We start from the raw sequence: 70686 nt of genomic DNA, 5'->3' as shown, positions 1-70686 counted from the left end.
GGTGGCAGAGACAGGCTGTGCTCAGCCCTGTGCTCATCCTGGGCAGGAACCTCCAGCAGGTTGTCACTCCTTGTGGGTGACACTGGGAGCTGTGACATTGCTCACTGTCCCAAAGCACTGCAGGCAAAGCTGCTCCAGCTCCATTCCCCTGCTGGGACCAAACACCAGGCCACATGTCCTGAGCATAGCTGGGAGCATTGACTCAGTGCTTTTTCTGAGGGTTTACTTTTTATTTTAATTTTGTTTGCTTGGTGTTTTCTTAAGCAGAACATATTGTTCTTCTCCCTTGAGAAGATATGGTTGATATGGTTTGCTGCAGAGAGCTGCCCTGGATTCAGGTGGCCTCACCCCTCCCAGCCTTCTGCTCTAGGGGGTTTTGCTTTCCTGCAACACCAAGATCTTGTGCCACAGAGGCTAGCAAGTACTAACTCATAAGCCATTTCTGGCTTCTTTCTGCTCACAGTCAGGAGCTTGGGTGGAAAACATTTACTGTGGACAGGCAGTAGCCATCAAACTTGGACTTTGCCTTCCAAGCACTCTGGTAATTTCTCACCCATAAGTGTCACTCATTATCTATGGTAGAAAATCAGCTGCAGCAATTTAGGAACCTCAGCATGTGGTTTCCTTCACTCTTGTGCATACCTCAGGGGGCAGGTGGAGACTCTTCCACACTCATGTGGTCACATCCAGTGACCACAGATTTGGTCCTGGGGTTTCTGGAAGGCTCTCTCTTGGTTAAATATGGGCTTTTTTTTTGTCCGGCCACAATTTACACCATCCCTGGGGTCCCTGTGGAGATGCCACAGAATGAAAATCCCTGCCCTGGGGTAAAAGAAGCAGGTGGACCAGGGCAAGAATCTCCTTCTTGTATGGCAGCTCTGATTCAGAGAACAAGATTCATTGCTGGCATGAAATGCTCCAGCTCAAATGAAGTCAGATAATATCTGCTTGAAATGAGATGCTCTGATTTCCAAGCAGCAGGAAAAGCAGCTCAGGTTGCTCAGCTGAAGTCTTTCCTTTTGAGCACTAAGCAAGCAGCAGAAAGAGGGTGGTGAAGGGAGATCTGTTTGTGCTGCTCCTGGGGATCACAGCCCTGATCCCACCCTCGGGGATTAAATTCATTTTCAATCAGTCCTGAGTCCCAACCTCCCTGTTTGTGGGTGCTGTAAATTGCCTGTAAGCTTTACCAGGAGATTTCCTCTCCTGACCTAAATGCCATGGTAGCATTTGAGCTGTGCACCTGCTCCCAGCAGAAGCATTTCAGGGCACTTCTGAAACACTAATTTAATATCCTGGCAGTCCCCAGGACAAGTGTGTGTGCCTGCTATCAGCATGTATCTGCTATCTATTACCTACATATGTTAAAGGGTCAACATGATATTTGTAACCCTGTCCTTTAAAGGGCCTCATGATGGAAGGAAGGACCTGTGTTGATTCAAAGTGAAGTTTATTAAAAAGCTACCCTAATTTTGAAAGACTTTTTTTACTAAGAAATAGAAGAAATCTTTAATTAAATCTCAAACCTCAGTGAGAGGAAACACCAAGAGTGTGAACATTTGAAATAAGCAGCACACCATAACAGGCTCAGGAAATAGCTGGTTTGGGCTCATGGAGAGTTCTCAAAATCTATAAAATTAATTGAACAGGAATGAAAGTAGTGATTCCCAAGGAACAGATGGAACAGAGAAAGCTTGGTTACTTGGCTGCTGCTGTAAATTCCGGCTCAGTTTCTCTTCCCACTCCCACCCCTCTCTGGAGGGCAATCCCCTGGTGTCACCACAAGGCCACTGTCACCATCCCCAGTCTGGTTGGACATTTGGGCTCTTGCAGCTCAACCAGAGAGAGGGAAGCAGAGACACTTGTGGGAATCCATAAAATCAGAGGGTTTTGGGAAAGCTGCAAAAGCCAGCCCTCAGAGACAGCAGAACTGTGATTAGAGCTAAGCAGTAGCCATGAGATTGGTCAACAGAAAAAATATGTAAAAAGTAGAAAAGTAAGGACAATTAGAACAATAGTCTGTGTATTAACGCTTGTCTAGAATAACTCCCATAGCTGCAGAAAAGTTTATCTAGAGAGATATTAGGAAATTTTAAGCTTATTAATGGAGCTCTGTGCATTGTGTTTTAAGGCTTACAAGCAGGTATTGTATTTGAAATCAGCAAGCATTGTTTAACCAAAGGTACCTGTGCTTATCGTGGTTGGATGGAACTATTGTCAATGTGCTTTTGCTTTGTGTGATTGGTCAAAAAACTTATAAAGGAAGGTGTAACATTAAGCTCGTGGTCTGCTGCCTGAGATGTGAGCTGCTGCCATCTTCCCATTGTCATAACCATGTAATGAGAGTGATGCTGGAAAATAAAACAGCTCAAGGCATGTTCCCAGCAGTGCCATCCCGTTTGTGATTTGTACACAGCCCCTGGCCGGCGATAACACTGACCTGGAAAACATCAGTTTGAGATGTCTCCCCTGCAGCCCAAGCACTCCCAAATGCTCAGTGCTTCCTCTCCATGGGCACTGGGCTCTGGCAGATCTGGGGTGAGCTGTTCACCTGCACTGCAGGCAGCCCAGCCGAAAGCTCCTGTCCATGGAATGCAGAAGTCTCCAGGCAGGTTTGCAGCCCCTGGGCTCTGTGTGTGGGTGTCCACTGACCTCTCCTGGCCAGACCCAACTCAGCACCATCCCTGGGAACAAATTCCTGCTGGGAAGCAGCGACTCAGCACAACTCCCAGTTAAAGGGCAACAAAAGAGGCAGAACCAACCCTCTGGGACCTGCAGGAGATCTTCTGTGGTGTCTTTAACAAACTAAAAGCATCTGTGATTGTGGGTTATTATTGCAGAAATAAATCACAGTATAGCGGCAAAGGAGACCTGGAAGCATCCAAATATCCATCTCAGTCCTACAGTCCTCACTGGGGAAAAATTAGGGGTAAAACTGAGGGCTGCAAAATGATGCCTGGGAGGAAACTGGGCAACCTGGGAAATATTAAATAAGTATTTAGGAAGAAAGGAGAAAATCCTTTAATATTAAATATTATTTAATAATTATAAATATATTTAAATAATTAAATATATTTTAATAATTAAATGTATTTTAATAATAAATAATATTAAATAATACTTATTTAATATTAGATAAGTGTTAGGAAGAAAGGAGAAAATCCGTTAATATTAAATAATATTAAATATTATTTAATATTAAATATATTTAATATAATCAAATATATTTAAATAAACAAATATATTTTAATCATAAATATTATTACATAATACTTATTTAATATTAAATAAGTGTTAGGGAGAAAGGAGAAAATCCAAGAGGTTATCACATGTATTTGAAAGGGCATCATTCCCTGAAGGGATCTGGTAAATCTCTTAGCTGCACCATGTAGGGCCATCTGTAAAAACCTGTATGAAAAATGGTTGTGGTTATTGTGCACTTGTAGTAAGAATTCAAACAAGCAGCAGCAGTAATTTTCCTGACAAGATAAGCCAAACATCTCCCTATTCTTATGGCTGTCTACAAATCCTCTTATTTATGTAACCATCTGAAAATACCTCATTCAACTGATATTTCTCAGCTGCATATTACAACACCTGCACCTCACAGCAGAGCTGAGCTCTAAGCTGGGTGGCAAAGCAGAGCTCTGGGTCCAAACAGATCCACATCTCCCTCCTCAGTTTGCTTTCTATAATTTTTTAAAATTTGAATTTCCTTGCTAGAAGACAAGGAGGATTAGCTAAACCTATAGCTTAAATATTATAATTGATTGATGCTTTGTGATTTTTTTATATGCCTTCTGCTGCTATGCTAAAAGTGGGTTTTCTTTGTGTGAGAAAGCCTTTGTTTGCCTGAAGCAGGCTTTTCCCAGCCCTGCATAAACAGCACTTTGAAAAATTGCATCACAAAACCCACAGCAGTGGGATTTTAGAAAAAGAGCCTGAATGGCTGGAAACTTCACATAGCTGTGCAGCTGGGAGAGTGTGGCTTTCATCTGACAGGCTCTTTAAGGATGGTTTGACCTCTCTCTTCCTTTACATGCTGGGAGTTAACTTCTCCTGTAAGTGTCCAGCATAAATTATTTTAATGCAAATTTTCTTGTCAAAACTACAAACAGACATTTGATCAAAGGTCAGCTCTCCTTTGTGTTCCTGTTTGATATAGAAATTTCTATTTCATCTTTGACTGTCATGGTCAGTTAAGGGAACTGTTGCCTGATGGGAAATTACTGATGCATTTCATGTCCTCTCTCCAACAAGGCTTTTTCCCCCTTTTCATATCTTATGGGTGTTTTAATTTGAATATGTTTTCATTTTTTAATGGAATAGTTAAATTAGCTTTGAAAAATGTCGTGGTGTGACACTGAAAATTGTCTGCTTTTTAAACTGAAGCTCAATTTACTGCCTTTTGATACCCTGGGAGCTGATCAAATAATTACTATTCCCTTACTGCTGGTTTTATTTCATGCTTAACTTCTGGATCCTTTTTTTTCTTTTTTAATGGGACAGTGACTGAAGAAGAACAGGAATTGCAAAGGGAATGTAGGAATATTTTTGGAAAAATTTTGTATGTATTTCTTGGGTTTTTTTGGCTCTGCTGTACCCAAGAGAGGCTGGGGAGCCTGGAGCTCACCCAGACCTGGGGGAGCACAGTGGAGGGGTGGAATTCTCCTGGTCCCATCCTGCCCCAGCTCTGGCACCTTGGGCTCTGAGTGGGAGATGCTGCAGGGAACTGGCCGCACCAAGACTGGGGAGGATGCAGAAACTAGCTAGGGAATGATCCCAAAAATCACATTTCTATCCATACAGAGTCTCCCAAGAGATTATTTTCTTCTTTTCTCAAAGCATCTTCATGGTTTGATCAGGTCTGTCCAGGCTGTTTGCCTTTCCAATCTTCCCCAAGTCCTCTTGACTAACAGTCCCTCTTTCCCCATTAGCTTTGCACCCAAGTCCCAATGATGAGATTCAGCATCAGGGCACCTTTGGAAGGCAGGGGAATTTCATTTTAGAGCTGTGGCTCCCAGGCTAAGTCTCCAGGGGTGTAAAAGGCTGAATCCCACGAAGCTTTGAGGTGCTGAACCCACATGGTTTGCTTAAAACAGCCCAGGAGATTTCTGCCAAAGCAGGGAATTGAGCACAGCTCCTCCTGTGGCTAACACCCCAATCCCCATTTATCACCCTCCTGCAGCTTCTTTGGAGCTCTTCACAGTGTGTAAAGTCAAGCCCACATCTAAATCCTTGTAGGATTTACTACCTTGTAGGATTTACAACCTTATAGGATTGGAGGACCAAAACCCAGGTCATGATTAAAGTTCAGCTGTCCAAACCTAGAGCCATTTTGGGGGGCTTTGCCTGTTGATGAGTTCTGAAACCATCCCCTGTGGGGTTTTTACTGCTGTGCACCCTGACTGTTACTTGAGAAAATCCCTGGAGCCATAAGCCCATCTAATGAGGTGGGTGCCATAATTAGACACCACCCTCTGGGAAATGTGAGATGCATTTTAGCCTTAAGAGAATGTTGCCTTCTTATGTAAAACTGCTTAAGGCCAAGGATTGAAGAGCTTGGAGTCATGGCAGAGACACTGCCTCCTCCTCCCCACATGGCTCCAGTTTGAAGTTCTTGCTCTGCTCTGTAATTTGCAAACCTCCCCCTTTCATGAGCATTTCCTTGTGTTTTTTATGGAGCAGGATGTCCAGAGCTGCTGATCCATAACTCACACTGCCAGGTTGTGTCTCCTGTCAGCAAAGAGTCTTGTAACCAATTTCCCTTCTTTCCTGTGTCTCCTGCTGTAGCCTTCAGGCACACAAACTGGTTCCTTTGAGGTGGAGAGGGACGTGAGGCAGCTGGGATGTGCAGAGCCCTCCTCTGCCAGGGAAGTCTTTGTCCTTCCTGTGTCTGGGATCAAGTCACTTCTCATTTATCCAGCAGCAACCTCTGCCTGCGATGTCCCAGCTCTCCTCATGGGTGACAGTGACACCAGATGGCAGCAGTGGCCTTCGGATCCAGCTCTGGGTGAAGATGCTGGCAAATGTTTCTCTGCATCCCAGCTTCCCTCTGTACTTTCCTTCAGCTCAATCAGTTCCTGCACGGGCCCACAAAATGGAATTGCACCGAGAATCTACGTGCTGTAGTTATTTAGTGTATTAAAATCACACACAGAGACCAACTTAGAAGTCAAGAAAGAGAATTCCTATCTTCAGGTGTGCTTTAATTAATAATTTCATGGTTTTGATGCTGCACTGACAAGTGGAAGCAAAGACCAGGATTTCTGAAGGTCATGGGAACTTCAGGGTACCTGGTTAAAGTGACTGCTCACTGACCATCTGAGGAGCTGCCAAGGGGTAAGTGAGGATTTGTGCCATCCTGCATCTTTGCCCTTGGTCTCATGAGGCTTTGGAAGATGCTGGATGGCTCTGGCTTTGTCATTTTAGAGCCTCCTGTCCTCTGTGCTCTGGCACCAATCTTGCAGTGCCACTCCTGCCTCCAGGCCCACAGAGGGGTCAGCACTGAAACTGTGCCAAGGACCAAAAGCTGGGCCAGCACACACAGGCTGTGTCTTTTTAAGATGCTCTCACCTAACAAACCTCCTTTGCAGGAGTGGAATATGAGGCCCTGAATGCAGTTTGTTTATGATGATGGCCAAATATTTATTGAATTTCTTTTAATTGATCTGGAGGCTATCAGTTTACCTGTTAGCCACTCCAGAGATTATTACTGTACTAACTGCAAACAGGAAAAGAGAATACCCAACCTGGATGGCTGACTGTTCTGTGTGTTGGGCAGAGAGCTCCAGCAAAGAGAAAGAACAGAGCCAAATCCCAGTGACTGAGGGATCACTTTTAGTGATGGACAAAAATAGAGAAACCCCAGTAAGTGCCATGCTCGTTCCTCAGATTTTGGAATGGGACCACAACCAACTAAAGTGGTGCTAAGTAATTCACCTGGCACACTTTAAAACAGTTTTAAGCAGCTCAGCAGTGAGAATCATTTGGTTCAACAGAGGAGCTGGACATTTTCAGGTTAAATAAGAGAAATACTGATATAGTCCAGGAATCCTGCTGGGTTTTTCCTCCTAGATACTAATTACTGCATTTTAACTTCTCTGCTACTCTCACTGACCTGGTTTGCAAACAGAAACAAACCATTACAGCTCAATTTATGCAGGGCAGTGACCCTGCAAGTAGCAGGATAGGAAACCAGAGCTCAGTATTCTCTTTACCTGTGCCCAGGAGACTGGGAAAATTTAAATTTTAAGGAAAAACCTCTGGAATCAGGAAAACCTCAGAAAATCCACTAATCCTGGATTGCAGGCTTAATTTCTTTTATCTGTCTCCACTACCCATGAGCAAACCACAGGGCTGGTCTGCAGTGTGCCCATGGGATGAGCCTGGAGGGGCAGCAGAGGCTGGGATGGATTCCTCCCAAGGGGCTGTGTCAGACTTTGGAGAAGCCCCTTCAGACAGGACTGGCAGTGTCTCCTGCACACTGCTGCCTTGAAAACCTGATTTATCTCACTAGATATCTCTTATTGCCTAGAGCAGAGATCCCTTCCAGCACCAGGCAGAGTGGACTGGACTCTACTCTGGAGTTACCAGCTCTGTAACCTGAAAACAACTGGTGGCACATGAACAAAACTGGGGGTGCTCACAACTGAAAGAGGAGCCTGCATTGGCTTTAGATACAACAGTGGCTTTGCAGCTTGGGATGCTGAGAAGGTGCTGCAGCATATTGCCTTGTAATAACATGAAGCAAAAGCTCAGCAGAAAGTCTGTGAACCAGATAAGATTGATTAAACAATTTCTAAGCAACGGGGTTGCACATAAAAATTTTATTAAAACCTCAAGTGCTAAATTTATTTCCTGGGTCTGTCACCGCTATTTTTTTTTCAGTAGTGATAATTACTACATTAGAAATTAAATGAACCTCATATACTACATCTTTCAGACCTCCTAGGAGAGTTGTGAAAGTGATTTAGGGAAGTGAATTTGCTATTGTGCCTAATCAAGTTACAGTAATTGTCACCTATAATTTTAACTTGACTGCTATGTGTTTAACTGGAAGCTTTACCTTTGGATTTTTTGTAACTGAGCTTCTCTGGAACTGTTTTTCTACTTCCCATCCTCTTCCAAAACTCACTGGCAGAAGACAAATCATTGCATACAGCTGTGCAGTCAACAGCATTGCTGTTTGCAACCACATTGCCTTCCTCATCAACCTGATGTGTTGCAGCATCAGATGCTGTTCCTTGTGCCACCAGCACCAAGTGTGCCCTTTAAGAGTCTAATCACAGCTGTGTAGATATGGATGGCAATAAAGGGACTTTCTGGGCTGACGGGCTCCTTAACAGGACTGTATGGTTCTGACTGGCCTTTGGTTCTGTAGGTGTTTGTAGAGATACATTCACAGATTTCACCCTGCTTTGTGCTTTGGAGATGCTGGAGATTCATCTGCAGCCCTCTCATTAATAAGTCCCTGATTCTGATTCGCCCAGCCAGACCTGACCTTGTTTCCTTAGTGAGCTCTGTGGGGCAGCAGGCCAAAGGGTTTGCAGAGCAGGTGAGTCCCAAAGTAAGATACAATGGAGACAAAGGTGTTCCAGTGCTTCTCAGCAAGAGCCCAAGCTGCTGGGCTGGGAGCTGGGCCACGAGTAGGCTTGTGGAGGCTGTTGATGCCTCCTCCCAAATTGTGCAGCAAGTGCATTGCACAGGTTCCCTCCTGTGCTTTGAGGTCTGGGCAGTTGCCCTGGTCACTCATCTCTAAAAGCTGACTGCTCCTCCTCCCCTCTTCTTGCTAAAGAGATGTTCCTGTGTGCAGATACAGAGATGTGACTGCAGTCTGCAACAGGACAAGGTGGACTCAGGGAAGAAGGTAATGATCATGATCATGGAAACTCTAAATCTGAGTCAGGATAACAGATGGAAGAATGGAGCTGCTTCTGACCATACGCATTTGACACAGTGCAATATTTGCCCTCCTGAAGTCCCATCATTTATAAAACTTGTTCCATTTTGGCTGGGATCAGGCCCTCCATTTTTAGAGAGTCTTTTATGGAGCATTAAAGACCCAGAAAGGCTATATTATGTTGATGCAATTAAAGGAGGTTACTCGAAACTATTTTATCACTGTAACACTCATAGAAATTATTGTGCTTGTGTGGCTTTGTGCTGGCACTCTGGAGCAATGTGTATGGAATAGCAGTAACCTTGTCCCTGAATAATTCATGTTGTTTGTCAGCCACTTCTTAAGCCTTTCTGCTTAACCACAGAAGATTAGCATTTTTGTTGCCTTTTTTTTTTTTTAATCAAAGGTTTGGGGTGGGGGGAAGGGAGGGTGTCAGTTTTCTTTTTAACTTACTTTAAATACTTCCCCAGGCTTTCAGTAGGTACCATAATAATTCAAACTGGGATATTTTGGTCTTAGAAGTATTTTAGCTGGCTCTTAGGCCTGCTACATTATACAACTTTCTGGTAAATCATGAATAAGCTGAAAGGCTAGAGAGCTTTTTTCCTAATTTCTCAAGGGTCCTTTTACTACCTAATTTGTTTTCATCCTATGTTATTTACTGACTAACTCTAATCAACATTTCTGGTATTGTTCCAGTCCACAAGTGTGGGAAGGTTTGGCAGGTAATGTGTGGCAGTGCAGGGAGGCTGAAAGATCCTGGCCTTGAAATGAATATTGCTGGATGGAAATTGGACTACATTCATTACATGCTGCTGTTCTCCTGAGCTTTTTCTTTGATTAAGGATGTTCCACTGCTGTAAAACAGCAAAGTTAGGCTCTGAAGTGATGCTGAGCTGCACAGTTGCAGTTCAGAAATACTCATGCTCAAAATCAACAGGATGGAGGTAAAAGTCAAGGGTCTGGCTCAGAGAAAAGTCAGGGGGCAATGCCAGCCTGGGCAAATACAGGGTTGGGGTTTGTTTTCTTTGCTTCCACCTTAGGGTCATACAAAATAGTCTTTGGTTTTTTGGTTTTGGCTTTTTTGCTTGTTTGTCTAAATGAAAAGTGAAAATTTGAATTAGTGATGCCATTAAGCATCCATCCTGTATTCCTCATGGAAAAAGCCCAGCAGAGATAACCCAGAGGTTTTGGCATACACTGGCTGCTGGGATGATGACAGCAGGCAGCTCACTGTCCTGGCCGCTTGTCTGGGAGCTGCTCCTGACCTAAAGTCACTAAACTGGTGACACATCCCCTTTGTCTGTGGATCTGCACCAGCCCTTTGTGTCTGAGCAAACTAAAATCACTGGCATGCAGCAGCAGCCAAGTCCTGCTGGCAGGAGTGTCACTGAAGGGAGAGTGTTTGGGCTGTGCTGCTGACAGATTTCACAGAGAAATGCTGATATGGGCAGCCCTGTGGGCAGACTTGGTGGAGCAGAGGTTGGAGTGAGATCACTGCTACAGGACACAAATTCCCTGTCTCTGCAAGGCATCTCTGCTGGTCTGTGTGTTCCCTGTATTTTCTGTGCTCTTTCTTTCACTCTGAATTTTCATCTGACACACCAGGTAAGGTCTGGCAGGGGATGAGGTGGCAGAAATCAGGACATGGCCCCAGCTGTTGAGTGTGGAGTGCTGTGGTGTGACATTCACACCTTCCTCTGGCACTCAGAGTTGGCTCATCTCCTTTGTGCCATCGCTAATTCTTTTGTGTTCCTCTCTACACTGTAACATTTAAGAAAGAAAACCAGGATACTCTTGAAACACCAAAAGGCTTTTGGAAGAGACTCCTGTGTTAAATCCCAAACTTTGCAATTCGAATTTTCTAATCAATTATTCAAAATGCTGCCAGGAGCATCCCCAGCTCTCCCGGACCCGGGACAGCTCCGCCTCTCACCCTCTGCTGTACTTTCCTCGCTGGGGAGTTTCTCTGCTCCTGTTGCACTCTCAGGTTTCAAACCTCCCTGCTGAGGAGCTGTCCTCAAGTCACATCAGGTAAGCCCAGCTATGCATTGAATTCAGGGAGTGGAACTAATCCCACATTTCAGCTCGAGAGGAGAACAATGAGGCAGGAGCTGAGCCTGGCCCCTGGCTCCAAGGTAGAGGGTTTAATATATTAGTTGAAACAGATGCTTTACACTTGAGAATGTGTGTTGTGTCTAATTCCAGGTCGATCTCTGTTTAGCTGAATGACAGGCCTATATATTTCATGAAATAATAATGTATTACATATATGCCCAAATTATGTATATTATGTATAATGTGTGTGTGCGCTTTGGGCCATTACTCCTGACATAAAAGCTGCAATGCCAAGATCAATAATGTGCATATAAATTCAGAAGGACAGACAGCACTACTACCATTAGCAGACAGGAGCCCCCTGAACAAGTACATGCTGTTTCTTTCCCAACTGTTGATATTTCAGTCACTGAAAGAACTAAGTTCTGTCCCAAGTTTCATTTCCAGTACTCTGTGGAGAAGTGTCTGGCTTATTGTGAATTTTCTCCCAGCTTTTCCTTTGCCTCCAAGGGATATTCATATTGACTATGACAGAGCTGAGTTTAAATTTTTTTAATGATAAAAAGATGAACCTTTATTCAGATCTGAATTTATAAAATCCTTATTTATATAGATTTGAATCTTTTAGTTGAGTGGCTCTGCTGGCTGCTAAAAATGGTACATTATTGCCTTACCAGGTCCCCAAAGTGCAATTGCTATCTTTGGCAAATAGAGGAAAATTTTAATTTCTCCTGATTTGAAATATCAGATATCTCTATATGAATTTCTACTTTTATTTAAATATCGGTTTATCAAAACACTCTAGGGATGTGCAGTAGTCAAGGCAGTGGTTTTTGGTGTAGTTTTTAAAACCTCAGAATTGAAACCTTGGACAGCCTTCCCCTTGCTACCCAACAGCAAAAAGTGAATGCTCTGCCAGGTCTCAGTATAATATAAACCATTTCATCTTAACTATTTTTATTTAGAAAGCTCTTCTTTATTCTACTAGGTTAAGGAGCAGGCATGTTGTCTCAGCAGAGTTAAATCCCACAGCTTATTACCATGAAATACATAAGCTCAGAGGATATGAAAGTGTTCCATCCAAGAGGATATGAAAGTGGCTGCCCAGGGAGAGTTCAAGGCCTCCTGCATGTGGAACACAGTCCCAGGCTTTAAAGCTGTGCTGTGTCAGGACTTTCAAAAAGGCACTTTTCCAAATGGCCTTTTAAACTGGAATTATCTCCCACAGATGATTAAGACAGACCTGGAGTGGAGAAATGAAAACACTGAGAAGATTTCAGTTTGGAAGGGCTCCTGTGCTTCAGAGGGGCAGGGGAAGTGCAGCCAGGTACACTGTGACAAACCCAGGGACCCAAGAGCAGCTTTGTCACTGAGGCTTTAGGAGCCCAACCTGGGTGGCAACTCTGCATCCCAGCTGGCACCACCACAGCTCAAATGTTGCTGGAATCTCCCTGGGTCAGGTTAAAGCTGAGTGACTGCAGTTGGACACAGCCTTATCTGGGAAAAGAATGAGTGAGCTAAACCTGTGTGGCCTAATTTGTGGGTGCTGGGGGTCAAATGATGGAAAAGACCATTATCCACCTTGCTGCTTTAGATTTCAGAATCAGTCAGCTTCCTTTTTGTATATTCTAATGCAGTATTTACAAATAATTTCTAAGAATCCAGCCATTGTCTGACTTCCAGTTATCTTATTCATTCTGGACCTCAGCTCAGTGTCCCTCCATTCAATAATAAAGATACTGACCACAAGGAGAAAGTAAAAATTGCCAATAAACAGAAAAATGTAAACGGAAGTTTTACAGTCAAATATTCCAAATTGAATATAGTCATAGTCCATAGAATATAAATTATGCAGTTGAATTTGGATGGCACAAGTAAACAAGGGAAGATATTGGGGTATCTGTAACACCCATTATTTCATTATTTTTAAAAAGTAAACTAATTCCTTGTATTAAAACTATTCTCTTATAGAAGCTGACAAATGAGGCTTTCCTCTGTTATCAAAATGGCCACACTATCCATGACCCTCTCCAGGATGTTAAGATTGTTTCTGGTTGTTACCTTTCTGAATTCTGAGTAACACCACACTGCCCCATCTTTTCAGGTAGTACTGACTCAAAATAGCCATATAAATTTAGAGGTCTGAGATGTTTGTTTTTAAGCTACAGGACTTCTGAGATATAAAAAGAACTCTGGTGTATTAAGTTTCCAGTTTTCTTTAGGCTGAAAGGATGAAGGGGAATGCTACATTCCTTCCTATTGCAGCTCTGGGGATTGTATGTTTTATATTCAAATTCTTCAAAATGCAAAAAAAAAACAAAGTTACTGAAGAGAGGAAGAACTCAAAAACACACCAGCTCTGAGTGATGATTTCAGAATAGCCCAGGGGTACAGGATGGTGTTGAGTAATTCAAGTTTACTTTGTGCTAAAAGATTCCTCTGACTTCACTGGCTCCCACAATTAAGGAGGAAAGCTACTTTGCTCTTGCCTTTCTTGGCTTGTTCCAGGCAGAAATGGCACTTTATTTTTGCTGTCACCTTTCTCTATCCATCTCTGCTCTTCAGGAAGTGGCTGCACCTTTCCCACAGCTGAATCACATTCTGACCACAGTGAGATCAGTGCATTGAAGTCCCAGTCCTTGGCTGTCAGTGTCAGGCCAGCAGTGACAGATTTCTGTGGAGGCTGCTCTGGGTTTGTCCATGCAACCTGCAGTCTCAGTAACACACACTGCAGGCAGAAGCAAAAATGGATGGAGGAAAGAAGGGGCAGCAAGACATCGCTGCTCTTCTCTGTTCTCACCTCTTCCATCATTGCAAGGGTCTGTTTGATCTGGGATGTCTGGAAGTAGAGGGGACACAGCCAGAAGGGCTTGGAGATGAGATTGAACCACTTGTTCAAACCCTGGAGACAAGGACAGGAACACACCTTCTCCTGCTTTGGATGGGGCATTATTTGACATGCGTGTGTAGTTTGTTTTACAGTGACCAGGAAGCCTGGGGGTTATGGGTTATGTTTGTGGCAAGATGGATTTTGGAGATTCCAGGTCTGATATGCAGTGTTTGTTCCAAAGAGCTGGGAGCTGGTTATTTTTTAAGTGGTTCTTTTAAACACCATTTTTAGGAATAAGAAATAAGTGCACAGATATGCATGAAAGATCAACAAAGATGCATTACTTGCAAAGAGGCTGGAGGTAATTCAGTCTTAGAGGATGCTCTGGTAATGCCACATTTTCTGCTGGCACCTGATGCTCACCTCTAACACAGCCATGAGGAGCTTGAGGGTCCTGGTGTCTTAAGGAAGGATCACCATAAAACTGATGATTAGAGACTTGACAAGCTGGAACAGGGCTGTGTCCTTTCAGATGGCTTTGGGTTATACCTGCTGAAAAATGAGGTTTTCAGGGGGACCAAACTCAGTGAATCTCTTCTTCCTGTTCCCTGTGTTGCACAGAGCAGTGAGATCCAGCTGAGAGCAGAGTTCTTGTCTCGGTGCAGGTACCCCAGCCTTCTCTTTGAGGCTCCTGGTAATCACACACTACTCCTGCCAAACTTTATTTTGACAGTGGAAGAATGGCTATTTTGTTCTCCAGGATACATCACTGTCACGTCACCCACATGGCACCAGTCACCCTGGTTTGTAGCAGCTGCTGGGACTTGCTGACCACAGCAGAGCCTGTCATTGTGAGATTAAGGAGGGATTAGCTCTGCGATTTCAGTCAGCCTTAAGAGAAAGGTTAAAGACTTTGGGAGAGGGAAATACGTGTGTGTGTGCGCACATGTGCCTTCCAAAACAACAGATGGTTTCAATAAAGTTGCTCCTGCTGCTAGGAAGTGGCACTTCTTGACATTAGCAGAGCCATATCTCATCAGGGTTCTTGTTTCTAGCAGGCTGGCTCAGCATGGCCGAGCCCACGTCTGGCATGGGGTAATCAGGGAGGCGCTCCCATCTCTGCCCCATTAATTGCCCCCTGCCAGGCCGCCCTCTCTGCTGATGGAACGCCCCCTGTGCTCCGTGGGGCGGGATCGATCGCCTTGGAAGGGCAGCTTTCCCTCATGATCTGCAATTCCCCCCACTCAAACTGCAGCCAGGAGTGTCTTTGTACGGGTTCTGCAGGAAATGTGTGATTTCTTGGAGCCGCTGAACAAAAACCTCTCTGCTCCAATCAATGGATCGATGTATTAAATTATTGTGCAGCTAAATTAATGTGCCCCTCGGTGACAGAACTGCAGAAAATGAGCAGTGTTTTATGCATTAAAGACAACCTAGTAAAAGATTGTTTTTCAAGGTTAGATTGTTCCACAGTGAATATCAAGATTTTTCCAATTAAAATATGAGGGGTTTTCGGAGCTGCATCAGCTCTATTGCTTCTCACAGTGTCACAGTGCAAATTAACAGGTACAAATAACTGAAAAACTGGAAATAGTAATTGAGACATATTTGGGAGTTAGCAAGTGATACTGTTTGTGGTGTTTTTTTTTTACTAGTTTGTATTTAAATTTTATAGGTAAACAATTTTGCTGGAAATCACTGTGGGGTTATTCTGGTGGGATTTTTGTTTGCTTGTTTAAACTCAGGAGTCATGAAAAATGTCACCATTCATAATGTTGTCAGGAAAAACTAAAGAGCTTCTGCAGCCCTTGGTTTTCTCTTTGCAGGCTATATGTGGGGATAGGCTGTACCTTCCTTTCATGATGCCCTCTTTTCAGTGAAAAAAAACAGAAAAAAGGGCAAAGAAAACAAAGTAAAACAGGATGCAGTGACCTCTTCCTACAACTTTAAAGTAAACATGATATCCAAAATGAAAATGGGAATATTCATGTGGATTGAAATTTGTTCCCTTTTAAAGCTGCAACCCTGTTTCACATTTTCTTTGAATTTTGGTCCAGTTGCATTTCTTATCTTCATTTTACTGACAGCAGAAAACATGGGGGGTTCCCTACACACCAAATACTGTGTGGCAAGAGCTGCCTGTTCCAAAAGTGCCCTGTGCACCCTCCCTTGTGCAGCAGGAGCTCTGGGGCAGGTCCCTCCCAGGTGACCCAAACCAACCATTTCAGAGATATGATGTTCTCTCTGCCCCTATGCTGAAGGCAACCAGATGAACCAGTTTGCTAATTAACTTGTTCTGCAGGTGCAATGACAAAGGAAAACCTTTTCAATAACTTCAATGTTTACCCAAACTCGTTTTATGGATATCTTCTGAGTTCTCAAATATCTGAAAAAGTTTATATTTTGTCCACTTTCTCCTGAAACTTTTTCCTTTTCCTCTTCTCTCTCTTGAGCTCATGACAAAGACATTTTTATTCTGAAGGCAAAAATCCCAGAGCACAGTGCCAATTGTGAGTTTATAAGGAGTCCAATCACTCTAATCACAGACAGACTGTTTGTTCCTTATCAGTTGACATAATTTCATTTTTATTTTGAACCTTTGGAATATCAAATGGGAAAAATTCGCCACCAAGTGTATGTTTCCAAGCTCTATCTCCAGAAATGATAAATTAGGTGTGAAATTAAAGCACAAGTGAAAGCATCCTGGTCCCTCAATAACAAGGACTTTGAATCCTTGCAAAATCCTAAAATAGGTTTCAGTGCATTGCTGCCAGAACTAAAAAAAAAAAAATTAAAGTACCAAAAGTTATTACAATACATATCAAAAACTATTATAAGATAAAAGGATTTACATGAATATGTCTATTCACAGCTCCCATTGTCTCCTGGAAAGTCAGAATTTATGAAATCAAATTATTTTATCAACAGCATGAAGAAATTTGTAGCAGCACCAAGCTAAGAACTCAATTTTTCATTTCTACACTCAAATATGGGCCTGCATCACTCCTTAGACAAAACAACTACAGAAGAAACAAAATGATGCAGCAGAAGGTAGATGGAATTCTTTAAGCATCTTGTGATTTCTAAAAGAACAGGCTCAAATATTAGTGTGCAATGCAAATGCCATTTATGTGAAGCTTTAACATGGTGTGTGACTGTCATGGATTTCAGAGCAGCTTGCACAGGCAGCACATCTCATTCTGCCCTTCAGAGTTCCAGGGAACAGGATGCAGAACTGGGTGAAAAACTGGGTGAAAACCTCCAGACTTCCATGGTGCTGCATCCCAGGAGAGCTGATGGAGGTTTCCAGGGAGGGGAGAGGGTGATGGAGTTATTCCACTTGAGAAAGGCTTCAGCCTCAGCAAAAGTGCTGCTATTGATACCTCTTAAAGCACATCTAAACCTGTTTGTATGGCAATTTGCTTGCTTCACCAAAAACCATACAAAGGTAAGCTATTTCAAGTGCTCCAAAGCACCAGTTCAGTGTGGGATTTGTATTAAAAACCATTCTACATTTGGCTTCTGCATTTTAACACTAATCCAGCCCGGCCCACACACCCACACCGAAGGAAATGAACTGTATCAGGCAATGTCATTTGCTAAAGGGTGAGAGCAGAGGAATTCTCCATCCCCTCGTTTCACATTTCTAGGGACAATTTCACAGGCCGTGCCGTTGCTGAATGGGGAAATTGGAAAACTGCAGAATCGATTTGCAGACGTGAAGTTCTATTTTCTTGTACACCTCCTTCATCAGAGTCTCCATCACTCCTGCCTCGTGCAGCATTATCATCGCAGCAGCCTGGACACCACTGATAATTGCTGGCTGAGGGGAAGGCTGTGCCTTGCAAGCAAAAGTAAAACCAGTGGGGTGGCACTGCCTTTAAATGCACCTGCTTTGGAGAAGTGGTCAGGCTACTAATTTCTGGGAGTTAACGGGAAATTAATTTAAAAATATTATCCAAATTGGTTTTGTTTGCTTTTTTTCCCTGAACAAAACTTCCCAGCTAAAAGCTGTGAAGCTGTATTAAATCTATTTTGCATAAAACCAGGAAAAATAGACACGATTTTGCAATGCTTCCATTATTTAATTATTGTGTTTCACAAAGAAAAAAAACCTCAAAACCTCTTCCACAGCAAACACCTGATAATGACACCATTCCCAAGAATGAGACCAGTGGCTAATTGCTTTAGAAAACTGGAAAACCTGGTGACTATGGGTGATAGACTTGACTTCTGGGATGGAGAGAAAAATGTGATATTGAGGGTCAGGGACAACAAAATGGTCACTTGTGTCTGCAGCCATTCAGCAGCTCTGTAGGACAGGTAGGGCTGATCTGGCTGCCCACAGCATGCTGGGGTTACCAACCCTGGAAAAATTCAGAATATTCTTGTGTAACAAGCTTTCAGACCAAGCAGCCGATTATTGGGTTCTATTAAAGGTGAATTCAGCCTGGCACAGCTGTGGGTCTTTCATCCCGGCCCTCAGCACAGCCTTGCAGCATTAGGGGGCTGGCAGGCATTGCTGTGCCCCTTTCTGCCGGCCCTCAGCACCGAGGGCGGCGCCAGCTCCGCCGGGCATCGCCGGGGAGTACCTCCAGGGCTTGCCCCAGGAGCTCAGCGTGGCCAAGAGGACCGCAGGGATTGGGGGCGGAGGAGGAAATCTACCCCTCTGGAAACGCCATTTCTGCCGGGTGTCCCTGGTGGGGAGGGAACAGGCTCCAAACCCCGGGACAAGGGGCCGCCGCTGCCCACGGGCTCTGCCCTGGGGCCCAAAATGGCGGCTGGCCCCCGCGCCGCCGCCTCGTTGCTACGCGACCGGCAGGGCCCGCCTCCCCCCCCCAGAACTACAACTCCCAGGCACCCCGCTACGCAGGGACTACAACTCCCGGCAGGCCCCGCGCGAGAAGCCCTGCCTGCCCGCACTACATATCCCGGCAGGCAGCGGGGACAGTGGCCAATCGGTGTTGCCGATGCTGCGGGGTGCGCGGCCGGCGCTGAGCGGGGGAAGCGGCGCGGTGACATTTCCTGCCGGGCCGCCCCCGGAGCCGCTGCCCGAGCGGGGCCCAGGATGGCAGCGCTGGGAGGTCGGTGCGGGGCCACGGGGGAGCGCCCGGGGCGAGAGGGAGGGTCCTGGTGAAGGGTACCGGGGCCGGTGTGCTGAGGGGTGTCTGGGGGGCAGCGCCCTGTGAGGGGGTTCGGCCTGCGCTGGGGCAGCGCCGTGTGAGGGGCTCGGGGTGCCCGGGCTGTGCGGGCGCCCTGCGAGGGCAGCGGGGCTGGGCTGTGGGAGTGATGGCGTGAGGGCAGCGGGGCTGTGCGGGAGAGGGGCTGTGCTGGGTGAGGCTGTCCCGTGAGGGTGAGGGAGGGACCCCCCCTGCTGTGTGAGAGGAGAGGCAGTGGGGCTGATGAAAGGCTTCCATGAAAATGGGTGTGCTCGCTCTCCTCTTTGCCCCTTTGTGTTGCCTAAATTTTGTTGGAAGCACTCTGTTGCAGTCAGCAGCTTTACCTGATTTGCAGCTCTGGCCACCTAATGTTTTTCTTTTGAGCTCTCCTTTGTTGTTTTTGTTGCGTAAAAATGTTGGTGCTATTACGAAACAGATTTTTGTGCTCGAGCTATTGCTCAATTTTCACTTTGGGATTTACTTCATTAGGCTTATCACATGTTATTTAGTAGCATATGCTCGGCTAAATATGTTTCCACGGTGATATATGAGCTCCTTCACACCTGAGAAATTTCAAATTAAAATTCTGTTTTATTTGCAGAGAAAACATGTAACTATCTGCAAATTTATGGGAGTTTAAGTTTTGACTTATTTTAGGGTTGTTTCTTTATGAGCCTCTGCTCCAACCATTACTTGTGTAAGGCAGGAGCCAGTTCCTGTTTCAATGTGAAGTTAAATATTTACATACAGGCTTGTGTAATGATGGGGTGGTTTGGGGACTTATTTCATTCCTCTGTGTCCCTTTTTGTTTTACAGGTCAATAAGTGTTGTGTTTCTTGACTTGATTTCCCCTTCCTCAGTTGTATGAAGTATTTTAATTGTTTTCCTTAATGAAGATAAACTTTATAGGGGTATAAATTTGATAGTTGAAGGGTAACTGACACTGTGAAAAGGAAAAAAAAAGTATTGAGGTCTCTTTATGTATTTACTCACCCTTGTCAATGTTCGGCTTGCTGTTGAAGGATGATGATGCTGAGGAAGTATGAAATATCAATTTGTGCTAATTCTTGGTCATGCATGGGTTTTTGACTCGTGTATGAATTTTTTGGAGGCTTTTTTTTTTTATTGCTTGTTGTCTGTAAAAGTTTCAATTTTGCTTTGTAGAACCAAGTCAGTTTTCACAAACACTGAACGGAGTCCCTCCCTCAAACCAAGTCAGCAGTGGAATGGACCCCTTCCATGCCTGTAGTATTCTCCAACAGCTGAAGACCATGTATGATGAAGGACAGCTGACAGACATTGTGGTGGAAGTGGATCATGGGAAAACATTCTCCTGTCATAGGAATGTTCTTGCTGCAATCAGTCCTTATTTCAGGTACAACCATCCCTTGTTCTAGTGGGGATCAAAGCAGACAGAATATTGGTATAGATATGATTTTTTTTAGATTTTCATTTAATGAAAATAAGTTCTGTGTATTTATAGATCATACAGTGCACCTAGCAAGTAAAGATTACTGTTCTCTTAAGGTCAATGAATTAACAGTGTCTGTTTCTCAAAGGAAAGTTTCACTGGAGACAATGTCACACAATTGTAAGCCAAGCAAAACTGCCCCCAGTACTGAGAGTATCAGAGATACAGTAAGAAAACATTGAAACTATTTGTTTATTTTCAAGTTACATATTTTAGCATGCTGAAGTATGCATGTTAAATAACTTGTTGAAGGTTGAATGCAAAGACTTGGATATGTCAAGATCTTTGCTGGTAAACTCAGTGAATTTTAACAAGGGGTTAGTGAGATAATTGTGATAAGTTAGTGATGAGCAAGAAGTTCCATTTTTCTTCCAGTAAGTGTAGAAATGATCTTACATTGAGGTACCCCTACAGGAAAGTGTAACACCTGTGATAAATGTTTGTGCTGACAGAGGGGCAAACGCATTGGGGCTGGCTGTACAATATGTTTAATTTTATGCCTGCAGCCAAGCTGGTGAAGGTAATTTCAGCCCAAGTGCTGAAGGTAACTGCAGCCAAGGTGCTGGGTGTTTGTGCCTTGCAGATCGATGTTCACGAGCGGCCTTACCGAGAGCACGCAGAAGGAAGTTCGGATCGTTGGTGTCGAGGCAGAGTCGATGCATTTAGTGTTGAACTATGCATATACCTCCAGAGTAGTGCTGACAGAGGCCAACGTTCAAGCTTTGTTCACTGCAGCCAGTATCTTCCAGATCCCTTCCATCCAAGACCAGTGTGCTAAATACATGATCAGTCACTTGGACCCACAGAACTCCATTGGGGTGTTCATCTTTGCTGATCACTATGGTCATCAGGAACTCAAGGACAGGTCGCAAGACTACATTCGCAAGAAGTTCCTGAGTGTCACCAAAGAGCAAGAGTTTCTTCAGTTGAGAAAAGACCAACTGATAAGTATCCTCAACAGTGATGATTTAAATGTAGATAAGGAAGAACATGTTTATGAGAGCATTATAAGGTGGTTTGAGCACGAACAGAATAAGAGAGAAGTGCACCTTCCAGAAATATTTGCCAAATGCATCCGTATGCCTCTGTTGGACGAGACCTTTTTAGAGAAAATCCCTCCCGTGTTTGCACAGGCGATGGCCAAAAGCTGTGTACAAAAGGGACAACCCAGTGCCAACGGCTACACGCAGCGGCTCGGGATGACCGCTTCCGAAATGATCATCTGCTTCGATGCTGCCCACAAACACTCAGGAAAGAAGCAAACAGTGCCTTGTTTAGATTCGGTCACAGGGAGAGTGTTCAAACTATGCAAGCCACCCAATGACTTGAGGGAGGTGGGAATTCTGGTGTCTCCTGACAACGACATTTACATTGCGGGCGGGTACAGGCCCAGCAGCAGCGAGGTCTCCATCGACCACCGGGCCGAGAGTGACTTTTGGATGTACGATCACTCTGGCAATAGGTGGATTCCCAAGGCTCCCCTGCTGCGGGCCAGGATAGGCTGCAAGCTGGTTCACTGCTGTGGGAAGCTCTACGCCATCGGGGGCAGAGTGTACGAAGGAGATGGGAGGAACTCCCTCAAGTCTGTGGAGTGCTACGACAGCCGGGAGAACTGCTGGACAGCTGTGTGCCCCATGCCCGTGGCCATGGAGTTCCACAGCGCTGTGGAGTACAAGGATAACATCTATGTTTTACAGGGTAAGGTGGTGTGACTGCCTCTCTGGTGCTTTATTGGATGTGGGGATTGTTCATTCTGACTGACTGTGTTTTCTTTAGCAATTTGGAAAAATCCCTTGGGCAATGGGGTGGGAGGGAAGAGGGGGGGAACTAGGAAGAGGGAGGTTGGTGCTTGAATTCTCATGCCCTGGGAATGTGTCTCTAAGGTGTAGTGCTGAGTTATTGCAAAGATGGCATTTTTGATGGTATTCTGAGTCAACAATACAGTGTTTAAATTAACTCTGAAAATTCTTCATTAAATCTTTACCTGGATGAAATGCACCAACACTGAAGAAAAAATATTGATCTATGAAAAAGCACTTTGCATTTTACTTAGCTAAAGCTGAGAAAGTTCCTGATGTCTCATTCTTGGTAACTTGTAAAAGTTGATTAACGACTTCTAAGCCTTCATTTCCTGTCCTACCCTACTTTCTGAAGTCATCTTAGAAACTGGAAAGAGATAAAGCATCTCTCTTAGCTAACTCTGTTCCTTTGGTCAGTAATTACAGTGGTGCCTTTGCATTCAATTCACACTGAAAAGTGCTGAGGCTGCTCTGAGGCTGTGGTAAGAGACCCACAAAGTGGGAAAGAAGGAAGGAGGGGGAGGTGTCCCAGTTTTGCTTTGCTGAGGGCCACCTCTGTAAACACCTGCACAAGTTGGGGTCTCAGATCCACACCAGCTCCTTCTTGGGTCACTTCCATACAAATCTAGATAACAGAGAAGAAACAGGAAAATCAATACTGTAAGATCCTTATTATTTAGCAGAAGAAGTCTCTTGACTTTGCATTCATGATCTTCCATGTGACTTGCAGTTTTCTTCTTCCATTGTTTCTGTGTCATGTTCTGCTCTTGTTGGTTGTGGCCTTAAGTAGTTCTGTTGTGCTAAAAAGTTCTTTAAATCTCTCTTGGGTCAGATGTCTGCTTTAGGTGTTTAGAAAGGAATGCTGAAGAATGCTGAACTTAGTATTTGTTCTTTTAGTGTTTCTTAGAACTGATAAAAGGTGGATGATATTATTATAACCTATAGAACAAGAGTGCACCTTGTTCACAAGTTTTAGCTGCTCTGGTTCTGTGCTTCAGTGCTTTAAGTGACAACTGACTGCTCACACAAATAAGCTGCTTCCTGTGCTAACCAGCAAATTCTAAAGAGTGGTGTTATGGGTGGCTAGAAAAAACTACATTGAGCTGTGCTGTAGTACAAAGAGGTCAGCTTTTAGTAATTTTTCTAGGGAAAACTCCTGTGTTAGAAATAGTCAATAAGAATCAATGAGAGTGTGAAAATGCCTATGGAATGCTGGGGTCAGTTACAGGATATTGCACTGTGGAACAAAACTAGATAATCAAAATTAGTATTATCTGTAAGACTTAAACTCTGTTCCACCAATTTTACTGTTTCACTTCTGCATTCTTTGTTATACTTGAGGTGTTTGTTCACACAACAGCTTGGTTAAAATTCTTGAGATAGCCATGTGAAATCATGTGTGATGTGAATTCTGCTACTATTGCCTTTCTCCCACTGGACTTTACAAAAGTCAAGGAAGTCTTTATCCATGTTCTTTTCATTAAATATACAGAGCATGAGTTTTTGGTCACCTGAACTTCCTTTATGTGCAGTCTGTAGCTGCTGCTGTGTGCACTGAGCAGCAGAAGTGTTTTATAACCTAACCACAAACCATGAATCAGTAGCTTCATGCAGGTTCTCACCTGGCCTCCATTTCAGCAATCAGCCTGAATGTGTAACCCAGCCACCTGATACAGTAGCTCCAAAATCTGAGTGTAGTGTAAGACAGAATTCAGGGTTTGAAAGCTGCTAAACCTGAGCAAATCATTGTGAGACTCCCCATCTGCAGATGACACATTGTGAAGATGTTATAGAGTGAAACAAATGTACTTCAGATATTTCAAGACAGGGATCTTGAAAGGTTTAGTCCCAAATTAAAAAGCATGGTTTAGAAATAATGCAGGATACGTAGAAACTGTGCAAAATGTGTTTCTTTCCAGGATACACAGAAAATGTGCAAAATGTATTTCTTTCCAGGATACCTGGAAACTATGTAAAAGGTGTTTCTTTTTAGGATACCTAGGAATTGTGTAAAAGGTGTTTCTTTCTAGGATACCTAGACACTGCGTAAACTGTAATATCTGTTTACACATATTTCTGTGTAAAATATGTTTCAAATTCTCTCTGCTTCAACTGAATCAGAAATTCAAAGTAGGTTTTAGTGATGCTATTAATCTTTTTGTAAGGCACTAAAAGGAGAGCAGCTGATGGTGCTGGGGTGTTGGTTTTGGGATCCAAGCTTTACAAAATTGAGTGTTCTGTCTGTGGAAGGACGCACCGGAGAGCTCAGTTACCGCAGAACTGTTGTCTGGAAACAAAGCGTGAGTTATGTTTTATTTTCCCTCTCTCTCCAGGGGAGTTCTTCCTTTGCTATGACCCTCAGAAGGATTACTGGGGATTCCTGACCCCGATGACTGTGCCTAGAATCCAAGGCTTGGCCACAGTGTACAACGACTCCATCTATTACATCGCGGGCACCTGCGGCAACCACCAGCGCATGTTCACCGTCGAGGCCTACGACATCGAGCAGAACAAGTGGACTCGAAAGAAAGACTTCCCCTGTGACCAGTCCATCAATCCATACATCAAACTGGTTCTCCTCAAAAACAAACTCCATCTCTTTGTCAGAGCTACTCAAGTCACTGTTGAAGAGCACGTTTTCAGAACCAGCAGGAAGAATTCTCTCTACCAGTACGATGAGGTCACTGACCAGTGGCAGAAAGTCTACGAGACTCCAGACAGGCTCTGGGATTTAGGCCGGCATTTTGAATGTGTTGTTGCTAAATTGTATCCGCAGTGTCTTCAGAAAGTTATTTAAATTTTTTTTTTTTTTGGTTTTTTTTTTTTCAGTAACAGGCCTTAGTGATTTCAGTGGTAATTTGATGCTAGAGAAAACATGTCTTAAAAGAAAACAAAGAAATTCTGTCAGTATTTATTGTAAGATGAAACAGACAGTTTTTTGTATATGGGGATGGGTGCTCTTTAAAGGTTGCAGTCCGGGGAGGGACTTGTTGGTTCAGTTTCATATTCACTGATATTTTCCTGGGAAATGAGAAGGAGGTTACAAAGTGCAATTATCAGCATTTTTTTTCTGGTATACACTTAATCATGTCATACTAAAGGGTTTGTTTTGTGGTAAAAGCAAATTAAGTGGAAGAGCCAGGATAACTATGCACTACAGTGAAAGAAAATCTAGCATTAATAGTTAAGGATGTCCAAGATGTGTTGAAGTGACTTTTCTTCTTTTTCTCTTTTTTTTTAATACGGGTAAAATTTGAGGCAATATCACTAAGTTTTGTTGCTTTTTTTTTTTTAATTTAGATTGAAAGTACATAGAGAGGAATGGTAGATCCTGATTCATAATGATCTCTTCTTTTTGTACTGTTTTTGAAGTCTGCTAAGATGTTTGTGATGTTATTTGTGCACTGCAATTTGGGAGAAAAACTCAAGTCAGAATTGGATTGTGGAGTACCTTGCCCCGGATGGAGGCCTGTTCATATTGTTGTACCAGTTCCTGTCTGTGGATTTTTGTTGAGATTGAGCTTAATGATAGTGGGGAAAATACCCCAAAACCTGTTTTTTGCCACATAGGTGTAGTGCTGTAAAAACTTTTTTTTTTTTTTTAACACTGATTAAAACTTTTTTTTCACCCCGTAAAGGGCTTTAACCCAAAAGTTGATGGTGCTAGTACATTTTTAATACTTGTTTGTCTGAACTGGGCCAGCCTTCTGCTACTGTTTAAGACAGCCTGTTATTTTCCATGGAGTGTGTGTCTGTCTCCAGGCCCTGTCCTGTCATCAGATTCTTTTCTAACATAACATTTTTACTGCAGTGGTGTTCTTGCACAGAATGGTGACAGGATATGGCCTTAATAATACTGATTCTCTTTCATGTTTTCTCTTTGTGTGGAGTGTTCATTCTGTCTCCACTACAGTACAGTGCTATGTGCAGAGTTGGCATGTGCTCTGGTGATTTGGAAAAGTGTGGTTTAACTTTGCAAGTTGTTTTTCTTTTCTCTTTGCAGTCAAGCCCCCAACTATCTTCTATTTCCTTCTGATCTATAATGTGAAAAGTTGCACTACTGAGCTGTCAGCATTATCCAGTGTATTAAAGCAAAATTGACAATAAGCATCCATGGCTTAAATGATCTTAGGGGAAATACAGAATAAGGAATATATTGCAACACTTGTCTTTATGTATTTAACATTTAACTTATTTTTAAAAAGTAAATAACTTTGACCTTCAGCCTCTACTTCAGTAGTGAAAATTGGATTTAAAAGGGAAAAGAGGACTCGTAAAACTTGCATCAGCTGTGATTTACCAGGTTTCTTACAGCTCTACTTTTTGCAGAGCTTTAAGTTATCTTACTCTTTGCTGTTTTTTCCTGTTGACCTAAGTAAACCAGTTAACTTGACATGGCACTGGCCATCACTGCCTGAAAGTGCTTACCATTAGCTGGCTTAGCAGCTGATATTTCAGTCAGCCAAATATTTAGCTCATTGTTTATCCCCCTGGCATGGCTGAGGATTTGGATAATGTTTGTTTACTACGTGGTCTTCCTGTTCCCAAATGGAATCTTCCTAACACATGAAAATACTCGCCTGGTTCTATTTATTAATTCTTGCACAAAATGCTTGAGAGGCAAAAGCAAACAAAAAACTGTGAAATGAAAAGCAAAATAAAAATGCCTCTTTGCATTACATACCTCATCTTCCAGAGACTCACCAAACTCTTCTTCCAATGCGAGCACCTGCATTTTGGTTTTTTTCCTGAATTTGGCAATTCTTGCTAAGACTGCATTTTCCAACAGTGTTGAGGTGTATTGTTTCTTTGTGTAGTTTTCCTCTGGATAGTTTTATCTATATGCATAGCCAGGAATAAGGGGTTTTCTGAAAAATACAGCTAATTTAATGTTTAACTAATGATCCTTAGTCCTTGGCTAGCTCTCTTTGCGCTGTTGTAGGCTCTAGCTGCAAGCTTTCTGAAGCACCCTCCCTAACAGTGTTGCATTTGTGTGGAAAACCTTTTTTTTTTTTTTTTTTTGCAAAGTGTTATGTAACTTTTCCCTTGTTTCTTTGTTTGTGTTTCTTTTTTTTTTTTTTTTTTAGCTTGGTTGACTATTTACAAGATTTCTTGCTGCTTTTTGACAATCTATATTTATTTAGTAGAACAAATTTCAATATATTACTTGAAACTATGAAATAGAATTGAGTTAGCAGTTGACTGGTCATGTGATGTATAGAAGTACAATATGCTGTGGTTAATTCTGCAGTAGGTTTGTTAATTTTGTTTATCTGCACTAAAGTACGAAGATCTCCATTCTGTTTAACCATTCAAACTGAGGGTGTGATCCAAGTCTGTCATGTGTTTGAAAGCTAAATCCTGGAAATTGCTGTGGGAGTAGAATATACTAAATCTTTTGCATGAGGAGTTTGTTGAGACAGTAATGTAGCTGTGACATTTTGCCAATTCTTAAATGCTTCTCCGTTATGCTGAAAGTCAGATTCCTGGTAAAGTTTTGCTTTAGAGTCAGGCTTAAATAAACTTGCACAGCACAAAAAAAAAATAATTGCACCAAAGGTACTGATAATATTTGAACAGTGATCTGTACATTTTGCTCATTTGGAATTTTTTTTTTTTTTGCATTTGTTTATTTCCCTTTATGAAATGAATTTCTAGTGTTGTAAGAACTTAGGTGAGTGTAAATCTCTTCCAAAATTATTAGTTACTTTAGAAGGAAATATTTTGTAATTTCCACTTGCTTCCATCAGTGAAATTTAGAATAACTCAGAGCAGTTTTGGTGCACCAGACATGCAGTGTGTGTATGTTCTACAAGAGATCCAAGAGCTCCCTGTTTGCGAGGCTGTTGAGAAGTGGCATCCAACATTCAGTGCTCAGGTATGTTAGTAAGAAGTACTGTAGTCCTATGAGGGCAAATGTGTGGATTTTTAAACATTTTGCCATAATTGCACAATTTTGCATTTTTACTTAATGTCATGTTATGTTTCTTAAAATAAACCTATTGTTGAAATACAGTGGAGTTTAACTGTTTTTGTGGCAAATCTGTGTGCATTTTAGTAAATTTCTGAAAATTAATCTGATGTATTTTTGATGTTTGTTCAGTTCTTCTATTTCTGGAGTTGTGCCTCACCTGTGTGTAATGTCATTTTTGTTTTTAATGTGGAAGGTGCTTTGTTCTTTTGTCTCATTCCTTGTGGCTGTTCAGGTGTAACTTCTGGTTTGTTTACACACGGGCAACGTGGTCTTTGCCTTCCCTTTCTCCATGCCTTTGGCTGCAGTTGGCACTCCAGCAGGAGTGTCAAGTTGGACTTTCCAGCCTGAGAACATTATTGGAAAACCCCAACCCCTTTACACTGAATTTCCCAGCAGCCTTGCTGCAGAGCTGAGAACTGGAGACCCCTGGCTATCAAAGCAAAGCAAAACTGCTGCAGTGATGGTTGCAGCAGAACTGCTTGTACATGATACTGGTTGGCTGAGAGCCTTTGTTCCCTTCCAGAGGCTCTCATGACCCGTGGAGATGCCAAGTCATGGCAGCCTGGGAAAACACCATGGAATTCTCTTGTTGGGGACATTGTGCTGGCTCTCTAGTGCTGCCAGTGTCAGGTTCTGCAGGCAGTGTCTGTGTGCATCAGGGGCTCTGATCCTGCTCTGACTGCAGAGCTGTGGTGGCTCCTGTGGCTGGAGGGCTGCACTCTTTGGGAATGACAGGCCAGGGAGGCACTGTGGATCTGGGGGCAGCACTTGGGATGTTTCAAAGTGTGTCTTGAGGTGGGTGATGAGTGAGTCAAGACTTGGGGCTCTGCTCAGGGCAGTCTGGTCAGTCTGACCTGCTGTGGGTGTTTGAACATGAGAGCATGAGATTTTCTCCAGGCTGCCTCCTCAGAGATCTTGGAGCAAACCCATAGGAACAGGCCCTGCAGGGAACAGGGGTCCAAGAGAGCTGGTTGATATTAAAGGATCAATTCCTTCAGGGTCTAAAATGATGCAAGCTGGTGAGCAAGAAATTGGGTAAAAGGGGCAAGACACGTGTGAGGGAAAAAGGAATTCAGTTCCTGCATAAGCAGGAAATACACAGGAGATGGGAGCAGGGTCAGACCAAGAGAGGGACAGGAGTGATTCAACCATGCTCTTTGATTCCCTAATTTCTCTGCTGCTGTCATGGCAAAGAACAGATACCTGGGTTGTCCCCCAGTGCCCCAAGTTCCTGTGGAGCTCTTGTGAAATCCTTTCAGTGCTGGCCTGTGTTACAAAGCCAATGCTGTAACAGAGGAGGATGACTTGGCAGGGTCAGGTTAACCTGCTCAGGTGCAAAGAGGGTGAGCAGCTAACCGAGGGAGCTGGGGAGCTGCAGGTTTGCAAATGATTATACTCTTCTAAGGATCAATAAGGATTTTCCTTCTTTGGATACTAAAGTAAATTCCAATGTATTTTTTTGAAGAGAGGAGTAGCTGAGCCCTTGAGAGGTTCTTCTTGTGTGCAGGTTGTTGATGGAATTATTTGCTGGGCATTTTTTTTTCTTTCAGAGACTTCCTTTTAGAAGTGAGTTATTTTAGAAGCTTCTGCTGAAGGACAGGAACACACAAACCCCTGCACACCCCCTAAAGCAAAACAGCATTAATTAAATGAACTTATCCACTGTGTTTGTGCCCCAGAGCTGAGCAGTGCATGCTGCATGCAGGGGAGTATCTGCCAGCTGGGCACTCGTGTGCAGCCAAGAGGTGGGGAAATAACCATCCAGATGTTGCTTTCTCCTTATCTCTCTGCACATGTTCTCCCCCCCGGGCCTATCAAAGATGGAAGAGTGAGACCAGAAAACTGGAACCTCCCCCATTTCTTAATATCTCACTAAGGTCCCTGTGCCTCACTGCTGGTTTTTGTGTTTTACACAAATAATGTACAAATATCTACTCTAAGAGGCAGGGATTTATTAACTTTTACAAAGATTATGTGATCAAGTTTAGGTGCAGCAAAACCAGCTGATTTCTAACATCTCTCTAAGAATTTCTGAAATACAACAAAGGCATTTGTCAGCTTTCTCTTTCAGAAGGTGCTGGGGGAGGTCTCTGTTTTTAACAAAGCAGTAGAACACCAATCCTGTACAGACTCTACATCTTTGAAAGCTTTGGCTCTCTACAAAATGCAATTTAAAGCAGTCTCCACCTGAGGAGTTGGGGAGGCAGTCAGCAGACAGTGAGAGTGGTCGGGCACATGGACAGAACCCTGAATATTGCATTTCCCCATGGAAAAAGTGCTAAAAATCCCCACTTGGAGAACATTTGCCTGGGTTTGATTGTTTTTGAAGGATTAGGTGAATTCCTGCATGTCACAAGCTTTGACTGAAGAAGGCCTAGATCTCTCTGAAGAGGAACAAAAGGGAAATAGGTGAAGCATTATGCCCTACTCTTTGTAGCACCTGGATGATGGGGAGACCTTGCCAGCATGGAGGGGCCTCTGTGTAATTCATACAAGGGGGTCACAGCTTTCTCCTCTGCCCTTCTTCTCTCTGTGGCTGTGAGCCAGGGCACAGCCCGGTCCAAAGGCACTCCAGGGTAACAGGGCTGAAGGTTGTGCCCCAATGACCTCAGGCTGCTGTCTGTTAACAGATCAGCTCCACAATTTACCATGCTATGTGCGTGTTTAGACCTTTAAGTGTCACTGAGTGCTAGCAATGATAACATACCTGTAAAACATCAACCTAAATGGTACCAAATCTATCTGTTTTAAGGAATGCCCTCTGTCTCCTTAGATCTGCACGTGACCTCTGCTTTGCAGCCCTCACTGTCACACAACTGTAAGGACTGTGAACTGTAGGCTCACTTTGTGCCAGCTTTTGATCCTTTTGTTTAATGATAAATATCTAACTTTTCATTATCTATAAACTCGGTTCTAAACTCCATTAGATCAATTATTTTGAAGTCAGGATGGTATGTGACACATCAGTTGCAGAATAAGATTTGCAGATAAATTCTGAATTACCTTAAACCCTTCCAGATTGATTCAGTTCATATTCCTTCAGTAACAGATTTCTTTATAGATTCTGAAAAGTTCAGGGGCAGGAATAATTGGTGAATATCAAATTAACCTTCTCCAACAGCCAATAAATTAAGTGCTGAAATTGTCTTTATTCTGAACATTTACATTTTAGGTAAAAGTTATGCCACATTTTATATCAAAACTAGTATATGGAGAGGAAGTGTTAAGAAGAAAGAGCAGTTGGATTAGTCCTTCAAGTTCAATTTTTCATAGGCCAGTGAAATAGTAGAGTTTCTGCTGCTTTTGTCCATCTCAGCCGCAAGGGAGGTGTCCAAGATATTCTGAAGTGATTTTGAAGAGCAGTCTCAATAGTGAGAGTTGCTATTGTGTCTGAAGTGCACTAGAAATGGTCACAGCCAGTAACTATCAGCAAAAACCTCTATAAATCAGGCAGTTGCTGTTAACACAGAGATGGAAGGAGGGACAATATCTAACAAAGGCAAATCCATGTTTTGATTTGGTAAAGCACCAGTCTAAAATGGCTCAGTGTCAAGGAAGGTGTTGGGTATCCACAAGCAAAACAGAAAGTACATCTTTGGAAGTGTAGAGTTAATTAATTCTGAAAGTCTAGAGGAATTTCATCTCTTGCAATGCCATTTTTATTTTACAGTAGCATTCTTCCAACACTACACCTTTAGGAATGAATGACTCCCATGAACTCCAGGTCTGGAGTGGTTGCATTCTCCTCCACAGGCAGCTCCTGGTGCCCTCCCAGAGGACCACCTGCACCTCCAGCAACCTGTAACAAATCCCCACAGCACCCACAACTGCCTTTAAGGATTTACCCATTTCAGGAGACAGAAAAAGCCCCAGGTATGCTTGTTACATTTCTGGCTGTGAAACATTTTTAGAGAGAATAACTGGTAGGAGCCATGGCTGGTGAGGCAGAAAGAGCAGGACCACGAGATCGATCAGCCCAAGGAACGTGCAATTGGAATTTGTTCCCTGACTCTGAGCTAATGGTGAGTGCCTGGGGAGACAAGCATAGAGTGCCTGTCAATACTCCCCAAGCTCCAGCAATTTGCCATCTGCAATGCCAGAGGTGACATCTCTGTGTTTAATAGCCCTCAATGGATTTCTCCCCAGAATTTATCTTGCTGTCTTTTGACCCCTGGAGACTTTTTTATCAAGCTGTTACAAGTGCCTGGTAGAAAAATCTTTTAAAATGGGAGATGTGTATTGTGTGTCCTGTGTTGTGAGAAGAACATCTGAGCTGGCTGGGGGAGCACCATTTGCAGCCTTTTGTGCTGATGCAAACTGGGAACTTGTGTGTGGGGTTGGGCACTAATTGTGTCCTTGCAAGGAAGATATATCTGCTATGGAAGAGTGTGGATAACTCCATGTGGCTACAAGGCAGGAAATACAGGCTACAGGAGATGCTGACTGGCAAAGTTAACTGGGTTGTATCATTTTCCTATCTCCATTTACCTTTCTGATTAATTTTCTGCTCAGATTGGCTGAAAACAGTTCCCTGGCCCACCTACAATGAGGTTTTTTTCCTATTTTTCTTTTGTGCTTCAGTAGTGTGTTGCAGCATTGGGATTATAAACACGGCAGGGGAATGTTTTAAATCCCCCAAATGGGGATTTGCAACATAAGTCTGGTGGAAACATTCCTGCTGAAACTGGGTTACATTAACCTTTAGAAAGCATGGACATTGCTCATTTAATAGTCCAAGTCAACTGCTTGGTTACTGGTAAAAAATTCAGGAATTTTCTGTATCTTTTCCCCTCACTCCAGGGTGATATTTACCCCTGCATAAGTGTTGCTGTGTCTTGTCAACTCCTTCATTTATTGGGTGATCAAAACCAATCTTTTGGAGGATTTTGGGTGGCCCAGAAGTCATGCAGGAGAATTTTGGGCAGAGGGGTAAAACGCCTATAGCAGGATGGGCAAAGACCTCCATATGCAAATTTCCCTGGAGCAGAGTGGGAGCAGAGCCTGCAAAAATACATTTTAAAGAAAGAATAAGTTAATATGTACAAGGAAAAACGATATCTGACAAATAATTGATCAACATCCACAGGGAGCTGAGACATGCCAGCATTCCAAGCACAGCGGACTGAGAGTTTGCTGCGAAGGGCCGCCCCCGTTCAAGAGGAGTTAATGTGAGATACAGCAGCCTTTGGGTCCAACAGGTGGCAGAGGTTGTTCCAAGTGAGAGTAGAACCTTTGATCTCCTCTGGGGTGGGGGACAAGGTCAGCAGATGGCTTTAAAAGGCAGCAGGATGCCCCCAAAGGAGCCAGGGATGGAGAGGGACGGCGTCCGAGCCGGACAGGGAGCAGCCCTGTGGTCAGTGAGTGTTTGTGTGTGGTGCTGTGCTGGGGTTGAGGGAATCTTGGCCCCATGGAGCCCTTGGATCAGCAGGTGAAGCTTCATTAGACTCAGGTTTGATTTTTCACGGTGCTGTCATCTAGCAAGAAAACCCAGCCCCAACCAAGTAAAACGAGCGGTGTAGAAAAGTAATTGTACAGTCCAAGAATAGTCCCCAGTTCTTCTGGGTTACAGAATGAAGGTTGTGATTGTATTTGTTGGTTCTAGAAGATGGCAGTTCAATAAGTCAAGGAAAGAGGGTGGTAAATGTTGACTGGATTGAGATGTAAGGGCCTTGATTGTGCAAGAGAGCTGGAATTGCTTTATTTCCAAGTTGTTGCTTGTGGCCTCAGAGAGATTCTTGAAGAGGGTTGAATGATAGTGGAGAAAAGATCCAGAATACCTGTCTAAAGAATAAGTCTAAATAAATGAACAGGAATTAAGCAGAAGCCTGCAGGGAGTGGTAAGTGGAGAAATGGAATATCCAGACTTTTTAACTTCACAAAAAGGAAATAGGGGTAAAGTGAGGGAGCTGACAAGTAAATTTGTGCCAGACAAAGACAATTCTTGCTTTAAAATGACAAAGTTGTGGTTAAGAGGTGTTAACAGAAGGGGCACTGCCTGTGGGAGAATTGTTCTGAGCCCTCCTTGGTGCTGGTGTCTCACAAACCCCAGGGGATGCCAAAGGAGAAATCAGGGGAGACTGGGACTGTATCACATCACTGCCTGCTGATTGCTCAGGCTATTAAACCCTCTAAAATAATCCCAAATTTTATAATCCCAAAGATGAGTTCCCCTAAATCTTCCTCTAGAAGCCTTATTTTAGAGTTGGAGAAGTAAGAGCCAGCTGGTGTGATTTTTAATTTTGACTGTAAACTACGTTTTCTTTTAACTTTGGTTCTTCTCTTTGGTTTACTGTATTAATTTGCTTTGATACAGAAAAGCTTTACAATGATCTGATACCATGGTCTGATTTTATGCTAATGTCTTCTCAATATATTTCTCATTAAACAAAAAAATCAAATTAAATGCACAAATATATTCCTCATGTAAGACTTCTAAAGGTAGTGTATGATTAGTCACAGTTTTAGAATTGGTGGTAATAAAAAATAGCCTTTTAAATCCCATTTATAATGTTCAGGTTTAACTTTTTTAAAGGACTACAAAAAAATTTGAATTTGAGGGGCCTGAGAATTTTGCAAATCCTAAATTTGAATGGCAAACATAATGTTAAATAGGGAAACATGTCCTTACTCTAACCACCCCTTAATCAGTTTTATTTTGCCTAATTTCAGAACCACTAGTATATGTCAATATTTTTAGGAGCTTGGTATTCTCTATAATACTTGAATGGCCTAAACTGGGTAGAATAACCATCAATGAAAGAAGCAGTGCAATGAAATGCGATTTGATGAATAATAAGATCTCTTAAACATCAACAGACAGGCATTCCAACATCACCACTATTACTTTTTAACTTGGATTTTCCTTTTAAAATCTCACCCCACAGTAATAAAGTCGAGTTAATGTAGTTCTAAAAAGAAAATTATTTCCCTTTATGGAAAGGCTTAGATGATGGGCTGTAACAGACTCTGCATCAAAATGTTCCATATACTGTAGGTACCTGTTAGGGGAAAAAAAAAAGTTTCATGAATACCTATCAGAACAGTTTATTAGCTAATATCAGAGCAAGAGAAACTTTGCAAGTACAACCTTGCTGATCCTGAAATTAAAACACAGGATCCCTCACAGTGTGATGGGGCATTTTCCTTATTATTTATAATTTTATTGTAAAAGACTTAGTTGGTCATCTCTTGATATAGCAAAGAAATCTCAGGAAACCCAACAACTTGCAATCCTGGATATTATCCAGATAGAAATTAGAGTTGGATTTATTAAATATTAGCATTTTGGGCTAATAATGTTTCCAGTTATGGTCAAGTTCCTCTCATGTTCCAGTGAAATCCTTGTAAAGGGGTTGGAGCTGGAAGATCTTTAAGCTCCCTTCCAACCCAAACCATTCTGTAATTGTGTGTGAATGGCAGTGAATCCTCTCGTGGGTCTCAGTGGATCAATCCCTGTTAGGCTGGGTCTGACCAGGGCTCCTCACCCACAGAGGCTGGGACAGGATGCCCAGGAATGAGGGTGAGGATGGAGCAGGGGTGGAGATCCTCTTCCAGTGTAACCTCTCACCCTTTGAGGTGCTCTAGAGCACTGAACATGGGCTTACATAAATTTCCTTCAATTAAAAATAAATGGAGATGAATGGTCTTGGTCTGTAGCAAAAAAAGAGAGTGAAGAGAAGCTATGGCAAGAACAAAAATCAGTGATTGTCTTTCAGGACAGGACAAAATTTTCAATGGAGGTCTGACTATTTTGCAAAGGGATTCCAAAACTCATCCCTGATTCACAGAAAAGACATCTATGTTTTATTTATTTTTCTTTTTTATCCTCGTTTTATTTTAATGACCAGGGAAAATGGGAAGAATGCAAATGAGTGAATGCCCTCTTTGATCTGGGCTGTTCCTGAGCATAATCTGGTAACCTGGCAGGCACCAGGCACGAGTGGAATTGCTGCCCATAAGCAGGAAGGAACCTCAGCCCCTTTGCAAGCAGCTTCTCAGTTTGGTTGTTGGTTTGAGGGAAGCAACAGCCAGAAGAGCCCTGTCCCCCTGCAGAACAGGGGAGCTGGGCCCACTCTGGGGCTGCTTACCTGCTGCTTGCACCATGGGGATTGTTCTTTCCAGCAGGAATCGCCTGAAATCATAAGGATTCCACCCACACCTGAAAAGTACACAATGAAGGATTCACCCTGAAAAAGGTACAACCACAGCACTGGGTTTTCTCCAGAGGGACTGTGACAGGGGTAACCTCCAGGAGCCATCTCCCAAGGTGGGACACAGAGCCACAGGCTGGACGTGGGACAGAGCACAAAGTGGAGGGACTGACTGCACCTGGGACTGAGCTCTGCTCCTGGACATGGGGGCCATAGGAGCATTTTGAGGGTATGTATTTAAAATGCAGGTGGAAGAGCTGGACAGGGTTATTGCAGAGGGAAGGGTGATCTTGGTTGTGTTAGAACTGAACAGTGCAACTGTTCAAAAGCAGCAAAAGGATTAAGGCTTCAAGAGTGGGTGATTCCCTGTACCTCTAAATCATTTTAATTTGCTTTAAAATGATGCCTGACCTCATGTTATGAGCAATCTGTACAACACCCCTCTCCTCTGCTCTGCAGGACACTGGGAAGCAGGGTTTGCTCTGGAACCTGCCTGACCATGGCTCCTCCAGTGCTGTCAGACCTGGGCTATGTCCCCCCCGACGGAGGATGGGGCTGGGCTGTGGTGTTTGGAGCCTCCATCTCCATTGGGTTTGCATTTACCTTCCCCAAAGCTTTCACAGTCTACTTTAAAGAGATCCAGGCTTTCTTCAACATCTCCTACAGCCAGATTGCCTGGACAACATCCATCATGTGTGCCACCACCTACGGAGGAGGTAAGTGAAGCAAGGCTGGATCTTCCTTTGGAAAGAGAAGCTCTGAGCTCTACACCAAAAGGGTAGAATGCATTTCTTTGAGAAAGTTCCTGGGAAGTGCTAACTCTAAGTCTGGCTTTCTGTTTCCTAATGATACATATTGGAAAAACTGAGAAAACCAGTAGTGCTGCGTTTTTTATTGCCAACATATATGAAGCCATCAATTATTATTTCATCAGAAATCTTGCTATGCGTGGGTGAGTGGAGGCTTGGAATTATTCGAGTCTGGGAAGTTACTTCAGTATATTTAGTCTTTTGTTCTGTTCCTATTCTTGTCTTTCCTTTTGAAACAAAAAAATGTGTGACTTGCACTCATGATTGTAGAGAAGCCACAGAAACTCAAACCTAAAGTTTTGCTGATGTACAGACATGGAATATGTGCATGTATATCTTGAGACAGCACTGAAATATGGTTTTTCCCTAAATCTGTTGCTAAAATCTTGCTTCAGATAAGTAAGGGATGATGTTTTAGACTTTTCTCTGTAGAATCTTTCTAAAAAAACAAATATATTCACTGGTTTCTTCAGATTAAAATGTTCACTGGGTACCTGTACCTTGGCTGCAAAATTTGGTGCTGTGGGAAGGTATCTACTGTCCTCATAAGGGAATCATCAAATGGGTGTTCCCTGAGGGATGTCTCCAGGTTATCAGTCTGCCACTCTGATGTGAGCAGCAGGTTAATCTTGCTGTTAATGGTTAGTGGAGATCAGCTGGTTTAGGCTGCTGGTGCCTGTGAGGTGCAGCTGCTGGCAGGCAGTGCTGGGCTCTCAGCAGATCCTGCTGGTTCTCGGCTGGTTTTGCAAGGGTGAAAGGTAAAAGGATTAACACTGGAGAACACAAGATTAGCCACCCAAGTGTGAGTGACCTCATACCTACCCAAACCTGTATTCTCCCTAAAAAAATCTCTGACATTCTTTGGGGAAGACTATTGCAAAAAAATGTGTAGATGGAGGGATCCTCTTGGTACCCTCTCACCTTCAGGACAGGGTGGTTTGGAAGCTTCCTGGGTCACTCATTGCAAAATCAGGGGTACACTCTGGGCACAGAAGGCTCACCCTTTAGGAACTGGTTTTACATGGCAATAAAAAAGGAGCTGGTGTGGGATGGATTAAGGTGAAAGGAGATGTGCGTGACCAGAGGGGTGTGAGGGATGACAGAGCCTCTTCAGGTGTGGCTGGAGTGGATCAGGCTGTGAGTGAGGCAGAGTCCCTGGGCTCTTTCCCTGTGCTCTCTGCTGCAGATGGACAGGAGGGTTCACCTCCAGGGGGAATAAATCAGCAGCTCCACTGAACCCTGATTTTCCCTTGAAACAATGGCTGTGTATCCTCTGGCTGCTGTTTGGCTCTGGTGGTTTCGTGTCAGGAGCTGGGAAGGGCTGACAGAGGCAGAGACACTGGACAGATTCATTTAGAGGGATTATTTCCTTAGGGTGGCTGTTGAGGGCCCTCTGGAAGCTGCAGGTCTGAAACAGAGCACCAGACACTGCACATGTCTCAGAGTGGTTGGGATTTCTGGTTTTTTATTCTCCACATTCCCTGAGTGAGGGCCCCTGACATCTGGCTGGAAATGAGGAGAGGACAGCAAGGGAACTGCTGACTGTGGTATTGATGGGGGAAGAAGCCATCACAGTATCAGATTGTGGCTTTCATCACTGATCTTCCCATCTTTAAATACACTTTTCTGACACCACCTTGCTGTTATTATAAACCAGAACTATGTGTGCGAGTGCCTTTCTCACATGCCACCTGTAACAACAGGAGGGTGCAGCACAAGCAGGAAAATACGAGATGCTGTGAAGAAAGTAGAATTTTCCTTTTCAGCATTGTATTTATATTCACCCAGACTTTGGGCCAAGAACTCAGTGCTGGTAGGGGGGTCCTGTCCCCATCACAAACCCTGTGTTCATTGCTCCCAGAGCACCTTTCCTCTCTGGGGTTTGTCCCCCAGGCAGTACCTGCTGCTCTGCACCTCACTCAGCTTTTAAATCCCTGCAGCATCTGAAAGAGATAATGGAAAAACATAAATCTGAGTAAAAATCCCTGTGTACTCTTCTAGAATTAAGGGAGATCAAGTGTCTCATCTGTTTTTGAGCGTGATTCATAATTCTAAACATTTCCCTGTCATGTTCTCATCTTTCAGTTTTGCTGCCAGTAACTGGTGTTGACATCTCCATAGATCTGAAAGCAGCAGCATGCTAATAGCAACAGAAGAGGGAATGGCAATAATAACAGATTTAGGACTTTCATCTCAGGGAATAAATACCTTTGAGTGCATAAGTAATTGAATACTCAGTTTGATCTTCCTTTCAGCTATAGCAGCATAACTCTACAGCAATTCTGTAGCATCCAGTGAAGCTGCATGCTGTGGTTGAGGAAGGAGGAAAGCACCAACAAAGCCTGCCCAGAATGGCTGGAGGAATGCAGGGGATCCCTTCAAACACCAGGTTTTATTTTACAGCATTAAGGAAAGCTGCAGCTATCTGTATAAAACATATATATATGAGATATATTATATATATATATACATATGCATATATAAAAAATACATAATAATGTATAATATATATAATATATATAATATATATAATATATATGTATTAAATATATAAGATATATATTATATATATATATATATATATATATATATACCAGTTGTTTAGGACAGCCTGCACTAGAGTAAATAAAAAAAAAGTTTCAACAAACATTGAATATAATTTTTTGGGTAAAGCCTGGGCTGCACTGAGGTTATCAGGCATCTTGCCATCACCTTTAGTGGAGCCAGGATTTCATCTTTCAGCTGCTGAGTTTGACCTGCTGAACTGGAGCAGTCGAAGCCTGGAAAATTTCAGCCTCAAGCATTTTGAGAAAAGTGGCTTTCCCAAAGGCCTTCAGGAATAGGAAGCAATGGAGTGCCCTGTAACAGGTAGCAGGTGCCTCTTTGGAGCACATCTTACAGGGAGTCATTTCTGTGGAACTCAGGGGGCTCTTGGCCAGCCTGTAAACCTGGGATTACAGCAGGTTTGAGTAAACACTGCATCTGGACCAAAAAACCTCCTGTTTTTGTCCTTGTGGTGTAACAGGGATGTACAATGTCAGAGGTTCAGCAAGTTCCTTAAGAACTCTGTGTAAGACCTTGAAAGTTAGTGCTAAAGCACTGTGCTGGTCTGCTGACAATGGTCAGTCAGAGGGGAATTCAGAGCCAGGAGCCTGCTGAGCTCACCCCCAGCAATCCTGAGAGTTGCACCAGCCTCTGTTAAGGGCACAGGGGTGTCACACAGCTCCCTGCACCCTGTGGTGTCTGCACTCAGCTCCTCCCAGGTTTGCTTCTGTCTCTTGTTTCCACATCCCAGTGTTCTACTGAATTTGAAGGGTAATGAGGAGCTTCTGGCTTTCCTCCACCCATCAGGAGGAGCTGGTTGTGTTCCAAGGAGCTGCAGGCTGGATCCTGTTCTCCTGCCTCCCACCTGCCCTCCTGCACTGCCCAGAGCTCGCTGGTGACCAGCACTGCGAGGTGCCAGCTGAGACTGGCTGCTGCTCACACCATGCCTGTCCTTGGAGCACATCAAAGGTGTCCTAAACGCAGCACCAAACAGCAGCTCCTGCTCCCAGAGCACTGCAGTCATAGAGAGAGATTTCCTGGGGAAACCCATGTTAAGTACAGACACCCTTGTGTAGTTACAATCACAATTTTATTTGGTGAGGAACCAAAACCCACACCAAAACCTCTTTATAATACATTTCTGTACTTATAATTGACTATCCCTCCATCATCTTAAAACTTGGGTGAGGTGGGGTTAATTTTTTTGGAAAATACCTGGATTATGTAATGGCTAGGAGTACTATGATCTGCAAACAATGGTGTTCCAGACACTGCTTGGAAACTGCTGTGACCTCCCCCTGTCCCCAGGCCACTGACCCTCAATTCAGGCTCAGTCAGCATTGTGCAGTCCCAGGTTTTGCTGCTCTGGAGTGGGGCTCACTCTGCAGGGTGATCCTGCAGCATCTCTCCTCTTTCAAGCAAAATGAGGCTTTAATGAGATCTAAAGCTCTCCAGCTTGGTGAAGAGTTATTCAGGCAGCCTTGAGGCAGCTGATCCTTTTTCTGCCCTGCTGACAGCTCCTTGGGAGTCTGCTGGAGGTGGGCTGGAGACAGCAGTGGTTTTCTGCTGCCAGATGTGCCACAGCTGCTCAGGGCCATGCCTTGGATGTGGTGCTGGTGCCACAATTCTCCAGATTAGATCTGTCTCCAGATTAGATCTGTCTAAGCTTCAGATCTTTGCTAACCTGGCTCTTTTTCACTGAAGGGAGTAAGGAAACCCTCACAAAAATACTCCCACCAGAAACCACAGGCAGGCTGGGTGGGTAAGGCAGGCTGGGATAAGGTGGGATCCACACTGGTTTTACTTTGGCACACTGAGGACTCTTTATTCATTGTTTACCTTGAGCAAAAATGTATGGACTCCTTATCCTGTGCTAAAACCTCATAGCAAGGACAAGGCTTGAGTGTGGACGTGGGGAGGCACAGGGTGGGGAAGGCAGAGGTTTCCCTCTGTCACCAGTGGAGTCCCCTTTATTTTCAGTGACCTGCTCTGCTCTGGCTAATGTGTAATTGCACCTTCAACACAACCTCCTGCCCCAGCTGTTTGTTTGCCTGTCTTTGTGCGCACAACCTTAAATGCAATTTTTCCCCACATTCAGCAGGGTTTGGAAAAAACACAGTATTTCTCCTCATTTTCAGCCATTTAGGACTTGGCATAACCACAGTTCTGCCATAAAAGTTAGTAGCTAAATTCTTGCTGCATCTCTGAGTACTTCAACCATGTTGTTTTTCTCTTTCTGTGCAGTCATTTTCCAAACATAACAGAGGAAGATCCTTCTGGGATTAAAATGTAAATGAGACAAAGATGCAATAGCAAAGGAATAATTTGTTTTAATTCCCCAGTGAAAGCATTCCAGTTATTAGATCTAGATTAATTGTCACCATCTTTTTACCAACAAGAATGTTTTTGTTTGAGCTGCTGATTAAACTCCTGCAACAAGGGAAAAACAGAAGAAGTGATGTTATTGCTTGGTTTATTCTGTTTTCTTCAGGAAATCAGCACATCCTGCAGTGATGCCTTGTGCACCTGGCTGGTTTGATGGCACAGACACAGGGCTGGGGCTGTCTGAGAGGTGTCCTGGCTCTGGAGAAAATTATTTCATGTCATGAATCCCTCTACTGTCTGTTACTAATATTGGGGTTTAGCAAAAAGCAAGTTTGATATTTCATAACTTTCTATTTTGGCCTCTCCTTGACTCCCTTGAAATAGCAGATTTGAAATCTACTCTTGAGTTTTACTCTGTATCTGTATGGACTGATCCCTTGGAAAAAGTTAAGAATTTTATTAGGAGCACAAATAAATGGGCCTGTTTTTTGAGGATGTGATGTCTCTCTCCTAGGACAGGTCACACAAGGCAAATGCAGGGGATGTTCTCTAGAATGACACCTAATATAGTATCTCTAGAGAAGGGAATTCTCATCTTCCTGTGATGCTATCACATAGGTCCAGTCCTTTGGTTTTGCAGAAAATTGCTGTCTGTATTCTCATCCATTAATTCAGGAGCTCCATTTTAGCTGGCTGTGGATTGGATTTCAGTGCTGCTGCACTTTCTGAGCAAATGGAACATGACAATAGAGCAGGTTTAAGAAATGGGGTGTGCCATTAAAGGCCCTTTAAAGAAGTGCAGAGGTGCCTCTTCTGGCATTTACCAGATGCTGTTTTCAAGCCGCAGAGCTTGGATTTTTTTTTTTGTAATGTGGAAGCAATTTCTAAAGTCTTTAATTGACTTCCAAAGACTCAATGAAGGAAAAACTCTGTTGGAGTTATAGAGTTGTAGCTCTTACCTTTGGCTGCTGCAAACTGCTTTGCATAAAAGGCTTTGAATAAAATTATTTCCAAGTTCCAAAGTGGTTTACTGAAGACAAATAGAAATGTTTTTGATTCTTAAGGGGGCCCAGAGGTTTTCTCCTGACCCTGTTTTTTTTTTTTTTTTAATTTCTCCAAAACAAGAAAAACCACTCAAGTTGTCCTCACTAGTCACTTTTTTGGGGGGAACTTAAGTGCTCTACTATGTGGATAAAGTGAAATGAGGCCCTGGCACAGGTTGCTCAGGGAAACTGTGGCTGCCCCATCTCTGGAAATGTTCAAGGCCAGGTTGGATGGGGCTTGGAACAATCTGGTTTGCTGGAAGGTGTCCCTGCCCATGCCAGGGGGATGCTCCCTGTCCTCCCAAACCATTCTGTGGTTCTATAATTTTAAATATTTTCCATCAAACCTTGGGCTTCAATAAGTAAAGGCTGTGGGTTCATTTGATTAGAAAATCCTGACCTGGGAACTGTCACAGAAAGCTTTGTGAAGATTGGAAGATGGAGGGAGAGGAAGAGTTTCAGATTCTGCTTTGCTCCTGCATGCCCCTCTTCTCTGAGCAGCTCTGGAGCACTGGGAATTACAATAGCAGGCACTTATTTGCATGGAATACTGTGATAGGGAAATGAGTCATTTGGAAAGGTGTTTTGCAATTTTAATCAATTTTGTTGCTGCTTGCCAGCAAATTAAAAAACCTGCCCTCCAGGAAGTGTCTGCTGTCGGTGGATGAGAAAGCAGAGCCTGGTCCCAGGGGAGAGCCTGGTCCCCACATGGATGGGAGCAGTGGCACAGGCAGCTGCTCTGAGAGCAGCCCAAGGCTCCCAAACTGCCAGGAAATCCTTTCTGACCTCTGAGCCCAGGTTTCCAGTGTCACTGCCACCCTCTGCCCCGGGGCTGCTCTGCTTTGCTTGTGAGCTTCTCCTCAGAGCAGCAGCAGCAGTGCAAACACCACATTTAACATCTTTAGAAATCATTTGTTTGCCCCCAGAATCACCTGCTGCAACAGGTTCCCAGCTCCAGTTCTGAGTTTGTGTGAAAGTTTACCCAGAGGTGCCCTGCTGGGCTGGCTGCAGGGGCCATTCTTTAGCATGACACACAATGACACACAATTTAGTAGCTCTGGAGGAGGAAATTCTCATCTTCCAGCTGAGAGCTGTTGCAGCGTCCATGGCTGAAGTTGTACCTGCTTCTCCATCCCTCTGCTCCCTGCACTTCCAATCTGTCCTCCCACCTTCCCTGCTCTTATTAAGGATATGCCAGGCTCGATCTTAGGTGTGTTTATTCCATTTTGGCCTAATTTTTTATTTTTAACAGCACACAGAAAGCAGCTGCTGAATAAACTGAGTGCTCGTATCCTCACAGCCCATGAAGTGGGTCAGGGCTGTACCAAAATAAAACTCCCCAAGTCATCACACTGTGACCCCACAGCTGAGAGTAAAGGTTTCTGGTCGTTTTGAGTTTACTCAGTTTTATAGGAAGAAAGAAATGGCAGTAATAAAACACCTTACAGTTGTGTTGTGAGGAGATTTCAAAGCTCCAGATTAACTGTGCCAGGTAAACTGCAGAGCAAGGCCCTGATTTTTCCCCCTCTCAGTTGCTTCATGGTGCAAGTAGAAAAATGGGGCACACACAGGGCTGTTAACTAAGGCAGGGGGAGGAAAGGTTGAGAAAGATAAAAGGTCTGTGGTGAAACTGCACCTTCCCAGCCAGAGCAAACACTGCTTAATGTTTTCCCAATCAGAGCTCATGTGAAAACTGGAATACACAGCAAACTGGTGAGCATGAACTGGGGGCAGAAGTCTGCAGTGATCACAGAACCACAAAATTCTTAATTGGGTTGCAAGGGACCTTAGAGGCCATCCCATTCTAACCCCCTGCTACCTTCCCCTATTCCAGGCTACTCCAATCCCTGTCCAACCTCTCCTTGAGCACTTCCAGGGATGAGACAGCTTCTCTGGGCAACCTGTGCCAATGCCCTGGCACACCCACCATGAAGAATTTTCTGCCAACATCCAATCTAAATCTCTCCTCTTGCAGCTTAAATATGTTCCCTCTTGTCCTATCAGCACTATACCTGTGTAAAAAATCACTGTCCTTTTTTATTTTTTTTATAACAATGATGTGGGCCAGGGGCAGTAGTGTAAAGAATCAGTCTCCTTTTTCTTTTGTAATGATGATGTGGTCCAGGGGCAGGAGAGCAGCAAACAACTTGGTATGGGGTAGAAAAGAGGAAGCATGTAGATGGAAACGGAAAAGTACGGAAAAGAGGAAGGATGTAGATGGAAACACAGGGAAGTAAAAAAGAACAATTTGCATGTAAGTAACTGAGGGTGGTTTAATTAACACCCGCGGGGTGGCTGGTGCTGCTGCCTGGGCTGGGGGCGAGGAAAGGCGAGGGGACGGGAGCTGGAGTGAGGGATGTGCCAGCCGGGGGGTTCGGAGCCGGTCCCGCCCGGGCAGAGCCGCGTTCCGCAGCTGGGTCCGGTCCGGCCGCGGGTCCCACCATTGTCCCACCATTGTCCCCGCAGTGTCCCACCCGTGTCCCGCCGGTGTCCCCGGCTCGGCAGGCACGGGGCGGGGCGGAGCAGCGCGCTGCAGCCGCTGTTTGAGGTTTCCCCCGGTACACGTGGCATTCCTGCCCCGTCCGCTGCCCCGGCGCAGCCCCAGCGGCTCAGGCACAGCAGCGCACGGGACTCACCTGAGCCGAGGTGTGTGCGGGGCGCAGGGGGCTCGGGGGGAGCAGCACTCTGGGATTGGGGCTTTAGGGGAGCAGAATGCCACGATTGGTGTCTGGAGAAATAGAATCCCGGGACTAGGGTTCCAGGGGAGCAGCATCCCGGGGCTGGAGGTACAGGGGAGCAGCATTCCAGGATTGGGGATCTAGGGAGCAGCACTCCAAGACTGAGGTCTGGAGAAGTAGAATCCTGAGACTAGAGGTTCGAGGGAGCAGCATCCCGTGACTGGGGGTCCAGGGGAGCAGAATCCTGGGACTGGGGGTCCATGGGAGAAGAATCTCAGGACTGAGGGTCTGGAGGAGCAGCATCCTGGGAATGGGGGGTCCAGGAGAGCAGAATCTCAGGATGACAGATGTGGGGAGCAGAATCCTGGGACAAGGGGTCTAAGGGAGCAGCATCCCGGGACTGCAGGTCCAGGGAAGCAGAATCTCAGGATTGGGGTCTGGAGGAGCAATATCTTGGGATGAAGGGGTCCAAGGGAGCAGCATCCTGGGACTGGGGGTCCAGGCGATCAGAATCTCAGGACTGGGAGGGATTGGGGAGCAGCATCCTAGGACCATGGTCTGGAGGAGCAGCAAGCATCCCGGGACAGCGGGTCCAAAGGAGGAGCAGCATCCCGGGTCTGAGCCCAGAACTATTTGTGACCCCCTCTGTTGCAGGGCTCCCCGAGCCATCCCCGGCCATGCCGGCCCCTGCCGAGGCAGGGCGTGTCCCCGGCCCGCCGGATGGGGGCTGGGGATGGATGGTTCTGCTCGGTGCCTTCGTTTCCATCGGCTTCGCCTATGCCTTCCCCAAAGGCTTGGCCATCTTCTTCAAAGAAATCCAGGCTTTCTTTGGCACATCCTATAGCGAGATCGCCTGGATCTCGTCCATCATGCTGGCCACGACCTACGGTGCAGGTGAGTGCTCCTGCACACGCCTGTAAGAGCAGCCAGAAACCTCCACTCTGGGCCAGAGCAGAGCAACCAAGTGTCCATCTGTATGGCCACCATCCACAGATTCACTTTCTGATCGTGTTTCCAAATGTTTGCTTAGGCAGACAAGTCATGTGTGGAGCCTGAGGGGCTCCTACCCAGAAATCAGAAGATTACCTGTGAAAACTTTCTATGGGCATCAGGGAAAAAGCCCTGAGATTAGGCTGGTGTGAAATAACTGGGTCTGGGTTTCAGCCAGGGCTGAGTGTGGAGTAGAATAATAAATGAAGTAGCTGCTTGTTTATTGTGGCAGCTGATAATGACAGCAATGAAATCACCACTCATTCCTATCAGCTGTAAAGCAGTGCATGTAACTCTGCTCTTTTTTATTATTTCAATATCACTTTCATGACTGAATGAAATACATGGGCTGCCCTTGATTAAATCTTCAGCTGGAGGTGGACAGGAACCACATTCTGCAATTGCAGGAAGCTTCATCAATATCTATCCTGTCTATTACAGAAATTCTGAGAATAATCTTTGTTTTTACAAAGGTGGTTTTATTTTTCCCTTAATAATGCACTGTAGTGCAAGAGCACAGTTGCTAATGAAAATAAAGTTGCTTTGTGCAAGTTTGTAGGGTAGAAGTGAGACTTGAGTCAGAACCTATTGTAATCCACTCTGTTGTAATCCAGACTTGGCCCTACAGAGATGAGATCTGCAAAGTTCCTATGGTTCTAAAGCTCCTATATTAGTTCCTATATAAGAATCCACAAATGGAGCACGTGGAAGGCAGAACCCAAGCAGTGATTCAGAGAGAGAAATGCCCTGCTTGTGCCAGTGCTGTTGTCCCATTGGCTGGCCCATTATACTGCCATAAATGTGCCAAAGTATTTACCTGTGGGCTGGGGGGTCCCTGGATGCCTCTGTGAGTTGTTGGCAGCTCTGCTTTGTCTTCCAATAAAAAAAATGTTGTCCCCTCCTTTGATATGGAAGAGATGCTTTGTGCTTGACCATGACCAAGTGAGGAACCTGCACCCTGCACCTGGCAGCACCTCAAGTTACTCACAGGGATTTCAATGGGGAGCTTGAGCCTCTTGGGGTTCAGCTTATGGCAAATGAGGTGCTGGAGCAGGTGAAATGCTCCTCTGGTCCCCTCTGTCTCAATCCAGCTGCTCATTTTCCAGCCCACCTTCTTCTCTGTCTCCCCAAGTGTTCCAAGTCAGTGCTGGGTGCTCTGTTCCTGGGATGTTGCAGAGGACTTTTATCCTGATTACCTGAGCATCTCCTGCCTTTCTGCAGGAGCTTTAGCTTCATTCTCCCTGATGCTGTCACACAGTGATGTGGGGGATGATACAGCTGAATTGCAGGTGACTGTTGAGGGAAATAGTAAAGGTAAAATGATTTCTAGAAAGCTGTAAAAGTAGGTTTTAGAAACAGAAAGAACAGAAAACATAGAACTAGCTGCAGCTACAAAGTCTAAAAGTAGAAAAAGTTGCAATAGTACAGCAAGCAAGGACATGAAACCATAACTTGAGTTTAAGGTTTGGTTAAGACAGACCTTAAGACTGTAGAAAAATATGCTTAGCAAGATTGTAGAAGGTTTTAAGCTTAATAATAGTGTATTGTATGTTGTTAATAGAAGGCATACAAGGAAACGTGTGCAGCAGGTGTATGTGTGCTTTTAGTGATTGGCTAGGACAATTGTTTATAAGCTTTAGCAATATGCTATTGGCCAGAAAATTTTAAAAATGCCCTGTAACAAAGAAATCTTTGGCTGCTGCTGGTTGTATGTGAGCTTTTGTCATCTTTCTATTGTCTCCACCACGTAGTGAAACTGATGCTGCAATAAAAGCTCAAGGAACGTACCCCAGCATCCCATCCTGTTTGTGAAAAATCCTCCAAACAATCTCTTTGTACAATCTCTTGCTTGCAGCTGCTCAATGTCCAGTTTCCAGCCTCCCCTCTGTGCTCTGGGTGCTTGGGATGCTCCCTGTGCCCCTGGCTGAGGTGCTGGGTGGTGCAGACAGGGTGTGGTGGGAGCTGCTGGAGCATGGGGCAGTGAAACACCAGTGTCCAAGAGTGTGTTTGACTGTGACTGAGTGGGCATTTAACACCACAGTGGGTGTAGCTTATGAATGATTTGGAAATCCTCATTAAAGGGCAGCTCCTCTGAGCCCAGGTTTTGCTCTGTGGCTGTGCCTGTTGGAACTGTGAGCATGCAAGGCTTGATTTACTCTGCTGAAAAAACAGAACACATTTTTGCTAATCTTTCCAAAATAAGAAATTCTTAAAATGCCAAGATTTCAACATACTCCTGAGCAGCTAACAAAGCTACCAAACCAGATTATTATTATGATTATTGCCAGAACATGTCCATCCCTTCCCTTCCTCTCCCCAGTAAGGCAGAAGGGCCACAGGCTGTGCAGGTGATGCTCTCTGCAGCCCTGTGGGGACACTGAGCACATGAAGCACCAGGCACATGTCCCTGGAGGGGGGGACATGTCCCTGGGGGCTGGAGGGGCCAATTTGCAGTGTCAGCTGTGGCCATGGAGGGCAATCCCTGCCCATCCCTGCCCCTGCAGCCCCAGGGCAGCCTGGAGCCCCGCAGGGCACTCAGAGGTTGGTGTTTCCACGGGCCACAGCTTGTGGTGACACAGTGCCTGGTTTCCTTGGTGCTCTCCTTGGTCTAAGGACTCGTTTTTGGTCTGTGCTGCTTACACTGTAGCAGAGCTTGCGTTTGCATTTCATAAATAATGCAAATGAAGCTTATTTTCTGAAAATACATGAACTAACCCAAATCTCCACTGGAGAAGCTGTGTTGATTCTGACAGCATGGATGCAGATTTACAGTGGCCACCTGAGGCTTTGCTTGTAGCACCAAAGGAGCTCCAGTTTTTCAGACTAAAGCTGAAAATCAGCAGCCAGGACTGTTTCTGCCCTTCACTTTCTGCAGAATTCCCCCAGGAGGCTGTTTTACACCAGCCAGGGCTCTGGCAATATATATTACAGAAGTTAATGTGTCTTATCCCCCAGTTTCTTAATCTGAACTAGGTTGCAGAAAACAATTCTGTCACTGTAATACAAGCAGTAAAACAGATTACTGTGCAGTAAAGTGGATAGCCTGGACTTTATGATGGGGTACTTGTAGCTCTTGCCAGAGCTCCTGCTCAGCAATTCCACATTTCCAATTGCACAGGGCAGGCTGGGAGCTTTGGGAGTGAGGAGCAGGAGGGAACATTGTTTTTCTCTGCCCAAATCCCACAGGCTGAAGCCCTATCAATCTGATAAAGAAGGATTTGTTTTACAATGTTTCTACTTTTCTATTCTTTCTTGTCATGGATGAAGAGCTCATTCCTTACCCCAAATGAGAAAGGTTTTACAGAGCAGAGTTTTTGATGCATGGGAACAAAAAAAGGAAAAAGGATCTGATCAATGATCTTAGAGGTCCTTTAATGATTCTCTGGCCCACACAAGACCAACATTCCCAAGGTTTTTCCTCACATATAAGGGTGAGTTTTGTTTAGGAAACAATTTCATTGCAAAGCCAAAAGCCTTTGGCATTGGCACCTCCTGATTTGGGCTGTGTGGTGGTGCCAGGTTCACCAAACTGAGCTGTTTGTGCCACTTTAAGGGTGACAATTTCAAGCTAGGCCACAGAGGTGTCCCTGGGGAAAGCAAGAAGCAGCAGAGCTCTCAGGAAAAGAAAGATAAGCAGCATTAATTTGCTAGTAAATTAGTTGCCCTATTCAGCATCAGGGGAAACAGCCAAACGTTCTGAAAATAAGAAATAGTGATGCCACTAATTTAATAGCAGTAATGTTCTTGTAGCTCTTATGGTCTCCTGTGAGGCTGCAAGAGAGGTAGGGATTGTGGGAAGAAGTAATATCCTTTATTATGGCCAACTGTTAGAGCTTGAGCAACGAGCCAGCCTCCTGGCACATGTGCCAAAATAGTGAGAATAATTTAATACAAGGACAGGATCTGCATTTTCTTTTTTTAAATTTTTTTTTAATGGCGACTGTGTGGCCAAATGCCTCCTCCATCTTTATAATGGAATAACAGGAATCATCCAAGGGGAGCTCAGAGAGCAGATCCTCCTGCAGAGTCATTTCAGCTGCTGCTTTGAATAGCTGGGGCTACACCAGGGTACACTGGAGCTCCTTTTTAGTAATTTAGAGAATTTCACTCCTTTGTGATTGCTGTGCATGTTTATATACAGCTTGTGGGTGTAAATATGTGCTGCTTCTGTTGCCCTTTAATACATAAAAAGCTCAGGCTCATTGCATCAGCACCATCATTGTTTTTATACAGAATGTGCTGCAGTGGAGCCTTGTCTCAGTTTTGCTATACCCTGCTGTGAAACTCCCCCCAAAATCTCCAGGGTGCTCTCTCACATCCAAATTCCCCTTAAAATTAAAGAATCTCTGTCCATTTTACAAAGACAGCAGCAGAGAGCCACATTTTGTAAACACAATAAAAATGAGAGTGCTTCTGGTGAAAAAGCCTCCACCTGAAACCAACCAATGTTTATTAGTCTTGTTATTTATTGGTTTGTAATTTGGTGAAGATCAAATTACCTGAAGATTTAATTCTGGAAATGCTCCACAACTAAATCTTTTCCTCCAAAAAAAACTTTCTCCCAGAGCTTGTAAGTGCTTAATAGAGCATCTGCTAAAGCAGCAAGGAAGAGATAGGGAAGCTGAAAGTCCACCATTGACCTTGAACATTTAATCCAAAATTTTATAGCTGTATTTTATTACACTGCTAGCATGATAAATTGCAGTGACAGGTTTAGAAAGAACCTTACAACATGCAGTGGCATAAAGCTATATTAATAATGAGTTTGATTCTGCAGTTTTTAACTTAATCAAAGCTGCCAATGTTCTCTCCTGCTCTGGTCCAGGCTCTATCAAAACCTCCTCTGCCTCCAGAAAACCCCACCCAGGGCTCCCCACCCATCTCAGCTGCCTTCAAAGGGCTGTGAAGCACTAAAAGGGGAAACTGAGGCATGGAGGAAAGTGGGTTTTTTCAAGGACAAAGTTATGTTCACCTGTGTCAGCTGGTTCAACAAACACTCATTCTCCAGTGGGGCTTTTACCAGGATTTCCCTTCTTGCTTTCCCACCTGGGCATTTTTGTGGAGGCTGGAACAAAAGGAGGAAGATAATTCTGTTTATTCACAGAGCTGTGAATATCCAGCATCCTGCTATCCTGGCCCAGGCCCTGCCAGGCGCTCCCTGGAGCTGCCTGATGCTGGAATTCACCTTTTTCCTTACCCTCTCCATCTCTGGGATTCCCACCCCATCATCTTCCCCAGGCAGGGGCAATCCCTGGGTAGCAGCACCATCAGAATCCCAGGTTTTGATAAGAAAGCTGCAAGAGGAATGATTTGATTTCTGTAATGGATGGTGCTGCAGGTTCATATACTTCTCCTGACTCTCAGAGAGCACTCCAGCTCTGCAAGGTCACCATGTATGGGCTTATATTTTTTATTTTTTTAAATAGCTCTGTTCTACTTAAAAGCAATAATAGCACTGTAGGTTCAGGTGAAATATTTCTGTGTTTGTGGACTTGGTCACAAAGCTTTATCATTTTGCCCTTCATTGGAGCTACCAAGGTCACCAGGCAGCAGTAATAGAGATGTGATAGACTTAATAAAAACCAAGATTAATAAGAACTAGGGAGAAGGAAGTGAAGAGTTTTGGCTGGGGGGTTGTTAATGGTGTTAAGCCAAGGAGTAAGTTCTAATCCATTCCCCCCAAGTGGAATTCAAACATGTGCAAACTTCTTCCCCCAGACGCCAGCATGTCCCAGAGCATTGCAGTGGAATTGAAAAGCAGGACCTGTGGTCCTCTGTTATCCTCTTGTGCCCCAGGATGGGCTCTGCAGTGTAACTGAGCCCTTGTCAAGTCCTGCAGGGTCCCAGGGTGGGCAAAGCCCTGTGGAGAGCACCAGCAGGCAGGGCCAGGTTTGGAGCAGAATGTTAAGAGTGGTAACCAAGGGCTGTTCACCTCCAGGAATGGATGTTCAGCCATGTGGGTGCCAGCTGTGGGTTTCTCTGTGTCTGGATTGAAGGCACTAAGACAGTAGCTCATGTTGGGACTCAGGTGTTTATTATTGCTGATCAGTATAACAGTCACTGCTGTGAGTTGGGCAGCTTTTCATGAGAAGGCACAAAATGGCCAACAATCTCTTGTTCCAAGACTAAACTATCTAATTAAGAGCTGACACCTGGATTCTTTTCCCTTTTAACCCAATAACTGATCCCACAGAGCTGCAATGGGGACTTTTCTGCCCAATTACAAAATGCCACCCAAACTCATGAAGAAGGAGGAAGATGAAGCATGAAGAAGAAATTCAGGACAACACCCTGTGCCCTCCATCTTGCCTCCATCCACAACATACTAAAAATCCCAAACCCTCAATTTCTCACCCAGTGATACACCTACACTACTCTCTATAATCTGTTTCACACTTTTGTGGATTCTGGTCTATCTTGAAGTCCAGGAAACTTTCTCCATGAATGAGGGTCACAGTCAGTGCTGCCCTGGGGGTCAGGGCACCCCAGAGCAGACACAGAAATATTCCCCGTGCCCTGGGTTTGCACACAGGGAGCTCCTGTCCTGGAGCTGGAATTCCAGTGATGGAAGGGATCACAGCCAGCGGTCCTGCCAGGGCAAAAGGGCAGATAAAGAAATCACAGGAGAGCAACTCAAACACTGAGATGCTGTGACCTTGTGAAGGTCTGAGCTGTGATCTGCTGCAGGGTGAGATCCAAAGCTGCAGCTGGGGGAACCCCTGAGTGCTGTCCTTCTGCAGGAGAGGTGATTTAACTGCCTAAACTCAGAGTGACACAAAGGACCTTGGCCACAGCCCCAGCTTGGGACCTGCTGGTCTGTGGCTCCTCCTGCACTGCAGGAGCAGCATCTGAGCTGGGTAATGTGGAAATTGAAACGCCAGAGCACTGATCAGATAAGACTGCTGGATAAGGAAGAGGGCACTTTGTCTTTCTGAAGCTTGGGCCTTGTCTGCTTTGTTTTTCTTCTTCTTCTTTTTATTTATTTATTTTTTTGACATCAGGTTGCTGCTGTGGCAAGTTCCAGAGTTTCAGGTGGGAGGCCAGGGTCCCTGTGCTCCCAAGGCATGCCTGGTGGGTGCAGGGGAGGGAGGATTGCTGCAGTGGATCATTGCCCTCACCACCTTTCCCAGTGAATGCAGTGCCAGTCCTGCCCAGGCACACAGGACTGACCAGTTTGATGATTCCATGTCTGTCCAGACAATTTCTCCCACGCTTGGCTTATGAATCATCTCACAGGGGTTGTGCTGGAGCTGCAGCCATTACCCATTAAATGAACTGGCTGTTCTCCTCACCTGTGAGGGAGCAAATGAGGCATCTCTGGGGCCAGGTTAGCTGTTGGAGCTGCATGTGCTGGATTTCAGTCTCCTTATTTAAAATTGATTATTTGCAATGTAAGTTAACACTAATAGAAGGCATCAGGGTGATTTAGGTGTGGACAGGCCTTTGGAAGCTGCTCTGTCAGGTCTGGCAGAGGAATGGTTGGGACTGTGGTTGTCACTTGTTGTATGTACTCACTGCCACTTGTCCCCAGTGTGTGGCCATGCTGTCCCCAGCAGCACTGCCTGAGGAGGGCTCTGTGGTTTATGGGTTTCTCAGCCCAGGCAGGTGAAAACCAAACCTGAACCAAGCAGCTGAGACTAATAATCATTAGGCTTCATGATTAGCAGGTACCAGCAGTTATCCTCCAGGGATCTGCAGCAGGAGCAGGGCTCAGAGGGTGAGCAGCAGCTCTCCACACCCTGCTGACACAAACACCCAAAAGCAGGAGCTGCCCAAGCCTCTTCTGGCATGACAGAGAGTGAAAGGCTGCAGGTTTGACCCTCTCATCCTTCCCCCCACATTTGCAGCTGGGCCCTGTGTTTTCTCTGGCTGCCTCCCTGTCAGGCTGTGCATTGTGAGCAGGAGCTGCTGCTGATCCCCCCCATCTCCCGAGGCTGGGGGGTCTGGCAGCTCATTAATAACGTGGGGGCACTTGCTTTCATTCAGGGGTAATGAGGAGGTTGCTCTGTTATGGTGGGCTGGTACTCTGGTGGATAAATTACCAAGCCAAAGGCAGGGTTGTTATTCCATGGAGGGAGTGAGATTATTACTGAGGAAATTGCAGGCCTGCTCCTGTTCTTGTTTCACTACTGGTGTAATAATAGACTTTGTTCCATTAGTATAAACGATTTCCCCCTTTCCCTCTCCTCTGAGTACATTGCACTCCTTCTTATGTCCCCAGTGACTCCCCACAGTCAGTGGCAATCCTGGCATGCCGAGTTCCTATTTGTATTTTCACAATAGTTTGGAAAATATTAACTATCTGGGCAGTCCTTTTGGTGCTGGCCTATGTCCCTGGGCAGGAAGAGTTCTTTAGAGCCACTTGTCACTGTGGAAAAGCAGGAAAAGCTGAGCTGCATGTTGCAACCCCACTGGTGGTCCCAAATCTTCCAGTGGAGGTCTGTGCAGTTGAGTATTTTAAAGTATTTTAAAGTGTTGTTGTTTATCACCGTTGTGGCCATCAAATGGTCTGACCAGCAGACCCAGAGCATTTGCACTGGCTCTGTGCCACTTTACACTGTCACAAGGTCAGTGTTGTGAAACCTGGGAAAAACCTGGAAAAACCCACATTGCTGGAAGCCTCTGGGTTACAGATTGTCGGCCTTAGCTCCTCACTCTTATCTGAGAGCCCTACACAAAAATATTGCAGCAGAAATTCATGCAGGCCAAATTCCACCAGAAAGGAGGAACACTATTAGTTAGGTTAAAAAAAAAAAAAAAGCCAAACCAGACCTTACAAATAAGGGATATATATATATACACACACAGGGTCAGAGGTTTGGGAGAGGAGAATGTTTTAGTCCCTATTAGAAATACATCAGGGTTTCACACGGGCACTGGAAGTTTTGCAGCTCATAAAAAATTCATAAGCCTTGCTGAGGAAAACAGGAAGGCAATTCAGGTGTCTATTTTTTGAGCACTGTCATACTTGCAGGAGTTTATGCCAGTCTGGATTGATATTTCTTGTTATGTGCCAGCCCTGCATTATGATCCTCTCTGGATCATAGTTCAGTGACTCAGGAAGAACGAATGACAGGGTGGCCTGGGTTTGTGGAGGGGAAGAAAGCAGAGCCCAGGGTATTTTGCTGCTTTTTTATGGTTTTACAGTCTCCTCTTCAGGGTCCTTTTCACTTGTGCAAACACAAAACTCAAGGTGAAAAGTAATTGGACAAGCTAACAAACGAGCTGAGGCTTGCTGCATTCCCCACTGGCGAGTCTCTGTGTTCCTCTTGCCACCCAGAGCAGCCTCTCTGACATGGCCTTTCATGTACCAGCCAACAAAGAATGGAAATCTGCCACAGGTTTGAGAAAAGAGAGGCTTTAAACAGGACAGGCACTAAACCAGAGTGATTTATATGGGCTGAGGGCAGTGCTTTACATTTCATCAGTCTTCCAGGGGCTCCGTGATCCCAGCTGCATCTTTTGGGGCTATTTGGTGCAAACTGTTGCTCTCCAGGCTGCAGAGCTTTGCTGCAGGCAGAAGTGGAAGCCTCAGGGTGTGCACCCTGCTCTTGGGGTGTAAAGTGCAGCATTTCTGAGCAGGCATTCCTTGCTCTCACCATGGGCTGATGGAGGTGATGGAGAGCAGGTCCCTGAGAGCCAGGGGAGCTGCAGAGCCACAGGCACAGCTCTGAGTGAAGGCAGCAGCAGGATGAGGCTCAGCATCCCCACTGGGTCCTCTGCTGTCCTTAGCAGGAGCATCGAGGGCTTTAAATGCTTTGCTCCATGGCACAGCATCCTACAGGGTGAAAGCCCTCTGCCAGTGGGCAAAGGTAATGGAAACCACATTTTCTTAGCTGAGTAATTAGATTGATTCTGCAGAAATGCAGACATGTGGAAAATTGAAAAATGGAAGAGTTGCATGCCCTGAGGCTGCAGATGAATATGTTGGTGCCTTTCTGAGGAGCACTGGCTCAATCTATTGAATTACTGATGCAAGTTCAGGCCCTGACCAGGGGAAACTCTTCAGAAGGGGATGTCTTTCTCACTGTGCTGATCTCAAATATATATCCCTTTCCCCAGAACTTCTCATTGAATTCTGTAGTGCTCTGTGCAGCAAAAGGATGCACCTGTGTGAATCCAGTTACAGGATTGGCAGAAAAACTCTCCATGTAATTATAGACACCCAGAAATTTTAATTGAATGGTGCATTTGATGGGACTAGATCACAGATCACAGTTACAGGGATGTTGTTGAGGCTGTGCTTGTGTGCATTTAGTTTATGAGTGTTTTGACCTCAGACATCAAATGGAAAGTATTTCTGTGGGCTTCATTCCCCAGATTAAACCAGCCATACCTACTGTTTTCTATTCTTGCACATTATAACCGCTGAGAGCTTGTTTGGATGCTGTCAGCCACGCTGAGGGAAACCCCGGGGTTTTTGGATTTTGCTCCTGTGATCAGGAGTTCTGTGGTTTGCAGATCTGGAGAGAGCTCTGGAGCTATTTCTGGCTGAGATTTTTTAAGCACAGGTAAATATTCCACCATGGCTCTGTGGTGAGGTAGGTCCCACAGCCAAACTCCTCAGAGATACCTGTGCCTTTAAAATACCAGTTTGCAGTGTTGTGTGAGTGGAGTGGGAAGTGGCAGGAATGAAGGCAAGCAGGCACACTGGGCTCTGAAACACCATTGCTGTATGATGAGTAGCACCACAAACAGCCAGGTAAATTCAGATATTAAATCTGCCTCTATGCCCCTTCCTCATTTCCAGTAGCACTTTTGCAGCATTTTGATTCAGGACTTTTGAGTAGTACAGAATCATTTCTTTACATCTCACAGCTTGGACTTCTGGACTGCTCCTTCCTGTTCAGCTTGGCTTTTCTAGTTCTGGCTTCTCAGTTCTGGCTTCTCATACATCCTGGCTTTTCTTTGAGCAGGAGGTTGGTCCTGAGGTACCACCAAAGTCCCTCCAATATTTATCTTCTTGTCATTCTGATTTTTACTGGTCTCACTTCCTCAGATTTCAATGCTTTGTTTCCAGTATGCACAGTTTTTGTCAAGCCATTTCCCTCTTTCGTAATTTTGCACTGCCCTGAACCTCCTCTTTGCATAAATGCAAGTCCAAACTGGTTCTTTTGAGCTCTGGCTAATCCATCATCCCCAACATTTCCTACCTACATGGACTGCTATTAAGATTTAATTAACAGCTGTTCTGCTGAAGCTTGGGTCCTGGTCAGCAATATTGGAATTGCATTAAATAGAGGCATTAAAAATGCAACAGCATTTGTGATATCTGCCTCGCAATATGAGCCACTGCCTTGTGTGTGCAGTTTAACATCATCATAAATCAAGGAGCTCCTATGACTCGCATGATTTGTTATTGCTGTTTGCCTTCTCTGGTGACACGTGGAAGTGCTGGGGGCAGGAGCTGTCACTGGTTTCACACCCATGGCACTGGACATGCTGCCATCTCCATGTGGAGGATCTCTGCTTTTCCATTTTCTTCCTGAGCTCTCCCTAGGAGCTGTCTCAAGAGGACACAGTCTCAAGCTGTGCCAAGGGAGATACATGCTAGAATTGATGAGGAAGTTTTTCACAGAAAGAGTGGTCAAATACTGGAATCATCTACCCAGGGAGGTGGTGGAGTCACCATCCCTCGATGTGTTTAAAAAAAGACTGGATGTGGCACTTGGTGCCATGATCTAGCTGAGGTGTTAGAACATGGGTTGGACTTGATGATCTTAAAGGTCTCTTCCAACCTAGAAATTCTGTGTGATTCTGTGTCAGCAGCACTCAGGGCCATTGGTATTGCAGAACTTTACCTGCTTTGTGTCAAGCATAGACACAACCTCAAGGTCCTTCTTGTGCTCTTTCCCCAGGTCCCATCAGCAGCATTTTGGTGAACCGCTACGGCAGCCGCCCCGTGGTGATGTTTGGGGGGCTCCTGTGTGGGGTGGGGATGATCTCAGCTGCCTTCTGCACCAGCATCCTGCAGCTCTACATCTGCGTGGGCTTCATCACAGGTGAGAGAGAGCACAGCACCTCCTTCCCTGCACAGAGAGGCTCCCTTCTGATGGCCTGGGGCTGGCACGCCTGGGCAATCTGCACCAACACAAACACAGGGAAAATGGGGAGATAAAAAGCTTGGGAGATAAAATCTGGTGGGACAAAGGCCCTCCTTTATTGTATTTGTGGGGTTCCCAGATGAGGGAAGGAATGATGAATCTGACTCCGTGTTCTCAGAAGGCTAATTTATTATTTTATGATTTCTATTCTATTCTATTCTATTCTATTCTATTCTATTCTATTCTATTCTATTCTATTCTATTCTATTCTATTCTATTCTGCTGTACTAAAACTATACTAAAGAATTCAGAAAGGATACTTACAGAAGGCTAAAAAGATAATAATGAAAACTTGTGACTCTGAGTTGGCACTAATTGGCCATTAAGTCAAAACAATTCTCATAGAACCAATGAAACAACCACCTCTTGGTAAACAATCTCTAACCACATTCCAAAGCAGCGAAACACAGGAGAAGCAAATGAGATAATATTGTTTTCCTTTTTCTCTGAGGCTTCTCAGCTTCCCAGGAGACAAATCCTGGGCAATGGGATTTTCCCAGAAAATATGACTGCCACACTCCTTATCAATGCTTATCAATAGTTCCCTGTGCCCTGCTCCTGGCTGGACATGGCATGTGGGATCCAGGCAGGGCTGTGCTCTGGGCCGGGTGCTAGGCATGACCATCAGAGCCCTCAGCTCCCCCTGAAGCAAACCCAGGCTCACTGTTCTCTGTCCTGGGCATGGCAAGTCCTTCTGGGTACAAGTGTGACTATAAAGAAAGCACCCTTGTTCCTATTTTACTGTGTGTTATCTTCCCTCTGTGAGATACATGGGATGAGATTTCACGGGTTTGCTTCAGTTGACTTGCCCTTTTCCAGCTTGTGAGGTGAGGAGGTCTTTTATCTGAAAATGAGAACTGCTGGGGTTGACCAAAAATATCCCTACTGTGAAAAAAAAACAAACAAAACCCCCTGTATTTCCTTCTTGAAGTTCCAATTTGAATTGCCTGTATTGAAATATGAAATTCCATATTGGAAACTCAAGTAGAATAAGGCACAGGCTCAGTCCAGCATCTTTAAAGCCTGCAGGTGCCAGGTTATTGCTTTTAAAGGTAGATGGATTAGAGCTCTCCACCTGTGTGAGTATAGGTTCTTAATTGTGAGTATTTTTGGTTTATTATTTTGGACAAAGTACTGCCAAAGTTTATTCCAGTGCAGCTAGGACATCTGCTTGGAAGCATGACACAATGAGTTCAAAATTGGCTTCTGAGGTTGCCAGGTGTATGGTTTAATGAATGTTCCCAATCTCTCTGCAGATGCATTAAGTGTTGCTGCTTTCTGAATGTGAAAATGAGAGCTCAACATTTAAAATCAATAAAACCAGCCACTAGCAAAGTAAATTGGGACAGAAAGTTTGTCACTCTGTTCTTCTATATCAATATTATTTTATTAAATCTGTACAGTAGTGAATAAATCCCTGTGTAGCACTCCCCCTCTTAAACTTTACTCTTCCTAAGGACTGTCACTGTAATTAAATGAAATTGTGTTATTATTGGATGAATAAATCTTGCAGATTCCTTGAAAGAGACTACAGAAACAAAGTGATGGGAAATAAAATTAACCAATGTCTCCCAATATTTCTCAATGCATGAGCTTGCATCATTTCCTCCTAAACAAATGTCCTCTGGGAAGGCAAAGGGGGAAGTGGCAGGACAAGGAGGGATGGCTTTCAACTGACAGAGGGCAGTTTAGATTAGATGCTGGGAAGAAATTCTTTATTGTGAGGGTGGGTAGGACCTGGCTGAGAGAAAAGCTGTGGCTGTCCCATCCCTGGAATGTCCAAGGCCAGGCTGGACAGGGCTTGGAGCAACCTGGGACAGTGGAAGGTGTCCCTGCCATGGCAAGGGAGTTGCAATGGGATGAGTTTTAAGGTCCCTTCCAACCCAAACCATTCTATGATTCTAAGTTGACTAATGCTGGATTAGCATATGGACACCATAAAACCTTTGCTGAAAATACTCTATGCACTTTGGTGAGCAGGAGGACTCAGACAAGAAACAGGGCTGTAGGAAGGCACCAGCCTCTCTGTTCTAAAGCTCTTGGATAAAAAGGTGACAGGAGGGAGCTCTGTGCATAACCCCAACAGAGCCAGGATTGATAAAGGCCTTGCTTTTGGTCCCTGAACTTGTCTGCAAGTCTGGGGCATCACCCAGCACGGAGTGTGGGCTGTGCTCAGTGCACACAGGTGACCCTTGTGCCAGCCTTGAGGGACAGAGCTGAAACACCCACATCTCTTTGCACTGCTGTGCTGATTCCTCTGAGCAGGGCGCATCTTTTGTGTGCGTCATTGTCGCAGACATCTTTTATAGAAAATTCTTTCCTTAGGATTTTTCCTCCTGAGAAGCTGAGAAGCCTCAGGAAGAAAATGTAAACATTGGTTATCTGCTGCTGTGGAATGCAACAGGTGGATCTGTGATTGGTCTCATGTGGTTGTTTCTAATTAATGGCCAATCACAGTCAGCTGGCTCAGACTCTCTGTCCGAGACACAGACCTTTGTTATCATTCTTTGCTTTGCTATTCTTAGCTAGCCTTCTGATGAAACCTTTTCTTCTATTCTTTTAGTATAGTTTTAATGTAATATATGTCATAAAATAATAAATCAAGCCTTCTGAAGCTTAGAGTCAGATCCTCATCTCTTCCCCAATCTGAAAACCCTTGTGACACATCTTTTCCTCCTGCCTGCTGAGCAAGGGCAGCTGTGGGGATAAGGTGCTGGCTGATAACCCATCATCCCCAGGCACAGGGGGGTGTGGGGAAAGAATATTAATTTGACAGAGAAGGGGAGATGCTTGCAAGCCTGCTAACATGCTTGATGCCGCCAATTAAGCTTGAAGTATCTTTGCTGGTCAGGCCTAGCATGGAAACATTCAAGGGCAATTAGGAAGCCACCTGCCCATCACACAGCTGTGACAATGCTGCCGCACGAGGAGAGAGGCTTTTGTGAAGGGGATTTGCAGTAACTGTAAAGCAACCTGTAAACATCACACTCTTTCTAGCCTCCTTGCTACCAGCCTGGAAAGAAAACAGGCTGATGTAAAAGCCTGGGCTCATGTAAGTCACAGGGATGGAGGTAAAAACAAGGTCTTGGTACAGGGAGGTCTCTGCTACAGTGCTGTGCCTTTGGCATATTAATAGAAATCTCTTCAGAGGAGCAGAGCAGGAAGTGTCTGTTTGCAGTGGGGGATTAGACACAGCAACCTCAGCTGCTGACTTGATTATGCCTGATTCCATTTGCATGCAGAGCAGGAGCCAGGCTCTGCTGGTGGAGGCAGCTCTGTCCTTGATGGCTCTCTGGGCTGCACGAGGCACTTTGCATGCACAGGAAACCCCACAGCCCCTTCCCATTTGTTTCCCTACAGCACTTAGAAAAAGAAATGGGGTTTGCAAGCTGTCCACCTGGACAGATGCCAGCCTGGATGCATTAAGTAGGTGTTTCAACATGCAACCTCTCCAGAAGTCTGAGGCAAAACCAGCAAATTTCAAAGCTGATTGCAAGGTGGTAACGACTGGTCAGAGTTTAGCTCAATCTGCACCAATTAGACTGCCATGAAATAAAATGGGATCTTAGACTGCCATGAAATAAAATGGGATCTTGGGTGAGGCACGTGGACTAATGAGAGCAGAGTCTTTGCCATGGCTGTAAGTGTTGAGCACAGAAATACCTGGTCAGATTGTTCCTTGCTAATAAAGTGAGAACAAGATCAATAACTACACAGCTGAGTCCTGTAGCACCACTTATTTCCTTCTGATATGAGTGAGATGTATTTAATCCAGGAAAGGACACTCCCTCTGGCACAGGTTTGCTTCTGTTCTTGCAGCACCACTGACAGACCTCTCTGTCACATCCCTGGGGAGAAAATGTGGTTATTGAGTAACAATTCCAGCTATGGAAAAGCTGCTGTAGCTTCTGAAAACTGCAATAAAATGGATGCAAATATTTCCTCTTAAAGTCAGCCAAAAGCTTAAAGTAAATTGAAATTCCAGTTATTCAATTTGAAACTCTCCAAATTTAATTAATGGGAAGAGCATGAGGTAATATTAAATTAGATTTGTCTGACTGGCAAATTAATGTTCACATAATAAAAAAAATTGAGATGATTATTGTTTAAGTGGGTAGCTGGCATCCAGTCTGATTTTCCTCCTTTGGAAGATGCGTGGTGTGTCTCTACCAAAAATGACTCTGTGGAAATGATGGTTCAATTTCTGCCCTTACTGACCAGCCTGGGAAATGGGGAGCTAATGCAAACTCTCACCTGCTGTGCTGCATCTTCTCAGGTGGAAAAAGATACATTCCTATATTTCAGCACTGTCAAGGGTGTTCTCTAACCAGGGCTGTGGTTTTCCTCTGTGGTTCCCAGGTCACCCTGAATTTGGCCCTATAGACATTACAAGCAGGCTGCACTCCCCAAAGATATGCCCTGCATAACATATGGACTATCTAAAAAAGTTCATGCTGAGAATGTTTTCTATCCAGAATTACTTTAATGTGTTGCCATTTCAATTTATTTTTAATGTTGTAAACTTCAAAGTAATTAAAAAAAAATAACTTTAGACTTGGCAAAAATCATAATTTTGTAAACCCATTTAAACTGAAACTATCCAGCATTGGCTGGATTCTGCTGCATCAGTTGGATTCTACTCTATCAGTGACTAATGATAGTGTTCCTTAATTAATTTTGAGGACCTTGACCTTTGTAAATTCTCTTCTGTAAAGCAATATGCCTAATTATGTACTGCACAGTTAAACAAACTAATTATATCGACTAATGAACAAGAAAAAATCTGCATGACCCTATTTTCAGGATTCATGTTCTCTGATATAATCACTTCAAGGATTACATTTCTGCTTTGTTCTAATGTGGCTCATTCTTTCCTGGATGATGGAGTGGAAAATATGTGGCATGACTTTTAAATGCCATTTTGATGGAGTTCAGAAAAAATGAACTTTTTATCAAAATACTGCATGTCAAAGAAATGCTTGAAAATACTATTGATGTTTAATTATTGATTATTGATGCTGGGCATCAGGAGGAATGGTTGGATATCAGGAAGAATTTTTTCACTGAAAAGGTGATTAAGGCTTGGAATGGGTTGCCCAGATGGTGGTGGATTCACCATCCTTGGAAGTGTTCAAGAAAAAGCTGGAGGTGGCACTCAGAGCTCTGGTCTGGTTTATAAGGTGATGACTGGTCAGAGGTTGGACTCCATAGTCTTGGGGGTCTTTTCCAACCTTACTGATTGTGTAATTCTATGGTTCTATATGGCAGTGCTCTCAAACAGAACCACAGAAAATTGAGACCACCACAGCCTTTGGCATTTCTGCCTGCAGATTCCACCTGTGCAGGAGAAGCTGGCCAACTGAATTAGCAATGCAGATTTATAATGGCATTTATATATCTAAACGCAATAAAAATAAGTTCTAATTAAAAGACACACTCTGGGGTCCTGTGTAATTAGCATCCTCAGTAGCTGTTTTGCTTTGTACTTGCAGACCTCTTAATCTTTTGGAGCAGACCTGAACTGCTCACAGCACCAAATCAGTCGTGGCTGAGGAGGATGAGGAGGGTGGCTGAGGAGGGTGGTGTTATTTTCTGTGCAGGTCTGGCTGCCCAGCAGCAGAGTTGGGTGCCCATGGAAGGGGAGGCCAGCCCTGGATGGATGAACTTTTGTGGTTGACACTGTCCAAGCCAAAACAACCTTCCTCAAACTGGGAGTTGCCATTTTTTAAAAACTGATCAGTCCTCTCTCCCAGCAAGGCTGTTGAGTGTGGACAGAACCCAGAATTCCATGAGGGAATAGTTTTGTTTCACTCTGAAGCAAGCTCTTGGTACTAGTTTTGCCATCCAAGAGATTTGCAAAGGGAAGGGGATTCTCTGACTGAAAGAGTGTTTCTGGGGTCTGGTTACCCAAATGTGGCAGCCAGAACTCAGGGACATCCTGAGCAAAATTTTCATCCAGATTGTTGTGTTGAAGAGCCACCAGTGAGCCAATTGACTGTGAATTTCCTTAAACAATGAGCTGAGGAGAAATGTGTTCAAATCTTCCTTTGTTTATCTGAACTGTTTTCCAGGATTTGGCCTTGCTCTCAACCTTCAGCCATCGGTGATAATCATAGGGAAATATTTCTTGAAGAGAAGACCCCTTGCCAATGGCCTTGCTATGGCAGGGAGCCCCGTGATGCTTTGCACCCTGGCGCCTCTCAACCAATTCCTTTTTGACAACTTTGGCTGGAGGGGCAGCTTTTTAATTCTTGGGGCAATTTTATTAAACTGCTGTGTGGCAGGAGCTCTCTTCAGACCCATCGGGCCAGGCACAGCACAGGTCAAAACCCAGGTGACTGAGGAAGGGAAGGATGCTCTGAAAGGAAAGATCACTGAAGATGGCCCCATGGAGAGCAAAACAGAAGAGGAAGGAGAAAAGGACTGCTTTGAAAAAGTCAATCAGTACCTTGATTTCTCCCTCTTTAAACACAGAGGGTTCTTGATTTACCTGATCGGAAACGTGCTGATGTTCCTGGGGTTCTTCGCCCCCATCGTTTTCCTGGCACCCTATGCCAAGCACACTGGCGTAGATGAATATTCAGCTGCTTTCCTGCTCTCCATCCTGGCCATTGTGGACATGGTTGCTCGCCCTGCCACGGGCATCATTGCCAACAGCCGGTGGGTGAGGCCGCGGATCCAGTACTTCTTCAGCTTCGCCATCGCCTTCAACGGCGCCTGCCACCTCCTGTGCCCGCTGGCCTCCAGCTACACGGGGCTCATCGTGTACTCCAGCTTCTTTGGGCTGGCCTTTGGCATGGTGTGTGCCATGCTCTTCGAGACGCTGATGGACCTGGTGGGGGCTGCCCGCTTCACCAGCGCCGTCGGGCTGGTCACCATCGCCGAGTGCTGCACCATCCTGCTGGGACCCCCCATCGGAGGTGAGTGTGTGTCCTCCCCTGCTCTCACCTGGATTTACACTTTTGCAAGCACAGCAAAAGTCTAAACCCAAGTGGGATTTAGACTTGTGGGAAATTGTCACTATAGGACACGAAACAACACAAGCGCACACACCGCTGCTCTCAAGGTGAAGAAAAAGGGAAGGTTATTTTCTGACTCCAACATTTATAGTTTTCTAAAAGAGACAGTGGATTGGAGGGTGACAGTGCCACCTCTCCAATGACACTGGACAACCCAGCAGTCCATCAAATTTCTCTTCTTCCATAAAATAATGCAAAACAGTAAGTTATTTACAGAAAGTGCATGAGAAAGTTCGCTACAAGAATGTGAACGTCAGAAGGCTTAGAAAATCTTAAAAAATCGGGGCAACATGAAATTATTCTAGATGTGTTTTCTCTGCCTCACAATCACCATTTTTCCACTAGTAACTGGACAGGAAAGGGTGTCCTTTATGTCTCCTCCAGCATTTTCTCTTTCCTCCTTTCTGTTGGAGTGAGTCTTGGAGAGTCATCTTTTAATCCTGGATTCCTTCAGACACTCGAAATGAACTTGCAGAGTGGGACTTCCTACAAAACCAAGCACCTTGCACTTCAGACAGCTCCTGCTGGACATTCCTCCTTTTGCAAAAGGCTGGAGTCCACCATGATTTAAGCAAAACACAACAGTTCAATGAAAGCCTCTTGTTGACTCAAACCTTGCTGTTTGTCTCTAAGGCTCTGAGTACACCACTTAGGAATTTCAGTCATATTAGTGCAGCTGAAAGATTTAAGTATGTTCTAAAAATAATTTTAAAAAGTATTTATTTTGGATGCCATGGTTTGAAATATCAAAAGGCAGAGCCCACAAAGGTCCATGTGGACAATACAGAGTCCCCAGGAGGATTTTCAGTCATCTAAAGATAAGTAAGGGCAGTGATATCCCGTGATTTAACAGCCTTAATATTCCCTCTATAGCATGTGCTCCTTTTGCAGTTTGAACCCTTTTCCTGGATTCAAAACTGAAATCTGGCTAATGCTTCATATGACACATCCTGCAGAGCTGTTTAATTCTTCATATTACTGGGTAGCTCATACAGTGTGACAGAAGCAGCTGTATCCTCTTGCTGTCTTAGAGATTCATTATTTAATTAATGACAAACAAAAGAAAATACAATTTTAAAATGGCTGTTTTCTGAATTATGTAATTTTCTGTGTGGGAGATTAAGTTAATGACCAGAGACTGCTAATGAGGCTAAAACAGTTCTGTGTAATAATCAGCAATATTAGTTTTGTAGGGTTTTCCCCACCATTTTAATAAGCAGCAAATTTATTGGTTCTTTGGCATTTTAATAACCTACTGCAGGGTTCTGCTTTAATGAACTAAGTAAATTGTTCCCAATGTGTTTTATGACTTTATCTTATCCTCAAAGGAAAAGAGGCAAGACTATCCTACTGTTGAATTTTCCAATACTCTACTCATTAAAACTCTCATTGAAGCCTATTTAGGAGACCTCTAGGTCATCCTGATGAGCAGAAAAGGAAAAATTGTTGCAATTAGCGTTTGGTTGATGTTTCACCAGTAGCATGAAAAATACAGTGCATGGAGAATGGTGTACCAAGTCAGCTAGGGATGACTCAGGAAAAGCCACTGACCAAAAGCAGTTAAAAATTATTATTATTGTGATCAGGAAATCTATTTGGTGACCATAAAAACCCTTGTTAGTGCAATGCACCGGGATAATTAATCATCAGTTTTTAAACATTAAGGGTCAATTGGGATGTAATTAAAGGTCCCTCTTTCTGAGGAAGAGAACATTTTCCAAAACGTCAGAGAGCTAAGGGATGATGGGCCAGTTACAGGGAAGATTGTATTGTGAAGGCCAGGTTAGGGGTGGGTCTTATATTAATTAGGATTTGGGATGTTGAGAATGGTCTGTGTTGCCCAGTAAATGGGAATTAATGCTCAGGATCATAATCCCAATAAGATTTGCATTACATTTTGACATAATGGAGAACGGTGACATTTCAATTAAGCCATCTCCCTTCAATTACTCTGTAACTCCATAGCAGAGGCATTAACCTTTGAGAGGAACCTGTCACATTTGTCTTGGCATTGAAATTATCTGACACTGACAGCATCATCTTTGCTTTCCCTGGAACTAATGTTTTCCAGTTTCACGCAGTGCCCTTTCCTCTTTGGATCAAGAGTGTGACTGCAGAAAGGGCAGCTGTGACCAAAAGCTGAGCCCCTTCTAATGCTGCGTGGTGGAATAAATCACAGGATCTTTGCCAGGAGCCTGAGATGAGACCCAGTGGGCAGCTGCCTTCTCATGAAAGTCTTCCCAAAAGCTGCTGCTTTTTGGCTGCCAAGCCAAATGGAAAATGGACATTCTTGTAATTGATCATTGGAGTTAGTGGGAAGGCTGCCTGCAGGCTCTGTGATCAGAGGAGCATGGAAAAAAATAGGTGTGGTGAGAAGGTCCAGACTTTGCAGTGTGGGTTCTGTCCCCATCTACTGAACTGTGCAAATTATCAGAGCATTGCCTGTACCAATGTCAACTACCCACAGGCTGTGTAGTGCAGCACATGTTCAGTATTTGCAGGTTCAGAGTGTTTGTGGAAGAGATCACAAGTTCAGAAAATATTTTATCCTAAAGCCCCAAGGCTGTTCCTTGATATACAGCATCCAAAAACACAATACCCTTCCCTTCATCTCTAAATTTCCTTTTTTTTTTTAATTTATATTTTACAGGAATTCTTATTGATACCTTTGGAGACTATAAATATATGTTCATTAAATGTGGATCTGTGATGGTCCTGGCAGGAACCTTTCTGTTCATCATGAATTATTATAATTATCGTATGCTTGCCAAGGAGGAGAAGCAAAGAAAGGCAAAAGAAGAGGATCCTAAATCTGTAAGGACAGAAAATGAAGGCCAAAAAAACTGGAACAAAGACTCCACACAGGATGGACCTGAGCTGGAACCTTTGAAAGAGAAGGGAGAAGGATTAAAGAAGGAAATGAATGGCACAAATGAAGTTTAAACCTGTTCTCATGGGCTGAATGGTAAATGACTTTTGGGTTGCTCAAGTGAACACCAGCTCTGAAATCACACTAGGTTTTAAAATTTTACTCTATTCTCGGCCATGTGCACCCTCATCTTTGCTGTAGGAGAAGACTAAACCAGCAATAAATCCTGATTCCTACAAACTGCTGGGACACTGCAGTATCTGCTTGCCTACCAAAGGTCCTGCAAGATTTTCCTTTGGATATTCCCCATTTCCCAGAGAAAAGGGAAATGTGACGTTTTGCAGGAGGCCAGGATGAGGCTGGCATAAGACAGGAGTCCTCCTTCAGGTGCTTTGTCTGTGCGGGGCAGAAATTTAATCTTAAGCTTCACCCTTGACCTACATTCCAACAGTGCAAATTTAATTTTTCCCTGGGAGGTTACAAAGTGCTTATTATCCAATTTCTGAGTGCCTTACCATTTCTAGTGAGCTTTTTCTTTGCAACACCCTGGTGAGACAGTAAGTGTTGCCACTATTAATTAATTGTACAAATGAAGAACTGAAGCACAGGGGAGCATCAGTGAATAAAGCTTGGGCATGCCACAGCTGAAATGGAATCCAATGCCCTGAGCTGCCTAAAAGCCCTGCTGAGCACAGGTATCCCCTTGCTAGAAAAGGGGAATACAATGGATAGCAATGCATTAAACCTGTGCACAGTGCACTCTGTTCACTCTGTGCTTCACACTACTCGCACTAATCACAATTAGTGATTTTGAGCACTGTCTCAGAGCTGGGACCTCGTGCCAGGCTTTTTTTTTTTCACCTGCTTCAGTTGCATCCATGCTGGAGGGAGTCCAAACCCAGCTGCCTCCCCCTCGTTTGGGCTGGAGTGGGCACCTCCCTGTGCTGGCACTGCAATTCCTGCTGGCCCTGCTGCACAAAGCAAAGTTTGCCAGGGCAGTGATGGAGCTGAGACCATGTAGGAGGGCTCTCGTCCTTCTATAGTGATAATTTAGATCTGGGAAGATTTGCTCTCTGATGTATTTTATACCAAGCAGCTGATGCCCAAGAGCTGTGGATGCTGAGCGTGACATCATGCAGTTGAATCATCAGACTTCTGTGGAATTTCATGGATTTGATTGGATAAAAACAAGGACTTTTCAGGCAGATCACCCAAATCCAAAGCTAAAACTTGTCCAGAAGTTAGTTCTCCTTTTTCTTTGTTTCAATGGTACCCATATGTGGTCAGATCATATTTTTTCATGGATTTGTCTTTGAAGAACTGTATTTTCTTGGCACTTGTGTACACAATATGAAGAAAGGCTTGTAAAAATACTTGCATAAATACACTGTACTTTTAAAATTAGGTCATTCTGATCTTCTTGTACAAAACCTTTTCTGTAAATTCTTTTGGATTTTGAAGAATAGTGGTCTTTGACTTCAGTAGGACTTAAATTTTAGCCTTATGTCATAACTTTTATTTTCTCTGAAAAAAACCAAAATATATATAAAATAATTAGCCTTCAGTGCTTGTTTTTAATGCCCTTTATTTCTGTCAAATCTATCTGTGATATTTCATTTAAAAAGGCATTAATAGAAGGTCATGAATGTTTTCCAATATGCCTTCTGTCATATACTTAATAAAACCATTTAAAAAAATTAAATTAGTTTGCATTTTCCTGTGTGTGTAATGCAGCTTCTTGATTCAGTAAGGAGTTTATCCCCTGAGGGTTTCTAGTCCTGCCTCCATGCACATGGTCACAGAACCCTTGGTCACAACCTCTTGTTGATTTGGATTCCTTTGATATCCTTGGTGGTCTGGGCCAGCCTGACTCACACCTCCAGTTGTGTGGGCCCAGGAGTTTGAGAGCTGTGCAGAATGACCTGGCAAGGACCTGACAAGATGATTTTCATACCTTTCCACCAG

The 70686-nt window shown here is 44.2% G+C and overlaps 2 protein-coding genes across 4 annotated transcripts; both read left to right on the top strand.

The window, feature by feature from the left end:
* Window positions 1–18760: 18760 nt before the first annotated feature.
* On the top strand, window positions 18761–27209 carry KBTBD8 (kelch repeat and BTB domain containing 8). The gene is made up of 4 exons (XM_064724409.1): window positions 18761–18871; window positions 20111–20321; window positions 21001–22115; window positions 24550–27209. The coding sequence occupies exons 1-4, from the start codon at window positions 18856–18858 to the stop codon at window positions 25011–25013; spliced, it is 1806 nt and encodes a 601-aa protein (XP_064580479.1). The 5' UTR covers window positions 18761–18855; the 3' UTR covers window positions 25014–27209.
* A 9117-nt stretch (window positions 27210–36326) lies between these two features.
* Window positions 36327–70414, top strand: LOC135453143 (monocarboxylate transporter 2-like). Of its 3 annotated transcripts, none has more exons than XM_064723866.1 (5): window positions 36327–36569; window positions 36800–37056; window positions 58588–58731; window positions 64905–65753; window positions 68503–70414. In XM_064723866.1, the coding sequence occupies exons 2-5, from the start codon at window positions 36840–36842 to the stop codon at window positions 68793–68795; spliced, it is 1503 nt and encodes a 500-aa protein (XP_064579936.1). In that variant the 5' UTR covers window positions 36327–36569; window positions 36800–36839; the 3' UTR covers window positions 68796–70414. The 3 variants fall into 3 exon arrangements, with proteins under 3 accessions (XP_064579936.1, XP_064579935.1, XP_064579937.1); XM_064723865.1 differs by lacking the exons at window positions 36327–36569; window positions 36800–37056 and adding exons at window positions 45628–45707; window positions 46394–46633; XM_064723867.1 differs by lacking the exons at window positions 36327–36569; window positions 36800–37056 and adding an exon at window positions 54439–54541.
* The last annotated feature ends 272 nt before the right edge of the window (window positions 70415–70686 follow it).

Source organism: Zonotrichia leucophrys, chromosome 12 (genome assembly GCF_028769735.1).
Source record: "Zonotrichia leucophrys gambelii isolate GWCS_2022_RI chromosome 12, RI_Zleu_2.0, whole genome shotgun sequence".
Classification (NCBI taxonomy): domain Eukaryota; kingdom Metazoa; phylum Chordata; class Aves; order Passeriformes; family Passerellidae; genus Zonotrichia; species Zonotrichia leucophrys.
The sequence above is the reverse complement of the archived record's forward strand: the minus strand, read 5'-3'. Positions and strand labels throughout refer to the sequence as shown.

What these genes read in the sequence shown, in the direction of transcription:
- KBTBD8 (XM_064724409.1), top strand. An exon ending in GCAATCAGTCCTTATTTCAG is followed by an intron (nt 20,322 to 21,000) that starts GTACAACCATCC and finishes TGTGCCTTGCAG; the next exon opens with ATCGATGTTCACGAGCGGCC. An exon ending in TAACATCTATGTTTTACAGG is followed by an intron (nt 22,116 to 24,549) that starts GTAAGGTGGTGT and finishes CTCTCTCTCCAG; the next exon opens with GGGAGTTCTTCCTTTGCTAT.
- LOC135453143 (XM_064723866.1), top strand. Translation starts at nt 36,840, where the DNA reads ATGGCTCCTCCAGTGCTGTCAGACCTGGGCTATGTCCCCCCCGACGGA. An exon ending in TGCCACCACCTACGGAGGAG is followed by an intron (nt 37,057 to 58,587) that starts GTAAGTGAAGCA and finishes CTCTTTCCCCAG; the next exon opens with GTCCCATCAGCAGCATTTTG. An exon ending in CTGCGTGGGCTTCATCACAG is followed by an intron (nt 58,732 to 64,904) that starts GTGAGAGAGAGC and finishes ACTGTTTTCCAG; the next exon opens with GATTTGGCCTTGCTCTCAAC.